Raw genomic sequence first — 60948 nt, forward strand, 5'->3', positions numbered from 1 at the left:
AGCTTCGTGGAAAAATAAGGTTCTGGGCGTTGATTTCGTCCGATTCCGAGAATATTTTCTTTGTAGGATTTCTAAAACCAAAAACAGCAGAAAACAGCAACTGGCCCTTCGGCATCTCGTCAATAGGTTAGTTCCGGAAAACGCATCAAAACGATATAAAGTGTGAACAAAACATGTAGGTATTGTCATGAAACAAGCATGGAACATCAGAAATTATAGATACGTTGGAGACGTATCAGCATCCCCAAGCTTAGTTCCTACTCGCCCTCGAGTAGGTAAACAATAACAAGGATAATTTCTTAAGTGACATGCTATCATAATCTTGATCATACTATTGTAAAGCATATGAGATGAATGAAGTGATTCAAAGCAATGGTAAAGACAATGACTAAACAACTGAATCATATAGCAAAGACTTTTCATGAATAGTACGTTCAAGACAAGCATCAATAAGTCTTGCATAAGAGTTAACTCATAAAGCAATAGATTCAAAGTAGAAGGCATTGAAGCAACACAAAGGATGATTAAGTTTCAGCAATTGCTTTCAACTTGTAACATGTATATCTCATGGATAGTTGTCAACATAAAGCAATATAACAAGTGCAATAAGTAAACATGTAAGAATCAATGCACACAGTTGACACAAGTGTTTGCTTCTAAGATAGAAAGAAGTAGGTAAACTGACTCAACATAAAGTAAAAGAAAGGCCCTTCGCAGAGGGAAGCATGGAATACTATTTTTGTGCTAGAGCTTTTATTTTAAAAACATAGAAACAATTTTGTCAACGGTAGTAATAAAGCATATGCGTTATGTATAAGATATCCTATAAGTTGCAAGCCTCATGCATAGATTACCAATAGTGCCCGCACCTTGTCCTAATTAGCTTGGATTAACATGGATTATCATTGCATAGCATATGTTTCAACCAAGTGTCACAAAGGGGTACCTCTATGCCGCCTGTACAGAGGTCTAAGGAGAAAGTTCGCATTGGATTTCTCGCTTTTGATTATTCTCAACTTAGACATCCATACCGGGACAACATAGACAACAGATAATGGACTCCTCTTTTAATGCTTAAGCATTCAACAACAGATAATATTCTCATAAGATATTGAGGATTTGTGTCTAAACTGAAACTTCCACCATGATTCATGGCTTTAGTTAGCGGCCCAATGTTCTTCTCTAACAATATGCATACTCAAACCATTTGATCATGAAAATCGCCCTTACTTCAGACAAGACGAACATGCATAGCAACTCACATGATATTCAACAAAGGTGTAAAAGTTGATGGCGTCCCCAGAAACATGGTTACCGCTCAACAAGCAACTTATTAAGAAATAAGATACATAGCAACATATTCAATACCACAATAGTTTTTAAGGCTATTTTCCCATGAGCTATATATTGCAAAGACAAAGGATAGAATTTTAAAGGTAGCACTCAAGTAATTTACTTTGGAATGGCAGAGAAATACCATGTAGTAGGTAGGTATGGTGGTCACAAATGGCATAGTTTTTGGCTCAAGGTTTTGGATGCACGAGAAGTATTCCCTCTCAGTACAAGGCTTTGGCTAGCAAGGTTGTTTGAAGCAAACACAAGTATGAACCGGTACAGCAAAACTTACATAAGAACATATTGCAAGCATTATAAGACTCTACACTGTCTTCCTTGTTGTTCAAACACCTTAACCAGAAAATATCTAGACTCAGAGAGACCAATCATGCAAACCAAATTTTAACAAGCTCTATGTAGTTCTTCATTAATAGGTGCAAAGTACATGATGCAAGAGCTTAAACATGATCTATATGAGCACAACAATTGCTAAGTATCAAATTATTCAAGACATTATACCAATTACCACATGAAGCATTTTCTGTTTCCAACCAAATAGCAATTAACGAAGCGGTTTTCAACTCCGCCATGAACATTAAAGATAGAACTAAGAACACCAGTGTTCATATGAAAAAGCGGAGCGTGTCCCTCTCCCACACAAGCATGAATTTATTCAGAGACTAAAAGTAACAAAACGAAAATAAAAACAAACAGACGCTCCAAGTAAAGTACATAAGATGTGACTGAATAAAAATATAGTTTCACTAGAGGTGACCTGATAAGTTGTCGATGAAGAAGGGGATGCCTTGGGCATCCCCAAGCTTAGATGCTTGAGTCTTCTTGAAATATGCAGGGATGAACCACGGGGGCATCCCCAAGTTTAGACTTTTCACTCTTCTTGATCATAGTATATCATCCTCCTCTCTTGACCCTTGAAAACTTCCTCCACACGAAACTCGAAACAAACTCATTAGAGAGTTAGTGCATAATCAAAAATTCACATGTTCAGAGGTAACACAATCATCCTTAACACTTCTGGACATTTCCCAAAGCTGCTAGAAGTTAATGGAATAAAGAAATCCATCAAACATAGCAAAACAGGCAATGCGAAATAAAAGGCAGAATCTGTCAAAACAGAACAGTCCGTAAATACGAATTTTTCTGGAGCACTTAACTTGCTCAAATGAAAAAGCTCAAAACTAATGAAAGTTGTGTACATATCTGAGGAACACGCACGTAAATTGGCAGATTTTTCTGAGTTACCTACAGAGAGCCCTGCCCAAATTCGTGACAGATAGAAATCTGTTTCTGCGCAGAAATCTAAATCTAGTATCAACCTTCTATTAGAGACTTCACTTGGCACAACAATGCAATAAAATAAAGATAAGGAGAGGTTGCTACAATAGTAACAACTTCCAAGACACAGCAAAATAGTAGCAAAATAAAGACATGGGTTATCTCCCAAGAAGTTCTTTCTTTATAGCCATTAGGATGGGCTCAGTAATTTTAATGATGCTCGCGCAAGAAATAAGAGTTGAAGCAAAAGAGAGCATCAAAAGCAAATTCAAAACACATTTAAGCCTAACTCACTTCCTATGAAAAGGAATCTTGTACACAAATAAATTCATGAAGAACAAAGTGACAAGCATAGGAAGATAAAACACGAGTAACTTCAAAATCCTCAACATAAAGAGGGGAAACTTAATATTATTAAGATGCATATAACCATGTTTCCCTCTCTCATAATAACTTTCAGTAGCATCGTGAACAAACTCAACAATATAACTATCACATGAAACATTCTTATTCACATGCATAAAAGTATCATTACTCTCCACATAAGCATAATCAATTTTATTAGTAATAGTGGGAGTAAAACTACCATAACCATCATTGTAATCATCATAAATTGCAGGCATGGTATAATCATAATAACCTTTATCCTCCATAGTAGGTGGCACCAAAATACCACTATCATTATAATCATCATAAATAGGAGGTAAAGTATCATCAAAGAAAATTTTCTCCTCAAAACTTGGGGGACTAAAAATATCATGCTCATCAAAACCAGCTTCCCAAGCTTAGAATTTTCCATAGCATTAGCAACAATGGTGTTCAAAGCATTCATACTAATAACATTCCCATTAGCATGCATATAAAGTTCCATGGGTTTTTTAATTCTCTCTTCAAACACATCATGTCCTAATTCAAGATAAAGTTCATAAAGATCTCTCATTTTGTTGTTGTTTTCCATTAAGCCTAACTAGTGAAAATAAGAAACAAAAAGATATAATTGCAGGATCTAAAGGAAATATCTTCGAGCACTCACACACCGGCAACAGTGCTAGGAAATAGCTTAGTAATCGGAGGATGTGAATACCTTTTACCTTACCTCCCCGGCAACGGCGCCAGAAAATAGCTTGATGTCTACGCACGCTTCTATTCCTGTAGACAGTGTTGGGCCTCCAAGAGCAGAGGTTTGTAGAACAGCAGCAAGTTTCCCTTAAGTGAATCACCCAAGGTTTATCGAACTCAGGGAGGAAGAGGTCAAAGATATCCCTCTCAAGCAACCCTGCAATCACGATACAAGAAGTCTCTTGTGTCCCCAACACACCTAATACACTTGTCAGATGTATAGGTGCACTAGTTCGGCGAAGAGATAGTGAAATACAAGTAGTATGGATGTATATGAGTGGTAATAGCAATCTGAATAAAATATGGCAGCGAGTAAACATGCAACAGAATAGTAAATAAACGGAGATTCGATGTTTGGAAACAAGGCCTAGGGATCATACTTTCACTAGTGGACACTCTCAAAATGATCACATAAATAAATAAGTTCTCTTCCTTTGTACTACTTTCAAAGACTCTATTGTTGGATAACAAACACCATTCATTGTGTAGGGCTACGAGAGCACCCTCAAGCCGGAGTAAACAAGCTCCACAACGTCATAAAGGAATCACACAAGATGCAAACAACATCACTTTGTCACACCATAGAGAGTAATTCCGGAGTTCATATAAAGTAACTCTAGAGTGCATAGTAATAGTTAACTTCACAATCTACAAGAGATCACGATCATAACCTACGCCAAGTACTACATGATGCACACACTTTCCACATTACATCATGAAGGAGGAATAGACTACTTTAATAACATCACTAGAGTAGCACATAGATTAATAGTGATACAAAGCTCATCATATGGATCTCAATCATGCAAGGCAATTCATGAGATCATTGTATTGGGGTACATGAGAGAGAGATTAACCACATAGCTACCGGTAGAGCCCTCAGCCCCGGGGGAGAATGATACGTCCAAAACGTATCAACTTTCCCGAACACTTTTGCTATTGTTTTGCCTCTAATTTGTGTATTTTGGATGCAACTAACACGGACTAACGCTGTTTTCAGCAGAACTGTTCTGGTCTCTCGTTTTTGTGCAGAAATCCAACTTTCAGGAAAATCCTCGGAATTTATGCGAAAGGTCCTATTTTCCCAGAATACTGACGGAGCCAGAAGGGCAAGCCAGGTGGGGGCCCGAGGGCCCCACACACTAGGCCGGCGCGGCCCAGGAGGGGCCCGCGCGGCCCTAGTGTGTGGCGGCCTCGGCTGGCCCCCGACGCCCTCTTTCGGACTACTTATTGCCTTCGACCTAAAAATGCACGGGAGGAAGTCGAAATCGCCAAAAACCATCCAGAACGCCGCCACCGTCGCGAAACTCCGTCTCGGGACCAGGAACTCCGTTCTGGCACCTCGCCGGGACGGGGAATTGGAGGAGATCATCGCCATCATCACCACCGACGCCTCTCCATCGACCAGCCATGTTTCCCCCATCCATGTGTGAGTAATTCCCCCGCTGTAGGCTGAAGGGGATGGTAGGGATTGGATGAGATTGGTCATGTAATAGTATAAGATTGTTAGGGCATAGTGCCTAGTGTCCGTAATTGGTACTTTGATGATATTGTTGCAACTTGTTATGCTTAATGCTTGTCACTAGGGCCTGAGTGCCATGATCTCAGATCAGAACATGTTATTATTTCATCATGATATTCATTGTTTATGGTCTTACCTGCAAGTTGTATACACATGTCGCTGTCCGGAACCAATGGCCCCGAAGTGACAGAAATCGGGACAACCGAAGGGGATGGTAGTGATGTGAGGATCACATGTGTTCACGGAGTGTTAATGCTTTGCTCCGGTACTCTATTAAAAGGAGTACCTTAATATCCAGTAGATTCCCTTGAGGCCCGGCTGCCACCGGCTGGTAGGACAAAAGATGTTGTGCAAGTTTCTCATTGCGAGCACGTACAGCTATAATTGGAACACATGCCTATTGATTGCTTTGTACTTAGACACCGTTTTATTATTATCTGCAAATTCCCTGCTTGATTGTTACATGAGTTTCTCTCATCCAAGCAACGCCCGTTATCCGTCCCCGTGCCTACAGTATTTTAATCCTTCTGTTTACTATAATCACTACTGCTGTCTCTGTTACTCTGCTGCTGTTATTTCACTACTGCTACTGCTATAAAACTGCATTATCGATAAACTCTTGCGAGCAAGTCTGTTTCCAGGTGCAGCTGAATTGACAACTCCGTTGTTAAGGCTTTCAAGTATTCTTTGTCTCCCCTTGTGTCGAATCAATAAATTGGGTTTTACTACCCACGAAGACTGCTGCGATCCCCTATACTTGTGGGTTATCAAGACTGTTTTCTGGTGCCGTTGCCGGGGAGCATAGCTTTATTTGGAAGTTCACTTGGATTGATATTGTTCGCTGCAAATTCTCCATCATGGGTAAACCTCGCGATCCTAAAGTCGCCATATTACCATCCACTACAAGAAAAGGTACAACTCTGAGTACCTCTGCTACTCTTGATTCACCATCTGTGATAAGTCGACTTGTTTCACCGCCACAAGCTTCACTTGTTGGTACTTCTGCTGAATCTGAAAACTCTCATAATATTGATAATGTTTCTGCTGTGCTTGATGATAGTGGTTCATTGGGATCCTTTCTAGATGCTACAATTGCTAGGTCTAGACAAATTGAAAATACTGAAACTCCTAATGCTACTACACCTGTTAATTCACCTGAACTTGATTATTCTAGTGATGATCCTGATGAAGATTATGTGGAGCTTAATGATGATTTTATTACTAGATGCAATGCTACTGCTGATGCAAGCAAAATTAAAAAGTTTCTCACATAATATACTGTTAGACATAAGTTATCTCCTGATCCTAAATTTGCCACATCTCCTATATGCATTAAGGATAAAGATTATGACTTTTCTCTTGATCTATCTCATATAGCTATTGTAGAGAAAGCACCCTTTTATGGTACTGAAAAAGAAAGTGATGTAGAACACATGATTGAACTTTCTTCTATGAGTAGCTTGTTTTCTGATGATGTCAAGATGCGTACTTATTTTGTCGCTAAATTTTTTCCTTTCTCATTAAAGGATGATGCTAAAACTTGGTATAATAATTTGCCTCCTAGTTCTATTAGAAGTCCAACTGATTTGCGTGATGTTTTCTTTCGAAAATACTTTCCTGCTAGTGCTCAACATGTTGCTTTACTGAAAATTTATAGATTTGACCAGGGAAATGAAGAGAAATTGCCTGAGGCTTGGGCAAGATTTTGTTCTCTTATCAAAGCTCGACCTGGACATGATTTAGAAAAGAATGATCTACTTGATATATTTTATAGTGGACTAACCATTGAGTCTAGGGCATATTTGGATAGTTGTGCTGGTTGTGTTTTCAGGAAAAGAACTCCAGACGAAGCTGAAGAATTATTGGCTAAAATAGGCCGGAATCATGATGATTGGACTACGCCTGAACAAATTCCAACGCCAATATTGAAGAAGAGGGGTTTAATTAAATTGAATGATGAAGATATGAGGGAAGCCAAGAAGTCTCTCAAGGAGAAAGGTATTAAATCTGAAGATGTGAAGAATCTACCTCCCATAGAAGATATATGTGAGATAATTCCCCCTTCATCCATGATTGAGGTAAACTCCCTTCAGCGCTTTACTAGGGAAGATATTCCGTATTCAAAACCTCCTGCGCAATGCTTAGATGAGTTTGATAATTATATTGTTAAGCAAAGTAATTTCTATATGAGAGTAGAGAATCATTTAATGGAAAATTCTCGAGCTATTGGTGAATTGCATGGTATTGTGGAGAGAACCTCCAATGATGTTAAGATGCTTGTTAAACATTTTCAAATGGTTCAAACTCAAATTGATCAGCTTACTAAAGTGCAAAATGACTTATTAAAAAATAATTCTAAAGAGAAACATGCTTATGAAGTAACAACTAGAGGTGGTGTCTCTACCCAGGATCCTCTATATCCTGAAGGGCATCCCAAAAGAATTGAACAAGATTCTCAACGAACTGAAACTAGTGCTCCATCTAAGAAAAAGAAAAAGAAACATAAAAACTGTTGTGGAATCCTCTGAGCCTGTTAATGATCCTAATAGTATTTCTATTTCTGATGCTGAAACTGAAAGTGGTAATGAACATGATAAAGATAATGATAAGAATGATGCTTCTGATAAAGAAGAGGTTGAAGAAGAACCTGAAAAGCATGCTAAAAATAAGAAGTATACTAAAGAAGATTTTATTGCTAAGAAACATGGTAATGAAAGGGAACCTTGGGTTCAAAAGCAAATGCCTTTTCCTGCTAAGAAACTAAAATCAAAGGAAGAAGAACACTATAACAAATTCTGTGATTGGATGAAACCTTTATTCCTGCAAATACCTTTGACTGATGCTATTAAATTGCCTCCTTATTCAAAGTATATGAAAGATATTGTGTCTAACAAAAGGAAAATTCCTAATGAGGAGATTTCCACTATGCTTGCTAATTACTCTTTTAATGGTAATGTTCCAAAGAAGCTTGGCGACCCAGGTATACCGACTATTCCTTGTTCTATTAAGAATAATTATGTTAGAACTGCTTTATGTGATTTGGGAGCGGGTGTTAGTGTTATGCCTTTCTCTCTTTATAAGAGACTTTATTTAGATAAGTTGATACCGACTAATATATCTTTGCAAATGGCTGATAAATCTACTGCTGTTCCTGTTGGTATATGTGAGGATGTTCCTGTTCAAGTTACGAATAACTGCTTGATATTAACTGATTTTGTTGTGTTGGAAATGCCTGAAGATGATAATATGTCTATTATTCTTGGGAGACCTTTTCTTAACACCGCAGGGGCTGTTATTGATTGCAATAAAGGAAAAGTTACTTTCAATGTTGATGACAAGGAGCATACCGTTTATTTTCCCAAGAGGATTGAGAAAGCATGTGGAGTTAATACAATTTCTAATGTGAGAACTATCAAAGTGGGAACCATTGATTGTCCTATATATGAGCCTAAAGAAGAATATCAAACTCTTGTGATTGGATCCATATCAATACAATACAAGGTAACATGATTGATTTGAGGTTCAATTCTTCTTATGTTATGTAAAATTTATTTGGTGGCAAGACTTGATCAACCTTGTTAACAAATTCATTTTATATGCATAGAAGAACTAAACAACATCTCTTTCTTCCTCCACTTGTTCTACTTGCTGTAGCACTTTTGTTTTGTAAAGTTCCTTAGTCAATTAGAGATTTCAAAAAATTTCCTGGCCAGTAATAATAAACTTAATACCCAGAAATGTGCATTTTTCAAAGTTTCCAAAAATTCACAAAAATTATACCATTGGTCCTATTTTTCGAAAATGCACTTGGGAGCACCTGGGGACGACCAGTGGGGCACCCCAGGGTGGCACCCCACAGGCCGGCGCGGCCAGCAAGGGGGGCGCGCCACCCTGTTGTGTGGGTCCCCCTTTGCCCCACTTCATCATCTCTTCCTCCCACTCTCTTCTCTCTCCCGAAAAAACTCGCACCAGGTTCCTCTCACTCGTGTTTTTGCTCAAGAGCTCCAGATTTCTCGATCTCTTTGCTCAGCCCAGATTTCTGTCTGAAATTTGGCATATTTGCTCTTCGGTATGTGACTCCTCCAACCATCCAAGTAGAATTTTGTTTGGTTGAGTATATTTTGAATATTTTGCTGCTGTAGGTAACATGTTTAGTGAGCTTGCATGCTTGTTCTAAGTGGTAGAAACTAGTTTTGATGCATGATTAGTACTCTAGCAAGTTCCTATGGAAGTTTCCCTCAATTATATGTCACCAAATCAAATTTTATATTGTTTGTTGAAAAATTTCAGAAAATGGAAGGGAGTAGGCACCAACTCAACCAACAAGAATTGGAGGTGCAACAGGTTATGAGAGTTCACCACGAAGAAGGAGTATATCCCGCTTACTACCCGTGCGTGGATTTTATGAGAAGTGCAGGAATCTTGCAAGATGTTCAAAGTCTAATCTCTCGTGCAGGGTTGGATGATTTTGTTGATGGTGAACCGTGCCAATATGCAAAACTGACTATGTCTGTAGTGCAGGATTTTAAATTCAATTGGTCGCGATCTAACCCCATGGTTCAGTACAAAATTTATAATAAAACTGTCAACTTGCCATTCAATGATTTTTGTGCAGCAATTAGAGTGCCGCAATGGGGATCATGCGAGAAGATAAGGGGATCGCCGCAAGAGTTCTTGGACCTCTTCAAGATGATTTGTCATGGAAGAAGCTTCTCAGAGGATGGTGGTAAAATCAGTAGCATTCAACTCCCAGCTATTCGCTACTTTGCTTATTTCATCACCAAGTGCGTTCTAGCAAGAAAGAATGGAAGTAAAATATCTATCCAGGATTTAGCATTTCTAGCTGCTGCATTACAAGGTGATAGGACTTATAGCTTGGGTGCTTTGATAGCCAACAGACTTGCTACTAACCGTGAGAAGGGAGGAATTTGTGGAGGTCTCATCGCCTCTCGTTTATTAGCTATGCATGGTGTAGAACCTCACCATCTTGATATTCAACTTCCCATAGAGAAACTTGACATAGTCTCCATGATTAAGCATGAATTCGTTTCTGATTCGTCCAATTTGAGCAACCTGTCTTATAGAATAACATTTTACAAGAAAGCTTGGAGAATAACTAAGAAAACTGAAAAATTAGTAGGATTGCCTGCACCTGCTCTGTTTAACCTTGATTCCAGGGAGGATTGGTCAGTCACGGAAGGTGAACTGAAGGCATACATAGAGGGAGATGGCCATCGTGCAAGAGACAACACGGAGGAGGCCGAGGAACACCTCGATTCGTCATCCGATGCAGCGAGTTCTTCGCATCCACAAGCTGGGCATGAGGAGCCTCCACGCTTTTCTTCTGCATCGGGACCTTATTATGACTACGCCATGTATGATCCATCGGCATGGAACCCAGACCCTCGTTGGGGTTGGTCTCCACTTAGGCCAAAAGCCTAAGCTTGGGGGGAGGTATACCGGCATCACTCATTCTTTGCATATTATGGTTGCTGGATACTTGTATATACTTGTTTAGTTTCTTTGAGTGGTTTTCTAATGAGAGGAAGATGATATTTGGGGAAGTGCTGCCTGAAAACAGATTCTGGACTGTTACTAAAAAAAATCGTGCGCACAGCCAGAAAGTTATTTTGAGCTGGCAATTTTTGTGCATGTTCCCCAGGTTGTTATCTAACTTTCATTAGTTGAACACTTTTCGAACTGAGCAACGGAAGATTTTTGTAAAAATCGATTTCTGTACTGCTGTCAAGTTTTGGCAGATTTCTGCCATCTTGCTTTTCTGTGTTTCTTTTAGTTTTCATTTTCTTATTCGTACTTTGTTTCTTTCCTAAAACACCAAAAGACCAAAAATATTTCTGTTGTTTCTCTTCACCACTTGTTTATTTTAGTTTCTTCCTTTTATCTTGCTTTATTTGCTATCGTTGGTTTGCTATAAGAAAATCCAAAAAGATTTTGCTTTGTTTGCTTGTTTCCTTTTGTTCTTGCTTCCAAATTTGAAAACACCAAAAATATTTGCTGTTCTTCTTTGGTTTTGTAAAGTTCTTTCTGAGTTCAATGGTCTTCGGTGGCTGGAGCGTGGTTTTCATTCCATATTATTCAAGCTATACAAGTGAAAAAGCAATAATGACGATCTACGACAATCTGATTGTGGTGAGAGGCTGGTATGAACTCTATTTGTTTTCATTTTTGTACATATACTCATCCATGTGAGCATGCTTAGTTGGTTCATGTGAGGTATATGTCATTTAAGAAAGTCTAGTAGTTCATGATCTCTCATGTTTAGCTCCAATTTATTAATATGAGTAGCATGTCATGGATGTTTGCTTGCATTGTTTTATTCATAAATAGGTATGATATTGTGGTATCCTCCTCTGAATAATTCTCTTGAATCAACTTGGCACATGCTCACGCATGCATATGACTGAACAAAATGTCAATTAAGCCTCGATGATTTGCTTTACCTCAGAGTTCTTGTATCACTTTTATGCCTCCGTTAATTTATTTTTGTCGCAATCATGATTATGACAGTTACTGCTCTCTTGATTGTCGCTTCCTAGTCTATTGCTAGCCTTCACTTGTACTGAGCGGGAACGCTGCTCGTGCCCCCAAACACATGAAAACCAAGTTATTCCAGAGTGTCCACCATAAATACCTATGCATGGCATTTCAAACCATTCCAAGTAAATTCTCATGTGCTACCTTTAAACCTTCAAAACGCTTCTCAATTGTGTTAATGTTTTATAGCTCATGAGGAAATATGTGGTGTTTATCTTTCAATCTTGTCATTTACTCTTGACGGGCTTTCATATGGACTAGTGGCACATCCGCTTATCCAATAATTTTGCAAAAAGAGCTGGCAACGGGGTTCCCAGCCCCAATTAATCAACTTTCATTAATAACTCTCTTCACATGTTTTGCCCTGATTTATCAGTAAGCAACTTAAATTGCAAATAGACACTCCTTCATGGTATGTGATTGATGGAAGGCACCCGAGGATTCGGTTAGCCATGGCTTGTGTAAGCAAAGGTTGGGGGGAGTGTCACCCATAATAAAACTAAAATACGTGTGTAAACAAAAGAGAAGAGGGATGATCTACCTTGCTGGTAGAGATAACGTCCTTCATGAGAGCCGCTCTTAAAAGTCTGGTTGACGAGGTGGTTAGAGTACCCATTATCATTCGTTGACAACAACAAACACCTCTCAAAATAATTTTACTCCTGTTTTACAAATGAAAAGCTCTAGCACATGTTAATCCCTGCTTCCCTCTGCGAAGGGTCAATCTTTTACTTTTACATTGAGTCTCCATCCTTTCTTTGAGCACTTTCTTGAGAGCACAACTATCATTCTTAGTATAATATGCTTGTCCCAAAATATGATTAATTGTGGTATAACTTTGATGCTTTTATCTTTGACAATCACTATTTCTAGTCTTTCTATGAACTTCAGAGGTGCCTGAGCATTTATGTTTTGCTGATCAAATATGGGCAAGCGAGATACCACTCTATCATACTCTTTTATGGACATTGCAATCCTGCTTATATACATGATTCATGATGCTTATTATTAATTGTTGGTACCTTTCCATGATTGACATAGCTATTGGATGATCTTATTTGCATGTATCTTATTATGAACTGCCTAAGTGTTAGCCATAGCATGAGAATATTTACATCATATGAACAAATGTGTTTGTGAAAGTTCTTTTATCGCTCAGTTGTTAAATGAATTGCTTGAGGACAAGCAATAAGCTAAGCTTGGGGGGAGTTGATACGTCCAAAACGTATCTACTTTCCCGAACACTTTTGCTATTGTTTTGCCTCTAATTGGTGTATTTTGGATGCAACTAATACGGACTAACGCTGTTTTCAGCAGAACTGTTCTGGTGTCTCGTTTTTGTGCAGAAATCAAACTTTCAGGAAAATCCTCGGAATTTATGCGAAAGGTCCTATTTTCCCAGAATACTGACGGAGCCAGAAGGGCAAGCCAGGTGGGGGCCCGAGGGCCCCACACACTAGGCCGGCGCGGCCCTAGTGTGTGGCGGCCTCGGCTGGCCCCCGACGCCCTCTTTCGGACTACTTATTGCCTTCGACCTAAAAACGCACGGGGGGAAGTTGAAATCGCCAGAAACCATCCAGAACGCCGCCACCGTCGCGAAACTCCGTCTCGGGACCAGAAACTTCGTTCTGGCACCTCGCCGGGACGGGGAATTGGAGGAGATCATCGCCATCATCACCACCGACGCCTCTCCATCGACCAGCCATGTTTCCCCCATCCATGTGTGAGTAATTCCCCCGCTGTAGGCTGAAGGGGATGGTAGGGATTGGATGAGATTGGTCATGTAATAGTATAAGATTGTTAGGGCATAGTGCCTAGTGTCCGTAATTGGTACTTTGATGATATTGTTGCAACTTGTTATGCTTAATGCTTGTCACTAGGGCCCGAGTGCCATGATCTCAGATCTGAACATGTTATTATTTCATCATGATATTCATTGTTTATGGTCTTACCTGCAAGTTGTATACACATGTCGCTGTCCGGAACCAATGGCCCCGAAGTGACAGAAATCGGGACAACCGGAGGGGATGGTAGTGATGTGAGGATCATATGTGTTCACGGAGTGTTAATGCTTTGCTCCGGTACTCTATTAAAAGGAGTACCTTAATATCCAGTAGATTCCCTTGAGGCCCGGCTGCCACCGGCTGGTAGGACAAAAGATGTTGTGCAAGTTTCTCACTGCGAGCACGTACGACTATAATTGGAACACATGCCTATTGATTGCTTTGTACTTAGACACCGTTTTATTATTATCTGCAAATGCCCTGCTTGATTGTTACATGAGTTTCTCTCATCCATGCAACGCCCGTTATCCGTCCCCGTGCCTACAGTATTTTAATCCTGCTGTTTACTATAATCACTACTGCTGTCTCTGTTACTCTGCTGCTGTTATTTCACTACTGCTACTTCTATAAAACTGTTACTACTGATAAACTCTTGCGAGCAAGTATGTTTCCAGGTGCAGCTGAATTGACAACTCCGTTGTTAAGGCTTTCAAGTATTCTTTGTCTCCCCTTGTGTCGAATCAATAAATTGGGTTTTACTACCCACGAAGACTGATGCGATCCCCTATACTTGTGGGTTATCAGAGAACTACTCCCTCCTCATCATAGGAGACAGCAGCGGCGATGAAGATGGCGGTGATGTCGATGGAGAAGCCTTCCGGGGGCACTTCCCCGTCCCGGCGGCGTGCCGGAACAGAGACTTCTGTCCCACGAATCTTGGCTTCGCGATGGCGGCGGCTGCGTAACTTTTCTCGTCCCGTGGCTTATTCCTTTAGGGTTTTCGCGACAGAGTCCTTAAGTAGGCGGAAGGGCAGCCTCGGAGGGGCCCTGGTGGGGCCACACAATAGGGGGGCGCGCCCCACCCCTTGGCCGCGCCACCCTGGCGTGTGGGGCCCCCCTGGCTCCCCTCTGGTCTCTCTCCGGTGTTCTGGAAGCTTCGTGGAAAAATAAGGTTCTGGGCGTTGATTTCGTCCGATTCCGAGAATATTTCCTTTGTAGGATTTCTGAAACCAAAAACAGCAGAAAATAGCAACTGGCCCTTCGGCATCTCGTCAATAAGTTAGTTCCGGAAAACGCATCAAAACGATATAAAGTGTGAACAAAACATGTAGGTATTGTCATGAAACAAGCATGGAACATCAGAAATTATAGATACGTTGGAGACGTATCAGTGCTTTAGACCCATGAGATTGCAGACAATATCTCCAAGATGATTGTAAAAGAAGTCGCATAGATGCAATGCTTAATTCACAAGGCGCCACCTGCCCGTTTTGTATTGCACCGGTGCCCATCCCCATATCCTCATAATCTCGTCCATGTCGCACTCCGATGACATTGTCACGTGCCCTCGACAGCAGCAACATGGTGCTTAGCTCGTGTGTGGACGCCGAGGCGGGAGGCAGGCCACCGTCGGCTGGTGACGAGCGTTGTGGTGGAGCTGGTAACCACTATGCACACTGATTAGTAGTCCCTGTGGTCTGTGGACATTGATTCCAATTGTTCAAGAAGTAGACAAGAAAAATCATCTTGAATCATTCATTCCAACTGCCCATGAATCAGTTGCAGGAAACAAGATGAAATCTTCGCTGACCTGATGAAAGCATCTGCAATCTCAAAACCCAACCTAAAGAAGGTGCATGAATTTCCAATTTCTCACGTTCCTATGAATCTATGATGTCCTGAATGGAATAAGGTTATAAAAAATCTGGTAAGCTAAACATATGGAATATAGGACGATGAGGGCAGACGACATATGACAGCGGTGTACGATGATGATGGTGATGCCGATGCGGTCAGTACGTGGGGTGTGAGGCACATGGGCACAGTGATGGGGCACTCAGTTGCAGTGGAACGGGCCGGCGGCTAGGGCATCGTGTGTGGACATGCTATGTTTTGGAGAGAGACGAGCGGACTGTTTTGAAAAGAAGAGGCAGAATCGACGAAGAAGGAAATGCAAAGACAAATAAATAATTTATTACGTGATTGATTAATTACCGTGATTACCTTAGTTCCTAATCTATAATTATGAAGGCAAAGATTGATGCTGGACAGATCTGTCCTTGTGGACGTGATTGTGTTGGATGTATGTCCTTGATTGATTGAGCATGTGTTTCCTTGATTGATGTTGAATGGGTATGTTTTCTTATGAACGTGATTTGTAAATATCCTTGATTAATGCTGAATGGGTTTGTTTCCTTACGTGTCTGTGATTGACGCTGAATGTGATTTGACGATGGATGTGATGATGAATGGCTAGGATCTTCCGAATGTTTGATGTCAAAGTGACATCATCCCCAACTCCAATATAATAGTAAAGATGAAAATCAGATAGATAAGCGGCGGGACCTTTTTTGTTGGGTAGTCGAGTGGTACCAGCCAGCCGGTCTCGGGATGCTCAGTCTCCGTCCGATTCAGAGCCCAAACACCATAAACAACAACGGCCCATCGAGCCGATTTCGGATTGAACTCCGTATCCGGCTTGCACACCTCCCCGACAGTTCAATAAATACAACAACGCGATTGTTACAAAATCCACAGTCAAAAAAGCGACGGAAAGAAAAGAAAGACAAGCGAGACGCACAGGAGAGCTCCTGGACGCTGCTTGGTTTTCGCCTAGATTCATCGGCGTTTTCGACTCGCCTCGACTCCATCGGGATCGCTCGCCGCCGCCATGATGAATCCGGAGCTGATGAGGATGGCGCAGGAGCAGATAAGCCGCATGCCCCCAGACGCCTTCGCCAGGATGCAGCAGCAGGTGATGTCCAACCCCAACCTGGTGAGGCAAGCAACCGAGAGCATGAGAAACATGAGACCCGAGGACTTCAAACGAGCCGCGCAGCAGCTCAACCACACAACGCCAGAGGAAATTCTTTGTATGACTGATAAAATCGCCAACGCCAAGCCCGAGGAGCTCGCCGCCATGAAGGCCCAAGCCGACGCACAGATGTCGTACGCGATAGCCGGTGCCAAGATGTTGAAGCAGCAGGGGAACGAGCTCCATGGCTGTGGCCAGTACACAGATGCTGCTGCCAAGTACAAGCGTGCCAAGGATAACCTGAAGAACGTACCGTCAGTAGCTGGGAAACGCTCCAGCTGCAGTGTGCCCTGAATCTAATGTCTTGCTACCTGAAATCAGCCCAGTTTGAGGAATGCGTGAGTGAGGGTTCCGAGATTCTAGCCTATGACTCGAGCAATGTTAAAGCCTACTACCGAAGGGGACAGGCTTACAAGGAACTGGGAAACCTCGGGGCTGCGGTTGCTGACCTGAGTAAAGCCCACGAAATCTCCCCCGAGGATGAAACTATTGCCGAGGTTCTCCGAGACACTCAAAGGAAACTTGCAACTAACCTGCCAAAGGGAGTTGTTATCGAAGAAATCGTAGAAGAAGAAGATAGTTTCCAGCCTTCGTTTCCGCAAAACGTTGTTGAGGAGAAACCTGATGAAATAGACCAAAGGATGGACCAGCCGTCACTTCATTCTCTACCTTCCGCAACTGATATGCAGGACGTTATGAGAAACTTTATGGAAGACCCTGGAACGCAACAGGTGCTTACATCCATGATGAAAAACATGAGTCCGGATATGATGGCAGAGATGAGTAGGCAGTTTGGTTTGAATCTGACGACGGAGGATGCTGCCAAAGCCCAAAAGACCATGTCAGAATTATCTCCGGAACATTTGCAGAGAATGATGAAGTGGATGGACAGAGCACAACGAGGAGTAGAAGCCGCAAAGAAGGCAAAGAACTGGCTCATAGCTAGGAAAGGCATGATCATCGCTATTGTCCTGCTGATCCTAGCCTTCATTCTCCAACAGTTTGTCGGTTTCTTCAGTAGGTGATGCATGGCCTAAACATCCATGATGGCCAATCACACCGTGCATCCCATAGATTGGATACAGATAGTTGTTCAGTAGACATTTTTTTCTGAGAGCGAATTGATATCATGCAAATAATGATGTCACTGGGAAGGGCCGATATGTGTGCATTTCTTGTTCTTTCATCATATGTGTTTATAGATTGTAATAGAATAGAAGGAACAGTTTCTAGTATTATTATTTGGACAATATACTGACATGTAATCTTATGAGTGAATTCCGGTTTTTACCCCCTATTTTGTCAATTTTGACACTGATTACCCTATTTGACAATTTTTCATCTTAATTACCCCATTTACGAAAATTTTGTCAAATTTTACCCCTTTTAAAAAATTATAGCGTGTTGACATGTAGGTCCGCGCCATCAGTCCATGTGGCATGACATGTATGCGATTTTCGGTCTCCTGGTTCTTTCTCGCAACTATAGCAGACCGTTGCCTGGTTCTCCCGCACCCGACATACCACCTGGGCTGAACCACGGTCACTCAAGCGGCGGCGGCCAATGCTCAAGCGGAAGCGGACGGTGCTCATGCAGAGGCGGCAGCTTCGGGCGGGTGCCCAAGCGACTGAGGTCGCGGGTGCTGCATCTGGTGGTAAAGCGTGCAAATGTTTGGAAAGATTCTAATTGCAGGTGCTCTTACTGTTACTGTTGCTATGCACTTCTACAAGAAACTATGGTCACTCGGTGTAGTAGACTAGTGTAGATGCTAGGTTAGATACTTCTCTGTACTAGATGACCTGTTGCGCTATCGCGCAAATGGCAGAATCAATACATGAGAGAAATGCCTAAATCAATGCAAACAAAATCACATTAATAATATGCTAATGGACGCTAATATATAGGATGAACCTGCATCCCAGCACAAAGATCGAACCCGAGCCTAAATTAAAGCCATATCTTATCAGTAAGTGAATACATGGTGATAATCAGCAAGAAATAAAAGGCAAATGAATCAACGGTAAGTACACAACTCATACTTTGGTTGCAAACCAGGTTGATCAGAAAATCACCAATAGCAATACACTACCATACAATACAGCCGATAGAATATGTATCGTTATACTCTGATGGTGTCTAAGATAGATAGGTAATATAAGTGGGAAGCTATTAAATACATATAAATAAGGAAAAGGGGTTAAACAGAAAATTAGGATTTGGGCATTCTAACTCCAAACCGTCCAGAACTCCGGTAAGGTAGCGCCGTCCCGAATTGATCTCTCGCTAACTGTCAGGCTGCTACCAAATTAGAGCAGAGCGGCAGGTCCATGGCCTATGGCTTTGCTCGGAGAAGATGGACCGCCAAAACTGCAGAAGTTAGTACGCCTTGCACCTCAGGAGCCATGTTTAACCGGGACACAATCCTAATTTCTCTCTTTATAAGATTGTTAACAAGGTCGGCGATAGAAAAAATGCCTATCAATGAACAATTAAAACCAGACACCAAGTTTTGTACACCACAATAGCAAACTTAGAGTAGTCCCACAAAGTGAACATAAAGAACAGAGCTTTAATTAAAATCATATAACTATATAATAAATTGCAGGTGAAAATGGCCGAGGTACGGAAAAGGAAGAACGCTTCACTAACAAAAATGGAATACCAATCAGAAATCTTAAAGGTAGCATACATATCTGAATTACTACGTGCCTCATCAGGGTTTTGGGACTTCAACAGCTGTACAACGAAGTGCACATAATTTGATCTACATCATTCATATGAATCGTTTAACAATTACTGTTCAAAGAGATCTAAAAGACAAGACTTGATATCGAATTCATAAAGCTGCCTGTAGAAAGCAAGGTGCAAGAATAGAATTAAGACTTGCATGAAGTCCTACAAATCTTACATCACAATATGTTGAACATCAAGGGAGAACGGTAGACACTTAATTAAAGTTATTTTTCCTCGTCAGTGAGCTGTCTTAAACGTGTCTTGCATTTGACAGGAATAAACATTTACAGGCATGTTTATTAGTCAAAAGAATCAAAGTAGCAGAAACTGGTTATTAACCTTAGTTATTCGTGCAAGCTGCACTCCTATGGTTCTAGGGCTTCAATATCTTGCAGGAAACAAATATATAAATCATCATTTCTAAGAGCAAAGAAACTATTAGTCACCATTTCTAAAAACTGTGTTGCATTACAACCAATATATGATGGAACTAAAACTCGCTAAGAAAAGCCTATACTGCAACAGAGCACTGCACAGCTAGAAGATACCTGACAGCCTTTAATGGATTTAGTGAAACTTTCAGTTAAAATGAGGATCCCGAACGGTTCTTCACCAACTGCAAAAGAATTAGATAGTTGCATTCAGTACAACCATATAATACGGTGCTTGTTTCACAGATCTAATAGAGATGCACTTCAACAAGTAGGCTGCTTATCACATCACTGCAACGACAAAAAAGTTGACTGAATATGCATATGGATTGCAGCAGACTTAAAATAGTAGCAGGTCTATTGGAATGACAAAAGAAAAGTGTAACTGAAGTGATTTATACATGCTGAACTGTATCCAGGAATGGAAATATGACCTTCTATGAGCTCTGAATCTCCAGCCAACAATCATATCTCCAACAAATAAGAAAGCATAGTCCATCAGGAGATCTATATTCTATCCTTCTATAAGCACCGACCCTTCTCTGAACAATTATAATTATAAATAACTCTATTGAGCAATAGGAAGCACACATGCAAAATCAAAGCAAGCAACTGCAGTGCTTTAAAAAAACTGCCATTATCTTCTTGCCACAAAGATATCACAATCCATAATATAGCAATAGCACTAAACATGCAACTATTAATCATTAATACCAACAAAAAGGTTGGAGTCAATGATGGTTACTACAAAAAAAAACATGTATATCATATTAATGTCCACAGTGGCTGGAAGACATTGATCTACCATGTTTTTTTGGAAAAGAGGTAGACCTCCGATTCCCACCATAAGAAACTAAAGCAGTACTGTGAAGACAAATAAGCTGCAATACCTGTAAGTAGCTATATATCTGTGCTCAAACTTTCCCGTCTAAAAAAATCCTCTGCTCAAACTGAAAACATATGTACATACGTCCTCCCTAGAAACAAGCATCACCACTCTCTACACAAGACATGCCAACTACTGCACAATCTCTAACATGAGTGGCCTGATGGGTCACGTTGTTTTTCATCTGCAAGTGAACATGATCAACACCAATACGAAATAGAGATTCTGGGGAGAGAAACAAAACATCATCAACCGAATCAAATTGCAATGGCTTAGTAACCTATTTGTTGATCCGAGATATTATCCAGTTGCATCGATATAGCTAGCGTACTATATTTAGGCGAGAAAAGTAACAGTCAAATTTTCAGAAGCGTTGGCATAGGTAGTAATTTTCAGAATTAACCTATTTTCAGAACAATTCTTCCATGAATCATGGACCAGAAAATGCATGCACCAACAAAGAATTAATGCAATAGTGCTGTAGTTATAGAATTGCAGAAGCCAAATGAGCAGTTTACTACCATCGCAGGGTGCACATTCCATAAAATATAATGAGGAAATGCATTACCAAAAGTCAATCTTTTGGAAGAAATCATCTACAAAAGACCCGATTGAGCATATCAGGTGAGGCAAGTTGAGAGATAAAAAACATGCGAGAGCAAGATGTGCCGTAGCAGGCCTCGAGGATGAGCAGCTACATATACATTAATCCTCCCATCAGTTGATTTTCAAGAGCTATTCAGCAGCTATATATATGCTTCTGATCAGCAGCAGCCATATATTGTTCAGTCAACAGAATCAGTATTTGTTGGCATTTCCAAATAAAAGCACATCGCTACCTTCAGAAAATGTATTTCCCTTTAGTTGATTTTCAAGAGCTATTCCTATAAACAATAGTACATGAAAGATCCTCTGCCATAACCGAGTCACAATATCATGATCTTGGCGTAAAGCTTTACCACTACACAATATTTATATAATTGACAACATACCTATAAACAATCAGAATGTTTGACCATCTTTTGGATCGATGTACACCCATTTTTCTAAAATCTGACCCCGCCACTGACCTATGCGCCAACTATATTGCCAGTACCATGTATTAGGTACTTTACTCACTGAGGCTATATGCATAGATGCAGCAAAGCACTATTGGTAGATAGTAATGTCAAATTTTATTTTGTTTTTAGCAGCAAAGAGAGAATAAGGAAATATACAAAACTTGCCAGGTACATTTTGGTAGCACACAACTATATGGTACTACCTAATACTTAAACACCAGTACAACAAAAGCAAGAGAAAAGCTATGCGCAAATGATCAGTGTACTTCAGGTACCCGTCGGCAACAAGGTCACCTATTCTCTAAAGAACACATCCAAATCATCCTAATATACCACAAATTGTGGCCACCCTCAAGACAGAAATGTTCGATGCTCCATCCAACCTCTGTATGACAGTAAGGTGAAATCAATATTTATGTCATGATAAAGCTTTCCAAAATATTTGAGTACAAAAAGTAGGTGCAAGATTATATGAACAATTCAGCACTAACCCCTTTCAGCGCATAAGATGTAGGCAACTAAGAGTATAATGCTAATCGAAGGGGTTGCCAACTAATCAATATCAATCCTCTCATATATGTACATAACACTCCAGCTTAGCAAGTTAACTGGAAGGCACAAAAAGCTAATCACCCTTTGAAACTTCATGCAAATCTACAGATGCAAGGACACATGACTAAGGCTGACAAGATATCTTAAGATTGGGGCCAAGTCATCTAAAAAATGCATTGCCCTGGAGGTTTCAGAGGAATCCTTTGTGCAAGGTTTCAGAGGAAACCTCTTCTATAATCTGAAAACTGAAGACAACAAGCCACAAAATAAAACTTGCCGACAAACATAAGACTGCAACCCCGGTCATGCATCTCGAAGATGATGAGGTTATTGTCCTCTCTGTCATTTTAGCAATCACATACAATCTAGAAAAAGAGAAAGAAGAGGGGAGTAAAATCTGTATAAATACAATTTAACATTAGAAACAGAGAAAGAGGGGAGAAAAAATACATCACTAAACATAATACAAACACCTTAAGATAAATACATTCAGGAGCTATTTTGTACACATATTATATCATCAAAAGGTAACATCATTACTCATGACCTAGTCGATATCCATATGGGAAACAATTATGAGACCGAACCGGCTTACATTGGGCAGCACATGATGCCATCAGGCTCATCATAGGTAACAGTCATATTGATCTGTACCTCAAAAAACTATCACGACTTAAGATTATATATCCTTTTCGCAAGTAAATTACCTGTAATTGAGTTGTACATCAACTGTACATCACTGATAACTATAAAACAATGACTGATGGACTCGAAGGCACACGGGAAAAGCAAAAGAGAGGATCCTCAACTAACATACCCCTCCATCAGAAATCCTGGAAAACCATCCAGATCAGTAAAAACAGCAGAGACATAACCAAGCGATGAATGCAAAGGGACTGAAGGATGTCGGCATGAAAATGATCTTGATGGCCTACAAAGGGGGTTGTGACGTGAACTTGTCTCCGTTCTATGATCCTGCCACAAAATCCAAACACATCAAAATGACACTGCCACTGCACTACACCTAAATGGATGCATCCCATGTACTTAGTTCTGACTTCCCCATGAATTCAAGAACTAAACCAACAAACGGAGAGATAATTCAGTCAGTTTGAGGCCAAATTTATCCATGAATGTCTGCACTAATTAAATGTTTTATGAGCACCAAAACTTTTATAAGCAAACAATGTATTGGGTTTGGGATTTTTGAGAAGCTCACCTTGGCGTCTTAAAATCAGCCATGTCCCAGCTAGATGATTACCCACCTAATATCCCCACAGAAAGTATGCCTGAATCAAGTAACAACCATCTGACCAGCCCGATATATCACTTATTTTAAAAATACATACCGAGAAGTGTTCTGCTGGTGGAGAGCATGTGTGTTTCTTCAGCATGTTCATCAGGATCGTCCTGGTAAATGAGGATGGAACAACACAAATTTAGTTTAACGGTATACTGTGAACCTTCTGGACAAAATGATCAGTATACACACATTGTAGTTCTTTAATGTGGGATGTTCATATCGTAGCACTTAATTCCAGATGCTATATTCCTGAAGCAAATTAAAAATACACTCAGTTCTGATTATCTTAAAATGATCAGCCTACACACATTTTAGTTATTTGCTGTAGAATTTTAAAATTGTAGCACTTATTACCAGATGCTATATTACCGAAGCACACTCAAATACACTGCAAGTACAGTTTATATCATAAGTATTCTCTCCATCAACTGATTACCAAATAATACATGAAACGACTATCCGTACAAAAAAAAACCATTACAATGTGAAGGCAGATCTTTCTATGAGAATTCTTAGGTACCTTACGGATCTTCATGTCATCGGTGATGGAGTGGCCAATCCTCTTGTAGAGCTCGAGCAACACGTCTTCCTCAATAGTTGGTTAAATTTGCAAAAGCGGAAACTGGATCAAATAATTTAGGCAAGAGATCGATATTGTTAAGAAGATATAACTGTGACTCGTCGGCAAGGTAGCAGAGGTGCAGCTGCTGTGTGCTCTCATCCGGCCACCCAAATCCTAACCATGAAGAATTTCTTCCATGGAGGAAGCAGGCAAGAGTTTGGCACGCAGCGACAACACATGCTCTGATTTGCTACTGCCATGGGATGTCAAGCCACCTACCTCACAGGCGTTCACCGGCAACAACAACACATGCTCTGATTTGCTACTGTCATCCACCTTTCCCTGTTGTCTCGAACAACAACCTCCCTCTGTCTACAACTTCAATATGGCTACGCCAATCAACAGCTTCGACGCGAATACATACGGCCCAAGATTGCTCTGCTTGATCACTCGCTAGTCAATCCTTGATTTGATTACTTCTCCTACAAGAGTGAAGATGATTAGTGTCATTATGGCACTGGGCATTTGCCGCCAGTTTAGATAATGTTAGTAGTTCTAAAGCTAATGAATTCTATGTACCTTCAAATTAGAGAATGAACTGAGGGACAATGCCCTCCTTGACCAAGACAGCTGCACAGCCGCCCCACCCGGCTCTTGTAAGCCGCGCTCCGAGCGCCCTGCTGTCCCGACATATCTTCACAGGCTCTTCCAAAGACAGCTAATGAAGTGGAATATATCAGTATCAGTATGCTCATAGCTTTCAAAAAGAAAAATAAATATTTCATGACACAGAAGTATCCGTGGATTATGTACACAAAAGGCGTACCTGCACTCATATGGCACACTGGCTATCGTTCAAACAGAGCATACCAAGAATAAAAAGCACATGAGGAGAGAGTTCCCACATATTAAGCCATATACAAAACTATCCCATTGCAGTGTATGTCCCATGTCCCAAAGCTCGCTCATTAGCAAATCCTAGATAAGAAAGCATTAACATTATATCAATAAAGTGGAAAGTCAAAGCACAAAAACTATTTTCTCGACAGTGTATGTCCCATAGCCCAAAGCTCGCTCATTAGCAAGTCCTAGATAAGAAAGCATTAACACTATATCAATAAAGTGGAAAGTCAAAGCACAAAAACTATTTTCTCGACAAGTTCTTCAAATTAGGTTGTGCACCCGGCGGTGGCGAAGGCCCAGCGGCGAGCGGCAACACTGCGGAGGACTACGCCTGGAGCCAGCGAGGGCGCATCCTCTCCAACCACACCCTAATCAATGCCACCCATGGGCCTCCCAAATAGCCGAAACCCGCGGCCAGCGGCGGCTGCACGACGGCGGCACGCGCATCTTGTAAATTTGATTGCTATCACAAGTTCACAACCACGCTGCTATACAATGCACTCGCCACTCAGTATACAACAGCGATAGTCTGATTATTAGTCCAGCCGTTTTGAAATGTAGTGTGCATTTGTATGGAAGCATTCTTACCTCAAATGGAGCAAGGGCAGACTGCACATCCAATGTCACAACAGAGGTAGAGCTGCTATTACCATTGCTGTAAGAATTTACAGTACACCCAAACCCTAGCTGCGAAAGAAAAATAAATTTGAAGAGAAGAGAATCAGATTGAGGGGCTCGAGCAGGGACGGAACGGATGGCGCTGTGCACAGGCAGAGAAAGGCTGGTTTAGGGCCACAAATCAAGAAAGCCCACTTTTCCTCAGTTGATTTCATCAGAAGAGAAGAAAGGGCACTACAATCAACGAGTATCAAAATTTCTGGTAGCTAACAGCGTGTTGAAATTGGGATTTAGGAGAAAGCTCACCGCGTCCGGCCGTCCGACGAGCCTCCGCCACCACCGCGCATCCAGCTGCCGTGTCCGGCGAGCCTCCGCCACCGCCGCTTCCATCCGCTGCCGCGTACAGCCGCCGCGCCACAAGAGAGCTTCCTACCGTCGCCAGCTCCCACGTCCAGCGCCTCCGTTGCTCGGGTGCCGCTCCGATTGGAGAGAAGAATAGGAGGTGAGGATTGGGGACGAGAGGAGGCAGCGGGGGCGTGTGGATTGGTGTAGGATAACGTAGCATAGAAAACAAAAAATTTCCTACCGCGAACACGAAATCCAAGCCAAGATGCAATCTAGAAGACGGTAGCAACGAGGGGATTATCGAGTCTCACCCTTGAAGAGATTCCAAAGCCTACAAGATGAGGCTCTTGTTGCTGCGGTAGATGATCACTTGCCGCTTGCAAAAGCGCGTAGAAGATCTTGATCACGGCGCCACGAACGGGCAGCACCTCCGTACTCGGTCACACGTTCGGTTGTTGATGAAGACGACGTCCACCTCCCATTCCAGCGGGCAGCGGAAGTAGTAGCTCCTCTTGAATCCGACAGCACGACGGCGTGGTGTCGGTGGCGGTGGAGAACTCCGGCGGAGCTTCGCTAAAGCATGCGGGAGCTATGGAGGAGAGGGGGGACGGCTAGGGTTTGGGAGGGGGTGGCCGGCCACTCAAGGGGGGCGGCCAGGTTGTGGTCTTGGGGTGGCCGGCCCCTCCCCTTGGCCCCTCATTATATAGGTGGAAGCCCCAAGTGTTGGACTACAAGTCTCTGAATAAGACCCGAACCCAAAACCTTCCATGTGATAGGGAAACCTACCCAAGGTGGGAATCCCACTTGGGTGGGATTCCCCCTTTCCATGTGGGGGGGTGGCCGGCCCCCATAGGGGGAGTCCACTTGGGACTCCTCCCCCACTAGGGTTGGCCGGCCATGGAGGTGGAGTCCCTCCGGGACTCCACCTTCCTTGGTGGTTTCTTCCGGACTTTTCTAGAACCTTCTAGAACCTTCCATAGAACCTTCCGCATCATTTTAATTCACATAAAATGACATCATATATATGAATCTTATTCTCCGGACCATTCCGGAACTCCTCGTGATGTCCGGGATCTCATCCGGGACTCCGAACAAATATTCGAACTCCATTCCATATTCACGTTCTACCATTTCAACATCCAACTTTAAGTGTGTCACCCTACGGTTCGCGAACTATGCGGACATGGTTGAGTACTCACTCCGACCAATAACCAATAGCGGGATCTGGAGATCCATAATGGCTCCCACATATTCAACGATGACTTTAGTGATCGAATGAACCATTCACATACAATACCAATTCCCTTTGTCACGCGATATTTTTACTTGTCCGAGGTTTGATCTTCGGTATCACTATATACCTTGTTCAACCTCGTCTCCTGACAAGTACTCTTTACTCGTACCGTGGTATGTGGTCTCTTATGAACTTATTCATATGCTTGCAAGACATTAGACGACATTCCACCGAGAGGGCCCAGAGTATATCTATCCGTCATCGGGATGGACAAATCCCACTGTTGATCCATATGCCTCAACTCATACTTTCCGGATACTTAATCCCACCTTTATAACCACCCATTTACGCAGTGGCGTTTGGTGTAATCAAAGTACCTTTCCGGTATAAGTGATTTACATGATCTCATGGTCATAAGGACTAGGTAACTATGTATCGAAAGCTTATAGCAAATAACTTAATGACGAGATCTTATGCTACGCTTAATTGGGTGTGTCCATTACATCATTCATATAATGATATAACCTTGTTATTAATAACATCCAATGTTCATGATTATGAAACTAATCATCCATTAATCAACAAGCTAGTTTAAGAGGCATACTAGGGACTTCTTGTTGTCTACATATCACACATGTACTAATGTTTCGGTTAATACAATTATAGCATGGTATATAAATATTTATCATAAACATAAAGATATATAATAACTACTTTTATTATTGCCTCTTGGGCATATCTCCAACAGTCTCCCACTTGCACTAGAGTCAATAATCTAGATTACATTGTAAGGTACCTAACACCCATGGCATTCTGGTGTTGGTCATGCTTTGCCCTAGGGAGAGCTTTAGTCAACGGATCTGCTACATTCAGATCAGTGTGTACTTTGCAAATCTTTACTTCTCCATCTTCGATGTACTCGCGAATCGAATGATAACGCAGCTTGATATGCTTCAGCCTCTTGTGTGACCTTGGTTCTTGTGCATTGGCGATGGCACCCATGTTGTCACAATAGATGACTAGTGGGTCCAATGCACTAGGAACCACACCGAGCTCTACAATGAACCTCTTCATCCATACCGCTTCTGATGAATCCTCTGAAGCCGCTATGTACTCCGATTCTGTTGAGGATTTCGCCACCGTGCACTGCTTCGAGCTTGCCCGACTTATCGCAGCACCATTCAATATAAACACGTACCCAGATCGTGACTTAGAGTCATCGGGATCGGTGTTCCAACTTGCATCAGTGTAACTTGTTACAACGAGCTCTTGGTCACCTCCATAACAAAGAAACATATCCTTAGTTCTTTTCAAGTACTTCAGGATATTCTTGACCGCTGTCCAGTGTTCCATTCCTGGATCACTTTGATATCTGCTAGTCAAACTAACATCATGTGCTATATCCGGTCTTGTACATAGCATGGCATACATGATAGAGCCCATCGCCGAGGCATAGGGATCTGACTCATCCTTTCTCTTTCTTCTGTAGTAGCCGGACCTTGAGTCTTACTCAAGACCTTGCACAGTAACATAGGTAAGAATCCTTTCTTACTTTCGTCCATTCTAAACTTCTTTAGAATCTTGTCCAGGTATGTACTCTGTGATAGCCCTATTAGACGTCTTGATCTATCTCTATAAATCTTGATGCCTAATATATATGATGCTTCACCAAGGTCTTTCATTGAAAAACTATTATTCAAATAACCCTTTACACTGCTTAATAGTTCTATATCATTCCCAATCAATAATATGTCATCTACATATAATATCAGGAATGCTACAGAGCTCCCACTCACTTTCTTGTAAATACAGGCCTCTCCATGACACTGTATAAACCCGAAGTCTTTGATCACCTTATCAAAGCGTCGGTTCCAACTTCTTGATGCTTGCTTCAGTCCATAAATTGAACGCTGAAGTTTGCATACTTTGTCAGCATTTTTAGGATCGACAAAACCTTTGGGTTGTACCATATACAACTCTTCCTCAATGTCTCCATTAAGGAACGCCGTTTTGACATCCATCTGCCAAATCTCATAATCGAAAAATGCAGCTATTGCTAACAAAATCCTCACAGATTTTAGCTTCGCTACAGGTGAAAAAGTCTCATCGTAGTCAACACCTTGAATTTGTCGGAAACCCTTTGCGACAAGTCGAGCTTTATAGACAGTAATATTACAATCAGCATCTGTTTTTCTCTTGAAGATCCATTTATTCTCGACAGCCTTGCGGCTATCAGGTAAGTCTACCAAAGTCCATACTTTGTTATCATACATGGATCCCATTTCGGATTTCATGGCTTCTTGCCATTTGTTGGAATCTGGGCTCATCATCACTTCTTCATACGTCGCAGGGTCTTCATCATTGTTATCCACAATCATGACATTTAGACAAGGATCATACCAATCTGGAGTGGCACGTTCCCTTGTCGATCTGCGAGGTTCAGTAGCTATCTCATTTGAAGTTTCATGATCATTATCATTTGCTTCCTCTGTTGCCGGTGCAGGCGGCACAGAAACATCTTCCGGTACTGCGCTACTCTGATCAACGAGCAGAGATTCTTCAATCTCATCGGGTTCTACTTTTCTTCCAGTCACTTCTTTAGTGAGAAATTCTTTCTCAAGAAAGGTTCCGTTCTTAGCAACAAAGATCTTGCCTTCGGATCTGTGATAGAAAGTGTACCCTATAGTTTCCTTAGGGTATCCTATGAAGACGCATTTCTCCGCTTTGGGTTCTAGCTTGTCCGGTTGTAACTTTTTTACATAGGCTTCGCAACCCCAAACTTTCAGGAACGATAGCTTAGGTTTCTTATTAAACCATAATTCATACGGTGTCGTTTCAATGGATTTTGATGGTGCTCTATTTAAAGTGAATGCGGCTGTCTCTAATGCATAACTCCAAAATGATAACGGCAAATCAGTAAGAGACATCATAGAATGAACCATATCTAAGAGAGTTCGATTACGATGTTCGGACACACCGTTTCGTTGTGGTGTTCCCGGCGGTGTCAATTGTGAAAGTATTCCGCATTTCTTTAAATGCATGCCAAACTCATAACTCAGATATTCACCTCCGCGATCAGATCGTAGAAATTTAATCTTCTTGTTACGTTGATTTTCTACTTCACTTTGGAATTCCTTAAACTTCTCAAAAGTCTCGGATTTATGTTTCATGAAATAGATATACCCATATCTACTCAGATCATCTGTGAAGGTTAGAACATAACGATAACCACCGCGAGATGCTACACTCATTGGTCCGCACACATCGGTATGTATGATTTCCAATAAGTCAGTAGCTCGCTCCATAATACCAGAGAATGGAGTCTTAGTCATTTTTCCCATTAGACATGCTTCGCATCTATCAAGTGACTCAAATGTTTGACTTCAAGTAATCCATCGGTATGGAGTTTCTTCATGCGTTTCACTCCAATATGACCAAGACGACAGTGCCACATATAAGTAGAATTATCATTCAATTTAATTCGCTTAGCATCAATGTTATGTATATGTGTATCACTACTATCGAGATCTAACAGAAATAAGCCATTCTTTTCAGGTGCTCGACCATAAAAGATATTATTCATAAAAATAGAACAACCATTATTCTCAGACTTGAATGAATAACCGTCTTGCATTAAACAAGATCCAGATATAATGTTCATGCTCAACGCGGGTACAAAATAACAATTATTGAGGCTTAAAACTAATCCCGAAGGTAGATGTAGAGGAAGTGTGCCGACAGCGATCACATCGACTTTGGATCCATTTCCAACGCGCATGGTCACTTCATCTTTTAGTAGTTGATGTCTACTTCCCCCTCCTTTTCCTGTAGACAGTGTTGGGCCTCCAAGAGCAGAGGTTTGTAGAACAGCAGCAAGTTTTCCCTTAAGTGGATCACCCAAGGTTTATCGAACTCAGGGAGGAAGAGGTCAAAGATATCCCTCTCATGCAACCCTGCAACCACAAAGCAAGAAGTCTCTTGTGTCCCCAACACACCTAATAGGTGCACTAGTTCGGCGAAGAGATAGTGAAATACAGGTGGTATGAATAAGTATGAGCAGTAGCAACGGTGCCAGAAAATAGCTTGCTGGCGTGTAGTTGATGGTGGTAGTATTGCAGCAGTAGTAACGCAGTAAAACAGTAAACAAGCAGTAGTAACTCAGCAGTATTTAGGAACAAGGCCTAGGGATTACACTTTCACTAGTGGACACTCTCAACATTGATCACATAACAGAATAGATAAATGCATACTCTACACTCTTGTTGGATGATGAACACATTGCGTAGGATTACACGAACCCTCAATGCCGGAGTTAACAAGCTCCACAATTAAATGTTCATATTTAAGTAACCTTAGAGTGTAAGATAGATCAATTCGACTAAACCAAGTACTAACATAGCATGCACACTGTCACCTTCATGCATATGTAGGAGGAATAGATCACATCAATACTATCATAGCAATAGTTAACTTCGCGATCTACAAGAGATCATGATCATAGCATAAACTAAGTACTAACACGGATGCACACACTGTCACCATTACACCGTGCAGGAGGAATAGAACTACTTTAATAACATCACTAGAGTAGCACATAAAATAGTAGTGATACAAAACTCATATGAATCTCAATCATGTAAAGCAGCTCATGAGATTATTGTATTGAGGTACATGGGAGAGAGATTAACCACATAGCTACAGCGGAGCCCTCAGCCTCGGGGGTGAATTACTCCCTCCTCATCATGGAGGCAGCGATGGCGGTGAAGATGGCGGTGAAGACGGCGGTGGAGATGGCTCCGGGGGCAATTCCCCGTCCCGGCAGGGTACCGGAACAGAGACTTCTGTCCCCCGAATTGGACTTTCGCGATGGCGGCGGCTCTAGATGGTTTTCTCTATTTCCGTCGAACTTGTCGAGGTTTTTAGGTCAGGGACGATTAAATAGGCCGAGAGTCGGAGTCGGAGGGGCCACGGGGTGCCCACACCATAGGGGGGCGCCCCCCCCCCCCCCCTTGGGCCGCGCCGCCCTGGGGTGTGGGGCCCCCCTGGCACCCCTCTGGCCTTTCTCCGGTGCTCTGTAAGCTTCGCGTATTTCTAAGACTTTCGGTGTTGATTTCGTCCGATTCCGAAAATATTTCCTTACTAGGATTTCTGAAACCAAAAACAGCAGAAAACAGCAACTGGCCTTTCGGCATCTCGTCAATAGGTTAGTTCCGGAAAACGCATAAAAATGATATAAAGTGTGAACAAAACATGTTGGTATTGTCATAAAACAAGCATGGAACATCAGAAATTATAGATACGTTGGAGACGTATCAGCAGTCTTCGTTTATTCTTTAGTTCCTGTTTCGAGTTACAAATATGAGCAACCGAACCAGTATCAAATACCCAGGTACTAGTACGAGAACCAGTAAGATAAACATCTATAACATGTATATCATATATACCTTCTTTCTTCTTCTTGACAAGGCCGCTCTTCAGATCCGCCAAATACTTGGAGCAATTACGCTTCCAGTGTCCCTTCTCCTTGCAGTAATAGCACTCAGCATCAGGCTTAGGGCCAGTCTTAGGTTTCACAGGAGGTGTGGCAGCTTTCTTGCCACCCTTCTTGAATTTTCCCTTAGACTTGCCCTGTTTCTTGAAACTGGTGGTCTTGTTGACCATCAACACTTGGTGCTCTTTCTTGATCTCAATCTCAGCAGATTTCAGCATGGAGAAGAGTTCAGGTAACTCTTTGTTCATGTTCTGCATATTGTAGTTCATCACAAAGTTCTTGTAACTAGGTGGCAGTGATTGAAGGACACGATTAATCCCCAGTCTATTAGGAATCACTATTCCCAAGTCACTGAGTTTCTTCGCATGCCCGGTCATGGCGAGCATGTGCTCACTAACGGAGCTGTCTTCTTCCATCATGTAGCTGAAGAAGTGTTTCGATGCTTCATAGCATTCCACGGCCGCATGAGTCTCAAATATAGTCTTCAACTCATTGATTAACTCATGTGGATCGTGGTGCTCAAAACGTTTTTGAAGATCGGCTTCCAGACTGCATAAGATGGCACACTGAACTTGAGAGTACCGAGTTTTCCGAGTTGCGTAAACAGCTTTTACTTCATCGGTTTCAGTTTCTGCAGGAGGGTCACCTAGCGGTGCATCAAGCACATATTGCAGATTTCCGCCATTGAGGAAAATCCTCACATGACGGAACCAGTCGGTGAAGTTGCTACCGTTGCTCTTAAGCTTTTCTTTCTCTAGGAACTGGTTAAAATTGATTGAGGACGCCATATCTACAACATATTTGCAATAGTTTAGACTAATGTTTATGACAAATTGAGTTCAAATTTTAATTCAATATAATTAAAAACTAGGTGAACTCCCACTCAAAACAATATCCCTCGCATTGTCTTAGTGATCACACGAACCAAATCCACCACACCAAGTCCGATCATCACGAGACAAGATGTAACTTCAATGGCGAACACTCAAAGTGTTCATCATATCAATCATATGATTCATGCTCTACCTTTCGGTATCACGTGTTCCGAGACCATGTCTGTACATGCTAGGCTCGTCAAGGCCACCTTAGTATCCGCATGTGCAAAACTGGCTTGCACCCGTTGTATGCACTTGTTGATTCTATCACACCCGATCATCACGAGATGCTTCGAAACGACAAGTCTTGGCAACGGTGCTACTAAGGATGAACACTTTATTATCTTGAGATTTTAGTGAGAGGGATCATCTTATAATGCTACCGTCGCGATCTAAGCAAAATAAGATGCATAAAAGGATTAACATCACATGCAGTTCATATGTGATATGATATGGCCCTTTTGTCTTTGCGCCTTTGATCTTCATCTCCAAAGCACGGACATGATCTCCATCATCAACGGGCATGATCTCCATCATCGTCGGCGAAGCACCAAGGTCAATGGCGCCGTCTTCATGATTGTCCTCCATGTAGCAACTATTACAACTACTTTGAAATACTACTCAACATGAAATTTAAAGACAACCATAAGGCTCCTGCCGGTTGCCACAATACAATAATGATCATCTCATACATAGTCATCATCACATTATGGCCATATCACATCACCAAACCCTGCAAAAACAAGTTAGACGTTCTCTAATTTGGTTTGCATATTTTACGTGGTTTAGGGTTTTCGAGTGAGATCCAATCTACCTACGAACATGAACCACAACAGTGATACTAGTGTTGTCAATAGAAGAGTAAATTGAATCTTTACTATAGTAGGAGAGACAGACACCCGCAAAGCCTCTTATGCAATACAAGTTGCATGTCGAACGAGGAACAAGTCTCATGAACGCGGTCATGTAAAGTTAGTCCGAGCCGCTTCATCCCACTATGCCATAAAGATGCAAAGTACTCAACTAAAGATAACAAGAGCATCAACGCCCACAAAACCATTGTGTTCTACTCGTGCAACCATCTATGCATAGACACGGCTCTGATACCACTGTAGGATAACGTAGCATAGAAAACAAAAAATTTCCTACCGCGAACACGAAATCCAAGCCAAGATGCAATCTAGAAGACGGTAGCAACGAGGGGATTATCGAGTCTCACCCTTGAAGAGATTCCAAAGCCTACAAGATGAGGCTCTTGTTGCTGCAGTAGACGATCACTTGCCGCTTGCAAAAGCGCGTAGAAGATCTTGATCACGGCGCCACGAACGGGCAGCACCTCCGTACTCGGTCACACGTTCGGTTGTTGATGAAGACGACGTCCACCTCCCGTTCCAGCGGGCAGTGGAAGTAGTAGCTCCTCTTGAATCCGACAGCACGACGGCGTGGTGTCGGTGGCGGTGGAGAACTCCGGCGGAGCTTCGCTAAAGCATGCGGGAGCTATGGAGGAGAGGGGGGCGGCTAGGGTTTGGGAGGGGGTGGCCGACCACTCAAGGGGGGTGGCCAGGTTGTGGTCTTGGGGTGGCCGGTCCCCTCCCCTTGGCCCCTCATTATATAGGTGGAAGCCCCAAGTGTTGGACTACAAGTCTCCGAATAAGACCCGAACCCAAAACCTTCCATGTGATAGGGAAACCTACCCAAGGTGGGAATCCCACTTGGGTGGGATTCCCCTCTTCCATGTGGGGGGGTGGCCGGCCCCCATAGGGGGAGTCCACTTGGGACTCCTCCCCCACTAGGGTTGGCCGGCCATGGAGGTGGAGTCCCTCCGGGACTCCACCTTCCTTGGTGGTTTCTTCCGGACTTTTCTAGAACCTTCTAGAACCTTCCATAGAACCTTCCGCATCATTTTAATTCACATAAAATGACATCCTATATATGAATCTTATTCTCCGGACCATTCCGGAACTCCTCGTGATGTCCGGGATCTCATCCGGGACTCCGAACAAATATTCGAACTCCATTCCATATTCAAGTTCTACCATTTCAACATCCAACTTTAAGTGTGTCACCCTACGGTTCGCGAACTATGCGGACATGGTTGAGTACTCACTCCGACCAATAACCAATAGCGGGATCTGGAGATCCATAATGGCTCCCACATATTCAACGATGACTTTAGTGATCGAATGAACCATTCACATACAATACCAATTCCCTTTGTCACGCGATATTTTTACTTGTCCGAGGTTTGATCTTCGGTATCACTCTATACCTTGTTCAACCTCGTCTCCTGACAAGTACTCTTTACTCGTACCGTGGTATGTGGTCTCTTATGAACTTATTCATATGCTTGCAAGACATTAGACGACATTCCACCGAGAGGGCCCAGAGTATATCTATCCGTCATCGGGATGGACAAATCCCACTGTTGATCCATATGCCTCAACTCATACTTTTCGGATACTTAATCCCACCTTTATAACCACCCATTTACGCAGTGGCGTTTGGTGTAATCAAAGTACCTTTCCGGTATAAGTGATTTACATGATCTCATGGTCATAAGGACTAGGTAACTATGTATCGAAAGCTTATAGCAAATAACTTAATGACGAGATCTTATGCTACGCTTAATTGGGTGTGTCCATTACATCATTCATATAATGATATAACCTTGTTATTAATAACATCCAATGTTCATGATTATGAAACTAATCATCCATTAATCAACAAGCTAGTTTAAGAGGCATACTAGGGACTTCTTGTTGTCTACATATCACACATGTACTAATGTTTCGGTTAATACAATTATAGCATGGTATATAAACATTTATCATAAACATAAAGATATATAATAACTACTTTTATTATTGCCTCTTGGGCATATCTCCAACAATTGGATGAGGAGGAAGAGGAGGAAGGAGGCGGCGCGGGGATTGGACGAGGAGGAAGGACACAGTCGATTGGGGGACGGGAGCAGCTCGCGATGTTCTAGGTTTTCACCGTGGTGGGCAGAAACCATGGACACAGAGAGCAGCCCTCTAGTCTCAGCCACACGACCCCACTCACCGAAGGGCCCAACTGTCATAGACTTCTCAGCGCTGAGCGACTGTGAAAGAAACTTCACTGCATCGGACGGTGGTGGGTGAAAGCGGGGCAAGGATTTTACTGTCGCAGCACAAACGAGCGACCCAGATTCATTTGCCCCTCTCAGACCCCCTGGTTGGCTGGGTAGTCTTTGAACATTTATAGGAGTAATGTAATTTCTGGAAATAGGGAATCTAGGAAAGATGATCCTTCAAAGGGATGACATGAAAGCAATTCACCATCAACATCAACCACAAAATCAAGTCTTGAACTACATTAGCTAGAGGTGCGGGATGGTATTGGACTTTTATTCCTCGGGAAGTTCATAGTAATAAAACCAGGTTTGGTTGCGGAAAAAAAACAGGAGGTCAAAAAACCACATACATGTCATGCCACATGGATCAGATGGCGCGGACCCACCTGTCAAAACGCTATAATTCTTTAAATGGGATAAAATTTGGCAAATAAAATCCTAAATAGGGTAATTAGGATGAAAATTTGTTAAATGGGGTAATTCGTGTCAAAATTGACATAATAGGGGGTAAAAACCGGAATTCACTCTAATCTTATTGATGTCTTATGTTAAAAATAATCTGTCAACACCAATTTTTGACCAACGAAATATACGATATCACAGTAAAAAAAAATATAGGAATTGCTAAAACTGTGACAGTGCATGTTTATGTCTATTTTGGACAATAGCATTCCTTCAACGCAATTCATTTAGTTATCTACTCGACAGAAAAGATACCCAATCTATTTTCACAGGGTATTGAATGTTTGCACTTAACATACTGCCAACGATTTGGCTCCACTGCCTCAGTCAGCCCTTGTGTGCAAGTGATTAACCAATAAAATGGATAACACTTTGTTTGATATGATATAAAATACAGCAGAAAAATTTTCAGTACACCATTATACGATGATGAGCTAAAGGGGTCTATTTCCCATAAAAACGCTAAAGATGTCTAACTGTTCGGTTGCTTGATTTGTGTGAAGCGATTCAGTTTGTCCACATTTTATCGCTTCTGTGTTGGTTTGGGTTGCTTATCAAGCATATCGCTTCTGTCCATGCCTTTTTTGTTGAATTCGTTGATCGCCAAATGGTCCATCGAGTTTCCTTTATCCATTCTTTCCCATTTACAGTTGGTGCTGAATGGTTTGCATGCAGTACTTGCCGAACATTAGGTTTCCCAGAATATAAGTGAGCCAAGAAATAGTATTGACTGGTCATCTTTTTCTTTCTTCTCTGCTGGCCCGTGGTTCGTTGACCTGCAACTTTTGTGTTTTAGTGTCCCATCGTTTCCTGCCGGTGTTGTTCTACCTTTCGGCCAGGTTTCCCTTCTTCAGTTTACCGGCACATGGTGCATCGCGCGCAGTTTTTATCCCTGAATATTCATAGGACAGTAAGTTACTGGTGAGTCGAAAACTAACAAAGCTAGTTGACTATTCTATTGTTCCACTTTCCATCCATAATCACCGAAACAGAGCAAAAGTGGGTATAAATAACAGAGATTACATATATGTATTAGAAATCTGAATAATACCAAGTAAGGTGATGTGCTTGACTGTCTACAGAGGCCTAGATTTGACAAGTTCTGATCACCAGATGCATGTCTCATGTCTGAAAAGCAAATAACTCAATTTTGGTGAATAAAGGTATTACACAGATCCAGGAAAACAGAAAAATTTCGACTAAGCTAAGGCCAAAATTTGTTTATGCTGAATGGCAACAGAAAGCACGGCTAATTTCATTTCCGATTGTTATTATATCTAGAGGTGCGGTTAGGCAGAAGAGTCCCGGATATTCAAACAGAATGAAGTTGTTTTCTCTTTTTGTGAGAAAGGGAAGAAAAAAAGGATCCAATTGTGCAGGACACGTGACAGCATATCAGACAAAATCACCATATTCTTCCATGCAAGGACAAAATCTCACCCCATCCTCACATAACACGGCTCAAGACTGCAGGAGCACATGGAAAAATTGAAGAAGATGAAGCTCTGCCTAAAGTTTCCCCTCAGACTTCTTTCCTTAGGGCATCTCCAACGGGACGACGCAAATCGGACGCTAAAATCGACCGGCTGCATCTGTTTGTGTCGGCCCGCGCACACCGAAATGGTCGCCAAGCCACGATTGTCCGTTTGCGTCGGGGCAGCCCCAGCGGGCCCATGCATTTCGTCTGGCGAGGCCGGCATGTTCTCTACTTCTAACTAGTTGATCGATTCCACCAAGTAGTGTACCTGTGTGTAATCCATACCAAAATGTTAAGCGAAACTGCAACATGTTGAAAGTAGAGAGAAAAAATGTTCACCATGATATTTCTAGGTAGAATCGAGGTTTTAAACTATGTAGTGCAACATGTTCAAACAAATTAAACATAGAAACTACGAAATAATATGTCCAAACTAACTTTTAAACTAGCTACTTCTTCTTCACGGACGCGCTTCCTGCTGGTCACCTCTTCGGAAGAGCTAGTGCCGGTCGACGCATCCGACGAGCTTGTGTCCCCCTCCGATGGGTAGTCATTGGGGTCTTCGTCGTTGTCCGTGAACGCATGCTACGCATGCGCCCTCTTCTGGGCCCTTGCCTCCTTCTTTGCCGCCACCGCCTCCTCGGCCGCCTCCTCCTCCAGCCGTCTCCACCTTGCATCTTCATCCTCCTTCTTTTCCTCCTCCTCGTCCTGGCCGTCGTGGGCAATGGCGGCCCCCTTCCTCACCGATGACGGCCTCCCCCTCCTCCTGGATGTTTGTCGGCGGGGAGCTAGAGCTGCTCGGCGTGGCAGCTCCACCCACCAATGGCGCCATCCCGACGGCTTCCCCTCTCTATCGGTGTCTGATGGCAAAGATAGGTTGCACATGGCTCGAAGAGATGAATGACGCAGGCTGGTTGGAAATCCTTAGCGCAAATGCAGGGGTCTTATTGAGCAGGGATTAATGGCGGCGCAGAAGAGGGTTGCGGTTGCTCTTCCGCGGCGGTTCGCGCTCCATTCCGGTGGTTCGCACGTCGATCGATGCGGTTGCCACTCCGGCGGTTCCCCTTCCCGGTAGTTGTTGTGCTTACATTCGCGGCGGCTCGAGGCAAGGTCGCTGCCTGGCGGGCCCGTGGGACAAGCGAGCGGACGCTTGGCGCGACCGCGCAGCGTTCGTGGAGATTCAAACGTGCCGCATATTTGGGCCACGTTTACGTCTCCGCGGACGTCCCGGTCACTATGCGTCGCCCTGCTGGAATAGGCGCATTTTTCGACCATGCAGACGCAAACGGTCGCGCAACGTCCGTTTAAGTCGCCCTGTTTGAGATGCCATTAACAAGCTGTGTTATACTCGTAGGCACTTAGGATGCATGGCCACCACCATGTGCATGACAGAAAGTTAGGATGGCCACCACCATGTGCATGACAGAACGAAACTAACCTAGCTATTTTCCTCAGACAAGCCTAACAAACCAAAATTGGTACTGTACTTACAAGAGCACGACATGAACACACACATACTGTGTACCAAACACAAATCTACATCAATCGTAACAAGGGTGCTGAAGATAGAGGTTGGAGACAACGTGTGTAACTGCATTTCAGAGCTCCACGCCCAGCAACGCCAGCTAGGCGAATATGGCAGGTCCCAGCCCTACCGGCGCTCGTTAAAACTACTGTTCCCCTGAGCTAGTGGAGTATAATTTCCACTAACCGTTATAAGGATCTATAACGTGCCGGTTAGAGAGGAGCAAACCCAAAATTTTACTACTATAGTGGTTTTGTTGCTTTAATACACCACAAATTCTCCCGAAGTTATATCTTGCAGTTGAATCAACACTAAACTGTGACCTCAATATAGAGACAGCCCCATAACATAGCCAACTATAGTGGTTTTGTTGCTTTGTGCACTATACAAATGAGCAACCTTGCTCTGCAAAAAGTCTTCCGTGAAACAGAACAGATTAACACAAGTTCTATTAGCTTGCGTTTTTTAACAGTGGGGTTTATGATCACACATCAGGATGTGCATATAAAAATAGACTAACAAGACCTGAAATTCCTGATGCTTTATCACGTATAAGGCACATTTTTTAAATCCTGTTCTCCATTTTGACACATGAAATCTAATGTTCAATGAATAAATTTGATTACTTGATAAGTGGGGCGACATAAAATGATAAATTTCATCTGTGTATGTTTTGTACATTTTGTAAGTGTCTATAGGGTCACCAAAGTTTTAGAAAATATATGCAATGCTGACATGTTAGCACCAACACTCAGATAATATATAGCTATTAGCGTATACATCCCATGCAGGCACCATCTGGAAAATGTCTGAGTTTTAAAGGTGAAATACATATTGTGTGGAACATGTCTTACCTATGAGGAGGAAAGCAACTCCATCGAATCACTAATGTATAGATGGGAAATATATATATGCCAGGATCACCAGCATGTCGAGGTACTTTAGACCCTTTGGAAAACACGGGCACAACCTCGCCTCAGGGAGATGTCATGCTTGACGAGGCTTTCCTTGAACCAATGTCCAATACTGCTCAAACCCGGTGAATCACATTGAAATTCCTCTAGCAATTTGCCGGTGCTGTCACAGTGGAACATGCGACCTGTGAAGGCCTTGTAGACCAGCACATTTCCCTTCTGGGACAAAACCAAATGGTCATCGTAATAAAAGCTCTCCACACTGGGGGTAACATGGTATTTGAATGACCAAACCTCTCTCTCGTAATCCTCCAGCACCCAGATTTTGATGATTCTTCTCCTACTACCATCATGGCAGCTAAAGGCAATCGAACCTTCCATTGCGCATAAATGATTGCATATTCTGGTAGCAGCAGCCGGGCTGCGCATGAGCCTGAATGATTCAATAATGTTGTCAAACACGAGTATGCCAGCATCGCAGCCAGCGTTCCAGTGAAGACAGTTGCGGAAAACGACAGGTGGTGCAAAATTAGTAGTAGTTTCGTGCCAGTCCAGCATAATTTTATCGATACCGGCGGTACTTGAAGGAACTCCAATGCATCTCGACAACTGCCCCTGACGCACCTTAAGGATGTAGTAGGCAGCTTTGAGGTGGTGATCTTGTTGTCTCCCTTTCCAGTACAAGACGCGATACTCCCCGGACGGGGAGTGCAGGTACAACGCGACAATGTTGATGCGTCCTGCGGCGGTGAGGCATGGGAGTGGAGCGCACTGACGTGTAGTCGGGTTACAGATGCTGAATCGGCCGTTAGAGAGGCTGAACAGGAGGAGCCCATCACAGGAGGCGAGCAGCTTGAAGCCTTCATAGTCATCAAGCCCGAGGAGGGGGCGGCTGTGGTTGCAGATTGGCGAGCCATCCTTGGTGATGTCTGCGCCGTTGAGTGTGAGGAGGGGGAACGATGGCTGTCCTCGGTGGTGGGCGAGGAGGAAATCAGGAGCGGAGGTGAGGTTGCGCCAGGAACGGCAAACTGCACGGCAGCGAAGGATGTCCTTGGCCGGAAGGCGCACAAAGATCTCGTACACCAGAATATCCTTGGAGAGGGCGTCGGTGGCAGCGGCGATGCGGCGGCTGCGCGCCCGCGTCGTTGGTGCTGACGCAACTGGTTCCGCAGTGGTCTCCTTACGCCCGACGACCGCTGTAGGGTTTTGGACTAGGAGAGATGCGACGAGCACCCGGTGCCGCCTACGCGGCGGCCATATTTTCCGCGCAGGGCCTTTCGTCCGGGCCATCGTAATAGCTTTGGCAATCACCAGCAACGGCGACGCCCTAGATCACCTCGCTGCCGTTTTACCAGATTCCGGTCAGATCCCCGGATTCTTCTTTGAGTCGCTGCAAAACACATCGTCGGGTGGGTTCCAGGCCGATATTTATGCAGGAGGAGAAAAAATCGAAACCGGGTTACTGAATCCAGAGACTCCCGACGAAAAAATGGCAGAAAAATTCGGGAGCTAGCTAAAATCACGGACCAGAGATCTCGCCGCTAGCTAGCTAGCTTTTTTTTTTTTTTTTTTTTTTGAGAAACCGCCGCTAGCTATTTTGACACCGTCAAGAAAAAAATTACTACTTGCTGCTAGCTTGTTTTGGCAGGTGAAATAATGATTGTTGCCACGGCTCACGTTTATGGGCGATTGAATCGATGATATGATCGCCTTCCCAAGAAAATAACCAATCTCAGAACAAATTTATCACCACCAATTCAGCACTCCGATTCTCTTTTTTTTTTCGAAAAGGAGAAAAAATCGCCCCAGCTTCTGCATCCAAAGGATGCACACGGCTTTTTATTAGATTATTCGCAAACCTTACAAGAAGCAATACAAAAAATCAACCTCGAAGCCACCTCACTAGACCTACAGTGGGACGAAGGGGGTGACAATACACCAACTGACATCATCCAAAAACCAAATGCCTTCCCAAACCGCCCAATAGCAGGTGAGAAGCACATCCAGTCAAGCAGACTCTCCGCGCATGCCAACGCACACGCCACAGAAGTTGCTACCGTCGTCTTCCTCGACTCCATCTTCAAGAGAGATCATCGCATTAACCTTGCAAGACATGCCGTCGATGCCACCATGAAGCCAGACGGCTCCACCATCCTGCACGCATACATCATCCCGCATCTGTCGTCGATACCCTGCAGCACCATGCCACCGAGTCTCAGCGCCAACAATGTGGTAGATGAATACCACTCCACCGACATCCGCCAACATCCAGCAGCTGCTCCAAAAACGATGCCCCAAGAGGTAGAACGACGCAGGGCGCGCCGCCATCGTCCGATCCGGGAGACCCGGACCTAGGGTTTCCCCCGGAGCAGCACGAGTGAGAAACCGCAGACTGCGACGACGATGCCTTCAAGAAAGGTAGCGGCGCGACACGTCGCCATCGTCCGATTCTCTGACTCCAAAGAAACGAACCTGACCAGTCCAACACTAGGGAATTAAGCAGATGCCCTCGTCGTGGTGAGGACGTCTTCCTAGGTCAACTCCTGGACGACGCCCTGGCTATTCCTACCTCCGTGCACGTGGTCCTCGCTATAGGCTCAACAGCCAGCGCCAAACCGTATGGTATTAATCCATACTTCCTTGTACCTTAGCTATACCTGGCCATGTGTCAGGCCGGGCCGAGAAAAGCCCGATATTGAAAAATCAGGCTCAAGCCTGGGTTGGCCCTGCCAAAAGCCCAGAAAGCCCGTTAGGCAGTTGGGCCAGGCCGCTTCGTTCAATGCAGTTTTCAGGCTACCTAGGCCTGGCCCGGCTATCGGGCCAACATTTTCTAGCCTAGGCCCAAATTTTTTGGGCCGGGCTTCGGGCCTCGGGCGAGGCTGCCCATGACCAGGTGTGACCTCAACCTGCTCTCGGCGCCTCACAAAGAGAGAAACGGGAGCTATCTTCAGGGGAGCCGCTCCCCAAGTGTTGTGCATTCGTACTTCATAAGAGCATCTTGACCCGTGCTAACTTTGCAAAGGTAGGAGGACCTGAATCATAGGAAGCAGCTTTGTATGTGCACATTCACGTGCCGATCACTCCTCTTCAAGCTTTTTTTGCAGCTCCCACCTTGTCCACGTCCAACGGTCGTACCCGTAGATCATCTTGTTTCTTTCCTAATGGACTAAACTTTCTTTTTTATCACTATATTCCGTTGGAAATGAATCGGATGGAGCAAACAAAGATTGAAAGTTGGGGTCTTCCTAACCGTTCCTACATTGTGTATAGGGAAAGAAAGAGTGGAGGTAAAGGCTAAATTCAGAACAATACGGTGAGGAAACTTAGCCTACCTTACTGAGGTAGTCGACTTGAGAAGAATGCAACATCCACACTATAGATAGATCCGAAGCGAGCATATCTACTTATTATGTCAGCTTATCCGAATCTTTTTACTCCTCATAGTCTTAGTCATAGATAGGAATCAAGGGTATTTCCTTATTAGGCTCCACAAAAAAGTTTCAAACTTTGTCGTGTATTTTTCGTTGGTACACGGCAAAGCTGGGAGCACCGCATGCAACCCGTGTGCTCCTTTTAAGAACTTTTCTGTGCCGAGCTGCGCCAAATGCCAAAGCCCCTTTTCCATGGCGTTCTGTGTCGACTGTAGTTCGCCGTGTGCCGGCACACGGCAAAGGCTTTACCGGGTTCCGAGTAGCCTTTGTCGTGTCTCTGTCATACACGGCAAAGCCGTGATTTCCTATACTGCCAGTCATTCCGGTCCGAAAAGACGAGAATGACGCATGATGATGGGGTCATAGTTGAGGGTGCTGATTTTAGGCATTAGAAGTTTAATGTTTGATTCCGACTCACACTACAAGTAAATGGTTTGCAACAAAGTTTACTCTTTACGTAGTGTGTGTCGGAAGTCTAACTTTGACAATCGAATTGACTAGAAAATGAGTTATATTTCAAAGTTATGGCGGAAGATTAGGTTTTCTTGCATGCAGTGGTATTCATTTGGCTCTCCAGGTCGAGGTGGTAGCTTTTGAATCAGATTGTACGGATGTGATCGAGAGAACGAACAGTGGACTAATATCACATGGACATGCAGCTGCTATTTTTACGAGCGTGCAAACCAGGCTAATGATTCATTTAAGGCAACCTTCATTTTTTTTTGTCTTAGAGAGGCAATAGACAGTCCACGCCGTCACGCACCATCCAGCTGCTTTGTTTTTGTTTGAGTGGTACCAGCGAGCCGGTCTTCGGCCGTTTGGTCTCCATCCGACTCGGAGCCCAAACCCGTCCAAAACAACGTCCTACCGATTCCGGATTGGACTCCGTATCCGTGTTCTACACCCTCGATCGCGAACACGTCAATAAATAGGAGTACAACGGAAGCTAGACTTACAGCGACGGAAAGACAATCGAGACACACACGAGACACGAGAGCTAGTATTTCCCAAGAGCCGCGAACTCCCGGTGGCTGCTTCGTTTTCGCCTCGACTCCATCGGGATCGCTCGCCGGCTGCAGCGTCGCCATGATGGATCCGGAGCTGATGAGGCTTGCGCAGGAGCAGATGAGCCGCATGTCCCCCGCCGATTTCGCCAGGATGCAGCAGCAGGTAATGTCCAATCCCAACCTGGTGAAGCAAGCAACCGAGAGCATGAAAAACATGAGAACCGAGGACTTCAAACGAGCCGCTCATCAGCTAAATCAGACAACGCCAGAGGAGTTACGTCGTATGACTGAAAATATCGCCAGCGCCAAGCCCGAGGAGTTCGCCGCCATGAAGGCCCAGGCTGATGCGCAGATGTCGTACGCGATATCCGGTGCCAAGATGTTGAAGCAGAAGGGGAACGAGCTCCATAGCCGTGGGCAGTATGCTGATGCCGCCGACAAGTACAAGCTCGCCAAGGATAACATGAAGAACGTGCCATCCCCATCGGCAGCTGGGCAAACTCTGCAGCTGCAGTGTGCCCTTAATCTAATGTCTTGCTACCTGAAATCAGGCAGGTTTGAGGAGTGCGTAAGTGAAGGTTCGGAGGTTCTTGCCTATGACTCGAGCAATGTTAAAGCATACTACCGTAGGGGACAGGCTTACAAGGAACTAGGAAACCTGGGAGCCGCGGTTGCTGACCTGAGTAAAGCCCACAAACTCTCCCCCGAGGATGAAACTATTGCCGAGGTTCTCCGAGACACACAAGGAAAGCTTCTTGCAACCGAAGAGGGAGGAGTAAACCTGCCAAAGGGAGTCATTATTGAAGAAATTGTAGAAGAAGAAGAAGAAGAAGAAGATAACTTCCAGCCTTCGTTTCCGCAGAACGCCGTTGCGGAGAAACCTGATGAAATACAACCAAGTATGGACCAGCCCTCGCCAGGTTCCCCGCCTTCCGCAGCTGATATGCAAGACGTCATGAGATCTTTCATGGAAGACCCTGCAACGCAACAGGTGCTCACATCCATGCTGAAAAACATGAGTCCGGATATGATGGCAGACATGAGTAGGCAGTTTGGTTTGAACCTGACGACCGAGGATGCTGCCAAGGCCCAACATGCTATGTCACAGTTATCTCCGGAACGTTTGAACAAAATCATGAAGTGGATGGACAGAGCACAGCGAGGACTAGAAGCCGCAAAGAAGGCAAAGAACTGGCTCATAGCCAGGAAAGGCTTGATCATCGCTATTGTCTTGCTGATCGTGGCCTTCATCCTCCAGCGGCTTGGTTTCATTTGTAGGTGATGGGCCTAAACATCCATGATGGCCAACCACACCGTGCTTCCGTTAGATCAGCAGCCTTTTTTTTTCTCAGCGAGAATCAATAGTGCACAAATGACTGTCCATAGGAATAGCCAAAAAATAATTGGATCCGTGTGCCTTTCTTATTCTTTCATCATATATGTTTCTATATTGTAGCCAGATAGAAGGAAATATTCATAGTTTTTTCTTTTGGACAATAAATAAGCCCACATGTAATGGTTATGGATGTCTTATGTTAAAAAAGCTGTTGATTCCGATTTTGGCCAATGTAAAATACGAATGCTGAACTCAAACCAAATTAATTAAGCTGGAATACTCATTCCTCCAAATAAGGTACAATATAAAATACCTAATTCCCAGAAAAGAACTAAACCAGTTCGGTGTCTTATGTTAGAGAAATCTGCTGATACCGAATTTGGCCAACGTAAAGTACAAATGCTAAACTCAAACCAAATCAATTAAGCTGGACAACTAGCTCCTCCAAATAAGATACAATACAAAATAACTAATCCCCCAGAAAATAAATAAATCTATTTTGGTGGTGTTTTGAACACCCAACTCTAATTGAAAAACAGTTGAATGATTCATAATCCACATTATTACATATATCAAAGTTGAACCCTTCTGCCGTGAGGACAGCGATTTGGGCACTGTTCCCTCCACGTTTTCCTCTAATCAAGCTTAGCCACGTACGTGTTTTCCTCTGTAGACGCGCGATGGGTTCCTCTAAATACGTTATGTTAGTTTCCTTTTCTGATTTTTTTCCTTTGGAACAATTCGTGGTAACCGGAAGGCAGCCGGTCGATCCCTTCTTTGTGGGCCGGTTGCCTTCTTTTTCTTTCCTTTTATTCACCTCTGATTTCCGGTGGAACCGGTCTTGGTGGATCGTGGGTAATTTTGAGCCACCATGTGTATTTTCTCCACCCCGCAGTGAGCGGCGGTCAAAGCGGTGCGGAAGATTACCGACAATCCAGCTCTCCCCGATCCCTATCTCTCTCCCAGTTGCAAGTCCTCATCCCGGCGTCTCTCTTTCTCCCCAATCCCCACCTCTGCCGTCCACATGCTCCACCTAGGACCGCTCCCCCTCCTCTTCCTCCCTGGATGTCGTGAACGTGCAGAGGCGTCTGTAGCGCGCTCCCAGTCCGAGCTCCTCTGGCTGGTGGCATGGCGTCACTCGCCGGCTGCAACTCCCGACGATCTCTCCGGATGGTCTGTCGCACGACGGCCAACGGCGTTTTCCGCCGGCGAAACGGTTGTTTGTCCTTTTTAATTTATGCAGATGTCTTAGGTTTTGGCTGTGGTTTTAAAGTGAATGGTTTTCCTAATGCAGGCCTTCCTTTCAGTGCCCGCTGTGCTGCTGACCGCCGGCGAGCGCGCTCCTGGAAATATAGAGATCAGTACTACCGCCGGCCAGCTGCACCACCTGTTCGTGTGCTTCGACAATCTGAAGGTTTGGAGAATGTGCTGCTCAAAAGTGAAGAGTCATCACGATTTAGCCCATAGATACTCGCCGCTGAAGCCTCTTGCTACACAATCATTTGTGCCCCCTTTTCCTGAACGGCCCCACTAATAGTTTGCTCGCTGTAGACGCTTGCTGATTGCTTGCTGATTACATATCCGTTTCCTGCCCATTGTCCGTCCTTTCCTTCATATTTGATTTTATAGAACTTTTGCCTACTTCCATCAATGCTCACATGGCTACCCGTTTTTTCTATTTATGCTACTGTTTCATAGAGAAATTTTGTTTGTTGATGCACTACAGAAATTTTGTTTGTTGATGCACTACGGATTACTGAAGATTTGTTACTACAAACAATTGAAAAGAACAAGTGTGTCAAAGTACTAGCATATCTCAAATTTCTGAAGCATATGGTTGTGGAGGCTTTCCTACTTCAACTGAGGATGGGCCAGACCACCAGACGGGCACCTCAACAATGCACATGATTGGCGGTGCCCTCCCGTGGATGTTCCCAAGCAGACAAAAAGTGTGAATCTCAATTCTGTAGGATTCAGTTTGAGCCGTCCCTCTTAGTACTAGATTGTGAAATTTAAATTACTCATGGAGGGACAAGAGTTTATGTGATCTCTGAACTTAAAATAATATAAGAAAATTTCGATTTCTACCGTTTTGTTAGCCTACATTTTTCTACTGAGTAGTAAAGATTATCTTCCATAACTTTTGTTATTTGTTTGGCATGTTTTGAAAAGTTTAAACAACTTTAGGGAATACTGAGCTGGATAAAAGGAAGGAAAATAGTGGGAACGTTACCATCAATTTAGATTTTCAATGCACAAGTCTCTCTAAGAGAACAATACCTGCTAAATTTAATTTTCTCGCTGTGTTTGCTCTTTTTTAGGCCATCCATGATTACACAATTGTACCTTTATGAAGTTGATTATTTTTCCTTTCGTTTGTGCCTTTTGGTTTTCCTGATTTTATTTTGTTGTTTGTGCCTTACAGCTGAACTAGAGTTGATTTTGGTCTAGGAGGTAGAGCATGAAGACCATGGTGCAGAACTTGCACAACCACGTTAAGGTAAAGTCTCATGCCAATTGAATTTTCTTTTGTTTGTAGCATGGTCTGATTTTACCACAATAACCACCTAAATATGATATTCCAGTTTCCTTTTTTTATCGCACAAAGTGTAATTAGGTTCCGGTAATGTAGGGAGAAATATCATTTTCTTATGTGCTCCTTCAATTAGTTTGCTTACCTTTATAGGTGCAGCTGACCATGCTGTTGGTCATTTTCTTGACAGCTGAGCCACTTCAGTAAAACAAGAAGCTGACCTTGCTAATGGCTATTTTCCTTACAGGTTGGCTTCATTTAAATGTGGAATTCATGAGTACATGTTGTCTGATTGTGGTTATGTGTTATTTATATTTCTCTATACTTTAGGCTTCTCAGGATTCAAATTTTGTAGCCATATTATTTCGGTGCAACTTATTCATCGTGTCGGCTGTATGGGAAGTTTGGCGCAGCGCACACCGCACCCGTGTTGTTAATCGTGCAGCATGTATTGCTAACTTCTGATTCTTAGGGGCCTGTCTTTTTTTAGCGTGCGGTCGCTGCTTGTGTCTAGAGGCGTGCACGTGACCTGTTGTGGCTAATCGGTGCAGCAGGGGAATGCACAGCGCAATTGGTGTATCCTTCTGGTATATGCACAGCTAACACCTTGATTTCAAGTGGCTTTGATGATCGCAACACATTGAAATAGCTGTTGCGAGCTTTTACTGGCGTTTCGATTATGAGCGGCATGCATTTCTGTAGGGGAAGTGAGTGCTGCCTCCAGCCCTCGACCATCTTCATTACTTGCACGAGGAAGGACGATTCCTTCTGGTATATGCACATCTAACACCTTGATTTCAAGTGGCTTTGACAATTGCAACACCTTCAAATAGCTGTTGCGAGCTTTTACTGGCGTTTTGATTATGCGCGGCATGCATTTCTGTAGGGGAAGTGAGTGCTGCCTCCAGCCTCGACCTTCTTCATTACTTGCACGAGGAAGGACGATTTGAGAGCGGCGTGGAGGGGCAGACGATGGCGAGCGCGACCAAATTGATGCGCAGTTCAGAGCTCTATGCCCCCTTTCTCCATAACTTTCCATGCAATTTATTCATCGTGCTGACTATATGGAATTTCGAAATTAGGTATATGAAAGGGGGAGCTATCAGCTGTAAGTTTGTAGAGTGGGTATATGCAAGTTATCCTCCGAGTTAGGATCGATAAATATGTATATATCAATTTTTCTATCACCGTTGTTTGTTCCAGCATTCAACCATCTATATCTTGCACTAGGTGAAATGTTTGGAAAATGTATTATCTACATGGCTGGCATGCCATACATTGGAAGCAAGCAATGATACCATCTGTAGGTGCTCGCGAAGCAACCCTAAGGTAATTCATCTTTTGTACTAATTTTGGATATGTGTTCTGCATATATGATTAGGCATGGTCAATGCTTGCAGGAAAATTGAACATTTTAGGGCTTTTGATTGAATGGTCGACTCTTAGCGAACATGATGTAGTACTGATTTGCTAAAACCCATTACTTGCCCTCTGAACATTGTTTTACCATGGCAGCTTGCTAACAACAGCTTTGAATTCCTTTTCGTCCTTGATGCTTACATTTGCTTCCATCCGAGAAGGCAAGAAACCTCTACCTTTCCCTCCCATTGTTAATTTACTTCTCTTTACCTATTCTGGTAGGAACTTACTAGGTTGAGACCACTTGGCAATGAAGTGATCAGCTATAGTGCCTTGAAACCTCTTCAATTTTTCATTGGGTTGACAATTTCTTTCTTTCAGTTTTTCACAACAGATATTGATAATGAGGCACCGTGCAATATTCTTTGTTAGCTGGAAAAGGACTAAGATGCTACGTAGCTTTAGCTCCAAATTGCAGCACATATCACTCCATGGTAGCTACAGAAGAAAGAACGGCATACCAGATATTGGTAGACTAGCTATCATTCAGTCGAGTACTCCCGTCGATTATCTCCTTCCGCTTCCCTTGCTACTACCAAGTCCCCAATAATTTATTAGATGGAGCCCTCTTTCCCAAGAATGGAAAACCAACTACAAAAACAAGAAATATACTATATCAAGAAGTGCTTGCTAATCTTTAAACGACACATATATAGGTACTATTTTGGTTGGCTAACTTCACAATGTATATTTTCTTACCCATAGATTATACATTTACATGCCTAATTCCTGTCCTCAATTTCCCCCTTTTTACGCTCCCGGACAAGAAAAGTTTTCTGTTCTTTGATGTGTTTATGTATGTACTTAACACAGATTTACATGGATGGTAGTTGCAAGTGCCCAATTCTTGATGAATCCATATGCAAGCGGACACGGCTCCAACTGTCGATCACTTTGTTTACCCAATGGAATGCTTAGTTTCTTCTTGTTATGTAGCAGCCAGAGGGTTTCCACCGTGTGTCAGTTTTCTATTATTCTCTTGATGGAGCTATATTTCGTTTCAATGGTTGTGTTATAAGTTACTAAGCACCTGTGTTTAAATTCATGTGCTGCTACCCATGTGAAGTCTTGTGTTGCCAGTTAATTCTATGTTATCGTACACTTAGTGGTTTCTGCTCCGCATCTTCTGTCATTCTATGCAGCTGCAATAAGTGTCCTAAATGCTATCCTTGGTCTTATTTACCTTTGTATTGCTCTAGATGGCTGTGACCAGCTCAGTCAATAGTGAGCTATGATCTCTCTTTTTCAGTTTTGGTTTACTTATATCAGAGCATGCGAATAGTCTGACTACATTCAGCAAGTCGGAAACCAAACTGCCCGCTAGATATCTACTTTTTTTTGTAAACCACAAAAGTAATTTAAAGCAGGTCAGTATAATCAGCTAGCGCAAACAAAAATAGCATGCTCTTAGTGATTTAGGCAAGAGAATCATACCAACTAATAGCAGATTGGCCTGATTCAGTTTTCGTAGTTCTTTGTTACTGATTTTCTGCTGCCGTCTAGCTCTTCTTTATCTACAAGCTCGTTGGCAAAATCAGCGGCACCCCCTGCGGTAGCTTGTGTTTGAGAATAAAAGATTGAATCCAAAAAAGGTGATTCTATTGATTGATTGTTGGGCTATATATAGCCCCTGTACAGGCGCCTCAATGGCGGTTTACAAGGTAGTGTCTGTTGTGAACAGACGTGATTGGCGTTTGGACAACGCTACATGTTAACTACAAGGTAGTTAGCTTAATGACAAAGCTAACTGCTTGTTAGCTTAACTCTAACGCTAAGTAAACTCTAACACTCCCCCTTGGACAACGCCAATTCTTGAAAATGTCTTGTGTTATCTTCAGAAATCTTCTTGTGTGATCTTGAGAGTGTTCTTCTATAACCTTGAGTATGTCCTTGTAAATTCCTGAGATTCTCCCCCAAAAACCCTATGGGAAAAATATAAGGAGAATAGTATTTGATATGTTGTTAAAACTCCTTTAAACCCTTTAGGAAAAATAAGGAGAAAATTATACAACATATAAAGATTGTTGTCTCCTTGAGAACTCATATGAGAAAACCTTAGAGAAGGGAAAAACCTCACGAATGAGTTTGGAGAATAATAAATATGCCTTTTGTACTTCCTTTAAAAACCCCAGCGGGGAAAATAGGAGGTACGGCATATATCTTGTGTAAATATTGCAAAGAGTGTAATATGATGTGCCACGGAAAACTCCTTTAAAACCCAATGGGGAAAAAACAAGGAGAAAGCAATGTGGCATATCTAGACACTTGTATTTATATTGTCTCATTAAAAACCTTTTATGAGAAACCATTAGGAAAACTCACTAAGGGAAAAAGAGTACAATATATATGATCTAATGATCATCACCGGGTTATAATTTGGGAGTTTTACTCCCCCTGAACTTTGCAAATCTAAAAGTTGTCTCACACCAATCCATGAACTTAAATTCATGAGTATGGGAATTAGTAAAACACTGTAAATAAATCTATTAGATTTTCACATGATATGTTTGCAAAGTGTTTATCTCCCAAGTTTGAAAAATATTAATTTAACCCATATGCATTTTAGCAATACAAGTGGTATTATCAGATAGATAATGGTGGGGTGATTCTGTTGAATCTTAACCACATGATCTTGAATGTGGTCAGTCGAGCCTATTTTGTTCTCTTAGTTAGAAGGCTCTTTCATTGAATTCAGTCTATGATATGGCATTTTCGGGATCGATAATTATAGCCAATGTAGATTACACGATGGTCAAATCTTGATATTCCTAAGGGAATTAATCAAGATCGTTTGAGCCTTAAATATATCGGAGGATATTACTTACACCAATGTTTTAGTTGGGGCTTGCACTTTAAAGAAGTTGACAACAAAATATTCACATTTATGATGTAGTTTGTATTGAGATATGGAACAAGAAGTCCTATATCACTTCATCACTACTACAATGTATGAATGAATTTGTATCTCTGTTAGGGATAGTGTGACCATATGTATCTTTGATTTGATTTATCCATATTTAATTTCTCCAAAAATTTATGGACATGTAAAGACTGATAGATATGTATTCCGAAAGAATATACTCAAGTTATAAACTTGGTTAATACTTGGTTCAATCCAAATCTCCGTCTTGATATGATTGCAAGGACCTTCCATGTATATTATAAACTTTGATGATAAAAGCATTGATATATACAAAGGTCATGTAGAATCCAATTAGGGATTTTGTTTATGACTACCTATAAGCAATCATCATTGTACGAGTAATCCTTTATAAGAAGGAGCTCTTATAGTCAATTGTACCACACAATTTGTGTTTGACTATTTTAAGTCATAGAGTGACTTTTGTATTATTACACATATGTTGCGATTTAATTTTGGATTTGGATTTATAAGTCTTAAGGACTTTAATATAGATATCCAAATTGAGTGACCCATATGATTATGTAATCACTACATCCATCAGCTACATGGATAGTTTATTCATAATTGCCAATAATATTAGTATCGAAACGAAATTCCACTTATACCAATAGGGTATGTTACACCATATATAATTGATGTCAGGTCTCTGCGTAAACCCTTGTGCTACAAGTCTCGCTTTTTCACCACCTCATTGTTTTTTTTAACAAAAGTCATTTGTCTTCCAGGGGGAAGGTGCTTATGAGGATTAGGTATTTCGATGGTAAATACCTCTCTTGATGAGCGAGTGCTATTCTTATTCAATTGCCTCCTTCTAGTTGAACCAACATATGAGTGCATTAGGCACTCTGCCATGGACTTTGGTTCAGGGCCCTAAAGGTTTTAGCAATTTTAAGAATAAATATTTGTCGACAAAATGTAGTCTTTGTTGTATGATTTTGTTGAATCAATAAGATTAGTGGAAATTTGATTAAAATATTTGAACTCCTCATGATTTCCCATAACAATGGAGTCAAGGTGTTTCGATGTCCCAACACTTGAAATTATGTGCACATTTGTGCTGGGTTTAGATGATGAGCATCCACTATGTGTTATTCAACTTGAGGTTGAACTACATTTACTTGTTGAGGATATAATTTCCTCTACTCCGCGGAAGCATGTGAGAATTTATATTGGCCAATTTTCTCCCCCTTTTGCTCTCATTTCGGAGGAAAGTGGTTATATTAGGTACCTTCACTCTTTTGGCACATAAGTTGCATGCATAATATGATTTTGTGACATATTTATCACGAGTAAATGTATGTGGCAGATTTGCAATGTGTTGCAAATTTATGATTGAACTTATCGTTCAGATTTTTAAGTACGTGAAAATAAGGACTGAAAGTCTATGACATTTATACTTATTTATCGGCATTCTTTGTGGTACTAATCTTCCCCTAATGCCGAAAAATGTCCTTATTGCAAATGCAATCAGCGTACGGGCTATCAATAACTCCCTTGTTAGGGTCTTGAGGTATTTGACGGATAAACAATTATACCTCAGTTATTTATCACATAGATCCAAAATTGATGTGAGGGCCCATGATGTACGTTGGGGTGGTGATACCGGTATATAACCGCTCGCAGATGGGAAATACTTGTTTGATTTCCACGTACTTACTGCAAGGGGAAGCAGTATGATAAGCAACTGTAGTGATCTAGATTAGATCTACGGCGTGTAAGATCGTATGTCTCCAACAATATGTTGGTATATCAAAATTTTGTTGCAGTGGTCCTTTAATTAGTTTGATTCTTTTGACAAAGAATTTAGTTGCGCTATTCTGGGTTTGTACACGCAGGTACTTAGTAAAATCACAAATGCTCATCAAATCAATATTAATATTGGTTTAACCAATATGTTATAATATTTTGCTCTTAATTTGATAATTTTAGCAATTAATTTAGTAAAATCATGGATTTGTGGAGATGAAAGACCCACGTAAGACCATCCACTAGATGTGTCTATTAATGCCATGAAATACTTATATGACCCAGATAGCTGTTGAATGGTCAACATGTATCTTCTTGAATAAGTTCAAGTAATTTGAGTGGAGCGTGAGAGACTTAGAAAAAATTCTCATGGCACATTAGGTGCTCATAAAATCTGATGATTTGAGAATTTTTTAACTTGTAAGTTGTGATTAACAAAATTTTCACTAATTTTCACATTATCACTATAATGCGTGACCAAGGAGATTATGAAAAACCTTAAATTCATCAAGATCCGAAAAATTACTGTGTTTGCAACAAAGTTTAGTATGAATTTAGTTCATACAACGATGTCATGTCTGAGAAACGTGATATTAATGGACAACATACCACATTTAGTAGTATGATTATTGGCTAAGTGAGATAATTGGATTGTCATGTGACAAAATGGAGTGGACTTATGTTATCTTTCTGATGAAGATTATAAGTAAAATTCGCATTCAAATTATTTTCTGGTGTTCATCAAAATAATTGATATTGTGAAGGAGTGTATCTCCTACCGGAGTGGACTTATGTTATCTTTCTGATGAAGATTATAAGTACAATTCGCATCCAGATTATGTCTACTCTGATTCATGTCATTTTACCTCCACTTCATAGTGATTTCTCATGGTTCTTTTCGTGACCATTGAGATTCTTAGTATTTTGAGTACTAATATGAATTCCAGGTATTGGTATATCACCCATAGGGTGTATCACATGAGTCTTCATAAGAAGATAAGATATGTTATTAACCTGAAATAAATACGATAATTTATTGAATTATCATCAAAAGAATAAGTAAAGTGATTTTGAGGTTTGAATCAAATTTTTATATCACAAACAATCAACCTGGAGTTTATTCCGTAGACACCAGAAAAAAAACTACAATGTACTAGAAGTACTCAAAAGTGTTTGAGATACTATTAGCATTGTGTTTATGCATCATATATCTCCTTGCTGGAGATTTATGGAGAAATCGACATGTATTCAATTTCTCTCATGTAATGTGAGTTTAGTGAACTCCACTAATGGAAATGCTAGGCATGTCCAAGAGATGATCATGCTACTCATTTACTGTGATAGTAAATTGAAAGTGGTGAAAAATGCTCAGAATGAGCATATATTAATGGTCAAGTTAATTCATTAATGATCATGGAGTAGACATTCAATATTGAGATATTAAATGATACTTCTATCAATTATTTGGACTTCTTACCCAAAGAGATGGGAGATGTTAAATTTATTGCCAATACATAGATATGTATTTTGACATTGGTTATTTATGGTGAATATAATTATCACCGTGTAATGGAGAACCTATAGTAGTTTTGTGATAAAGTCAATCAGTGTCATGTATGATGGATTTTGTCTTGATAGACATGAGATACTACAATAGTATTTCATGATGGGCTCCATAATTTATGTTGCACCAATGTAATAGAAGCATGAAATAACCATGCATGGATTCATTTTACTATGATAGTAAAATATATTTGGTAAACAAAAAAAAATGCTCTAGAGGAACAATTTGAATATTAAGCTGATGCTTCTATGCCATATATGTGTCTGTTGATCTCAAATTCATATTTATGGAGTACATATCTCGGTAGTAGGAATCAAATTCCAACATGTCAGTAGACATCTTATCCTACTACCTTGTGTTATACTCTGACAAATAATTGAAAATCCGCAATTTTCACAATCAATGTCATTATCTTGTGATTCACAACAAAATTTAACATAATCACATATTATGTTGGCAATTTCATCTCAAATTTTAATGAGATATTTGCATGTCATTTTTTTTCAATTGCAAATAAAGTTTTAACCAGAATTACATGTTACAAAGAATGCTAAAGGCAAATATGTAACATGACTTACTGAGAAATATAGTATGGGATGCATGACAAGTATATATACTTGTGCGTGAAGACGTGATGACCTCATATGGTAATTTTACATGATGTAAAATTGTGCATCCTTATTATTTCTTATGCAAAAAAAAATTTTAAAAAAAATACCCTGACCTTCTGCTGTGAATATTTTCTCTAAAGAAAAAAATTGATTTAAAATGCAAATAACAATAACCATGTGCTACGAATATCAAGTCTGGAGACTCGGTAGCTATGTCTAACGAGTCTGATGGCTCATTTAAAAACGCAGTATGGAAGGGGCTAAATTGCAATACAGCAAAGAGATAAGAATCCCTATCTTCCTGTCTACGGAGTAGATACGAATCGATGGATTTGTATCACTTCCAATCAACTTCGCTCGCCCAGGTTACCGTCGTGCGGTCGATTGAGGAGAAGAAGAGCGACGGGCAGACTCCGTCAGGTCGATTTGTCTCGCCGCCTGGAGGACGACGACGCGTCGCGTCGCCAGAGGCCGTCGCCGGCGTGGCTGGTGGCCGGATCACGTGGGCCGCCACCGCGACGCCGGGAGCCACGCGTAAAGTCGCACACGCAGGGGCCGTCGTCGGTCGTCACCTTCGCCGCGCCTAGGCTACCACGCCACCGCGAGGAGCCGGCCTTGGGCCACTGCCGTCTCAGGAGGACTGGCACCGGGGCCGGCGTCGCCTCTGCGCTCGTGGGGGCAGGATCGAGGGCTGCTGCCGCGGGCGCGGGACGCCGCGAGGGCCTACGTCGGTGCGAGCCGACGCAGGGCCGGTGATGAGGACGCCGGCGGAGACGGTTAAGCTTCGTCGCCGGTATTTCTTTCGTCCCTATTCTCAATCTAGCGTGTTGCTCTCGGTAGAGTCAGTGCTGATAACGTGTTTGAGAATAAAAGATTGAATCCAAAAAAGGTGATTCTATTGATTGATTGTTGGGCTATATATAGCCCCTGTACAGGCGCCTCAATGGCGGTTTACAAGGTAGTGTCTGTTGTGAACAGACGTGATTGGCGTTTGGACAACGCTACATGTTAACTACAAGGTAGTTAGCTTAATGACAAAGCTAACTGCTTGTTAGCTTAACTCTAACGCTAAGTAAACTCTAACAGCTTGCAGCAGCTCTCCCAGGCCCAGCCAGCACAACTCCAGATTGAACCCGCTCCAGCCAGCGGTGGCACTGTCTGGCTCGGTGCGAGACTGGCCAACCCTGTCCCAGAATTTGGCCGAAATGGAGATTCCTCTTTTCTCCTCACAATTCACCTTAGGCCTCTCACTGCAGGCCGCCACAAGTTCTAAAACAGCAGGCAAAGAAGAGAAAAAATCAGGAGCCAGCTACTGAGTCAACTAAGAAAAATAACTGTCTAAAACAGTACTACAAGAGTGCAACTGATGACAACTACTTTTTTACTATAATTATAATGGGTCTAAGATGTTATTTTACAATGCTATTCTCTAAGGTGTCTGCAACTCATCTAGCTGGTACCACAGTCTCTTTAGTGATCTGATGTACTCAACCACTGGTATCTTTGTTGGCTCTTCTATATATCTATATATCGGCTTAGCGGCTAGCATCGAACCTTCGCGCAGAGAACCAAAATAACATACATCTTGGTAGTTACTAAAGATAGATCTGCACCATCTGTCGCAGATGCTTCTTTTTCAATGTACAAAAGATTCGTTTACTGAAGTTAGTTCAGATGATGTAAGAGAACTTAAACTATTTGGTTGTCCTCACATGTGAACTACAAAGCTACGTTACAGATTTGGTTGAAGCGTTTTTCTGCCGTGATTGGGAATCATGCACACATTTCATCAGTTGCTTTATATTCAATAAGCTGGTTCAGCTTGTGAATAATAGCAGAGTCACATATCGTCCAGCATCACGACGTCCGTATCATCATCAGTATATGTGAGAGAAAAGTCATCACCAGGACAAAACTCAAAAGCATTTGCAATCTTTAACCAAAATATAACAGGAATTAACCAAAACTGATACTTTCCATGTAAATCTGTAATAAGAGGGGAACTGTACATGAGGAGGAGGAAACCTGCGCTTGCTCCAACCATGTCAGGACCATGGGGTCGAGCCTGGCCGGCGCCGACGGCTCTGGGGGCCTGGCGGCACCTCCTTCTGGCGCGAATGTTCCCATCAGCCACATCCTCCGCCCATGCGCGCAGCGGCTCAGCAGCGCCCAGGCCGCGTGCCTCCGTCCATCTGGCAACATCGTCCATCACCACGCGCATCGCCGCACGCCCACCACGAGCATCGCCGCGCGCACACACCCTCGCCTACCGCGCCCCGCAGCGCCAACCACCGCCACGGTCGCGTAGCTACGCACACGCAGGAACAAGCAGCCGGCCCAAGGCCAGCAGCACAACCGCCTGGGCCAAAGCGGCCGCCCCTCCGGGAGATAGCTCTTCGCTTCTGGATTATCCCCTTACTTGCATGCGAGAAATTGACAAAAATCGGAAAGAAATTGCTAACTCGAGTTAGTATCAGGACAAATCGAGAATCCAGAGGGGGAGGGGCACGGAGCATCGTCGACGGTAGGAGAAGACCGCATCGGCGGGGAGGTAGAGAAGGGAACGCTCAGGTGGGTGTAGTGATGCGAAAGAGAGACTGGGAGGGAGGAGTGTGGACTGATTCGGCAGGGCGGTAGGCCTGTCGGGTTTCGGCCGCAAGCGCCTTGCGCTGGGACTTGTGAGAATAGCTCAGTAGTATTCTGAATCTGAAGTGGTACCCTTCTGTCAGACTGTCTGTAGTGCCACTTCCATACGAGCTAGGATTCATATTTCAGACTAATAGGAATTAACAAAAATTAACCATCGACGCTTCGTCCTCTGCATCCACTGCATCAATTATACCGTAGCAGCCCTTCCAAGTTTCATCACCAACAATTTTACTGAGTTTTTATTAGGTCTGCATGTCCTGATTGCACTGCAATTACCTAAAGAGCGCGCCGTGCCGGCGCGCCGCCAACTTCCTAGTTCTTATTACGGGATACCAGACTTTCGATTGATAGGAACTGCTAACACTGTAACACAAACAGTGCATGTTTATGCCTACTTTGGGAAATAGCATTTCCTTTAATACAATTCATTTAGTTTTCCACTCAACAGAGTAGATGCACAATCTGTTTACCCAGGCTACAGAATGTTTGGAACTACCTCAGTCAGCCATTGTGTCAAGCGATTAACCAATAAGATTGATGACATAATGTTTGTCATCATATAAATACAGCTGAAACTCCCCAGGACACCATTATATG

General features: G+C 42.6%; 3 protein-coding genes, 1 long non-coding RNA gene and 1 pseudogene across 21 annotated transcripts; 3 read left to right on the top strand and 2 right to left on the bottom strand.

Moving 5' to 3' along the window:
- Positions 1–16501: 16501 nt before the first annotated feature.
- On the top strand, positions 16502–17670 carry LOC127339400 (outer envelope protein 61-like; annotated as a pseudogene).
- A 23489-nt stretch (positions 17671–41159) lies between these two features.
- On the bottom strand, positions 41160–42422 carry LOC127339399 (putative F-box protein At3g52320). The gene has a single exon (XM_051365260.1). The coding sequence runs from the start codon at positions 42420–42422 to the stop codon at positions 41160–41162; it is 1263 nt and encodes a 420-aa protein (XP_051221220.1).
- A 3038-nt stretch (positions 42423–45460) lies between these two features.
- Positions 45461–46960, top strand: LOC127338238 (outer envelope protein 61-like). Its single transcript, XM_051364440.2, has one exon. It carries the CDS (start codon positions 45650–45652, stop codon positions 46850–46852), a length of 1203 nt encoding a protein of 400 aa, XP_051220400.1. The 5' UTR covers positions 45461–45649; the 3' UTR covers positions 46853–46960.
- An 823-nt stretch (positions 46961–47783) lies between these two features.
- LOC127341679 (uncharacterized) lies at positions 47784–52036 on the top strand. 18 transcript variants are annotated; one of them, XR_011754954.1, is made up of 9 exons: positions 47785–48122; positions 48201–48320; positions 48633–48855; positions 49332–49406; positions 49593–50026; positions 50142–50210; positions 50326–50768; positions 50955–51019; positions 51180–52036. XR_011754954.1 is itself a non-coding variant. In XM_071827974.1 (6 exons), the coding sequence occupies exons 1-5, from the start codon at positions 48035–48037 to the stop codon at positions 50732–50734; spliced, it is 564 nt and encodes a 187-aa protein (XP_071684075.1). In that variant the 5' UTR covers positions 47787–48034; the 3' UTR covers positions 50735–50768; positions 51672–52036. The 18 variants fall into 18 exon arrangements, 2 of the variants coding, with proteins under 2 accessions (XP_071684075.1, XP_071684074.1); XR_011754960.1 differs by having other exon boundaries at positions 47786–48122; positions 49930–50026; XR_011754955.1 differs by lacking the exon at positions 48633–48855 and having other exon boundaries at positions 47787–48122; positions 49593–49686; positions 49770–50026.
- A 6540-nt stretch (positions 52037–58576) lies between these two features.
- On the bottom strand, positions 58577–60625 carry LOC127341678 (uncharacterized). Its single transcript, XR_011754962.1, has 2 exons — positions 59728–60625; positions 58577–58971 (listed from the first exon to the last, which is right to left on the bottom strand). It is a non-coding gene; the product is annotated as an uncharacterized lncRNA (long non-coding RNA).
- Between the last annotated feature and the right edge of the window lie 323 nt (positions 60626–60948).

Source organism: Lolium perenne, chromosome 3, assembly GCF_019359855.2.
Source record: "Lolium perenne isolate Kyuss_39 chromosome 3, Kyuss_2.0, whole genome shotgun sequence".
NCBI lineage: Eukaryota > Viridiplantae > Streptophyta > Magnoliopsida > Poales > Poaceae > Lolium > Lolium perenne.

What these genes read in the sequence shown, in the direction of transcription:
- LOC127341679 (XM_071827973.1), top strand. Translation starts at nt 48,035, where the DNA reads ATGGCGTCACTCGCCGGCTGCAACTCCCGACGATCTCTCCGGATGGTC. An exon ending in TGTGCTTCGACAATCTGAAG is followed by an intron (nt 48,321 to 50,141) that starts GTTTGGAGAATG and finishes GCATTTCTGTAG; the next exon opens with GGGAAGTGAGTGCTGCCTCC. An exon ending in GAAAGGGGGAGCTATCAGCT is followed by an intron (nt 50,548 to 50,669) that starts GTAAGTTTGTAG and finishes ATCTTGCACTAG; the next exon opens with GTGAAATGTTTGGAAAATGT.
- LOC127339399 (XM_051365260.1), bottom strand. Translation starts at nt 42,422, where the DNA reads ATGGCCCGGACGAAAGGCCCTGCGCGGAAAATATGGCCGCCGCGTAGG.
- LOC127338238 (XM_051364440.2), top strand. Translation starts at nt 45,650, where the DNA reads ATGATGGATCCGGAGCTGATGAGGCTTGCGCAGGAGCAGATGAGCCGC.